This window comes from Rhinoderma darwinii, unplaced genomic scaffold, assembly GCF_050947455.1.
Source record: "Rhinoderma darwinii isolate aRhiDar2 unplaced genomic scaffold, aRhiDar2.hap1 Scaffold_965, whole genome shotgun sequence".
NCBI classification, from domain to species: domain Eukaryota; kingdom Metazoa; phylum Chordata; class Amphibia; order Anura; family Rhinodermatidae; genus Rhinoderma; species Rhinoderma darwinii.
In genome coordinates this window covers 12317-84243 of record NW_027464540.1, presented here as the reverse complement: position 1 = coordinate 84243, position 71927 = coordinate 12317, and the positions used below count along the sequence as shown (strand labels likewise).

General features: G+C 43.2%; 8 non-coding genes and 4 pseudogenes across 8 annotated transcripts; 8 read left to right on the top strand and 4 right to left on the bottom strand.

The window, feature by feature from the left end:
- Window positions 1-745: 745 nt before the first annotated feature.
- Window positions 746-935, bottom strand: LOC142733604 (U2 spliceosomal RNA). The gene has a single exon (XR_012880221.1). It is a non-coding gene; the product is annotated as a U2 spliceosomal RNA (small nuclear RNA).
- Window positions 936-7078: 6143 nt separating this feature from the next.
- LOC142733597 (U2 spliceosomal RNA) lies at window positions 7079-7283 on the bottom strand (annotated as a pseudogene).
- Window positions 7284-13428: 6145 nt separating this feature from the next.
- Window positions 13429-13625, bottom strand: LOC142733600 (U2 spliceosomal RNA). Its single transcript, XR_012880219.1, has one exon. It is a non-coding gene; the product is annotated as a U2 spliceosomal RNA (small nuclear RNA).
- Window positions 13626-19840: 6215 nt separating this feature from the next.
- LOC142733606 (U2 spliceosomal RNA) lies at window positions 19841-20045 on the bottom strand (annotated as a pseudogene).
- A 6193-nt stretch (window positions 20046-26238) lies between these two features.
- Window positions 26239-26429, top strand: LOC142733605 (U2 spliceosomal RNA). Its single transcript, XR_012880222.1, has one exon. It is a non-coding gene; the product is annotated as a U2 spliceosomal RNA (small nuclear RNA).
- Window positions 26430-33020: 6591 nt separating this feature from the next.
- On the top strand, window positions 33021-33215 carry LOC142733602 (U2 spliceosomal RNA). Its single transcript, XR_012880220.1, has one exon. It is a non-coding gene; the product is annotated as a U2 spliceosomal RNA (small nuclear RNA).
- A 6084-nt stretch (window positions 33216-39299) lies between these two features.
- Window positions 39300-39490, top strand: LOC142733596 (U2 spliceosomal RNA). Its single transcript, XR_012880217.1, has one exon. It is a non-coding gene; the product is annotated as a U2 spliceosomal RNA (small nuclear RNA).
- Window positions 39491-46294: 6804 nt separating this feature from the next.
- LOC142733608 (U2 spliceosomal RNA) lies at window positions 46295-46481 on the top strand. The gene has a single exon (XR_012880223.1). It is a non-coding gene; the product is annotated as a U2 spliceosomal RNA (small nuclear RNA).
- Window positions 46482-52736: 6255 nt separating this feature from the next.
- On the top strand, window positions 52737-52957 carry LOC142733603 (U2 spliceosomal RNA; annotated as a pseudogene).
- Window positions 52958-54187: 1230 nt separating this feature from the next.
- LOC142733593 (U2 spliceosomal RNA) lies at window positions 54188-54378 on the top strand. The gene has a single exon (XR_012880214.1). It is a non-coding gene; the product is annotated as a U2 spliceosomal RNA (small nuclear RNA).
- A 6533-nt stretch (window positions 54379-60911) lies between these two features.
- On the top strand, window positions 60912-61137 carry LOC142733598 (U2 spliceosomal RNA; annotated as a pseudogene).
- A 6578-nt stretch (window positions 61138-67715) lies between these two features.
- LOC142733599 (U2 spliceosomal RNA) lies at window positions 67716-67903 on the top strand. Its single transcript, XR_012880218.1, has one exon. It is a non-coding gene; the product is annotated as a U2 spliceosomal RNA (small nuclear RNA).
- Window positions 67904-71927: the final 4024 nt, after the last annotated feature.

The window sequence follows — 71927 nt, the reverse complement described above, 5'->3', positions numbered from 1 at the left end:
AAGACGGTGCGGCTCAGTCAGTCACTCAGTGTTGCCTGAGAGGGCAACACTGCAACAGCCGGCCACCAGGCTGTCTTTTTTTGCACAGCTAGTTGCCTCCAGGAGGCCACAAGAGGGAGACAAGGGACTGCAAAATGGAAAATAAGCATCCACCAACTTTACAGACAACTTCTCCTTGCTCCTACAACCTCCATCCTTGCACAGTTTGTTATTCTTCTAGGTAACATAGTAACAAATCCAAATTGCTGCTCTCTTTGTAGGCAAGCATGGCTTTGTTGCAACTGCAATTCTTACTCCTTCTTGAAATGTAGGGACGACAGTACATTCCATCACATCCATCTAGTGTACACAGGTAGGTCCATTGTGGCGGGCGGGCGGGCGGCTTTAATGGCTGTTTGCTGTTCCCCTACTCCACTCCACTATTTGACTGTGGTGCTGCATCAATCAGTGGCTGGCTCAGGTGCAGCTCTTTAACTTACCTAAAAGGGAGGGCGGAGAGAAGACAAGGAAGGTGAATGAGCTGTTCCAATGTGAAATGCCGGAAACACAGACACACAGACGACACAAAACAAGAGGTGGCAATGTATTCACTAATTGCATTTAATCAATTAGCTCATTATCACTCATGCATTGTCCAACAGGTGTTGAAATAATGGGATTAAAAGGGGAGATCCCTTCAGAAAGACAGAAACAATGGCAAACACAAAAAACACTTTTGGAATCTGATTTTAGTCAACACATAAGGAAAGGGTGCACCGGTCCTGGAAATACTGCAATACCAGGTCAATGCGTGGAGTGGACAGAGCAAGCTCTATTTCCATCTCCCTGTTCTAAAAATCCATTTAATATATGGTCCCCAGATAGGGGACGTATCAGATATTAAACTGATAAGAACAGATTTTTTTTTTTTTTTTTTTTTTTTTTTTTAAAACCTTCAGGTTTGGATTAATTTTGTTTAAAAGCACTCGTTCATATCCTGTCGATACTTACTATCAGTATCCTAGACATTCTGAACGGTTCCATCCAATCATCATCAGGCTTTTTCATTTAGATTTTTTAAATTTTCATATAACAAAAGGAAATACAGAAATCATATAAAAAAATTCCACCCCTCCACTACACTCTCACCATATACCTCCACTTCAAGACCTTCCAAATCCCTTCTGCATCCACCTCCCCCAACCTTTCCTTATCTACCAAATACACCGTATACATCCTGTCCAATACCATTCTCAAACATCCTTCCACAGTTACATCTTTCTTTCTAAACACATACAGGTTCTTAACATCCCACAAAACCTCTTTTATAATTGCTAGCATGACAAATAATACCCTTTGATATTTCTCACTTACACTCGCAAGCCCAAACAAAACTATTTCCATACATAACCTATTGATCCCAACCATCTCCTTAAGTAACGGACCCATACCCCTCCAAACTCCCTGTGCCACCCCACAATTCCAAAACAGATGCACTATACTTTCACTCCCACCACAATTCTCTCTTGGACACAAATCACTCCTCACAACTCCACGATTTTTCTGAAACTCTCTAACTGACAACCCACCATGCAAACTCTGCCATACAATCTCTCTCTGTCTATTTGTAATACCATCTGTCCTCAACCCCTTCCACACCTTACCAACACACTGACCTCTCACCATATTTATATTACATTGGACTTCCATATCTTTTATACACTTAAACACACTCTTCTTATCTTTCAAACATTCTTTCTTCACCGCGGTCAATCCAAACTTCCTCATAAAATTCTCAATAAACTCATACCATTTAGGACTCACAAACGCATACGGCTTCCTTAAATCTCTTTTCATCCATCCAATTTTTCCTAACACCTTCCCACCCAGAAATCTCACCATGCATGCAAATTTCCAATCACCTCCCAGCATCCTCTTCACTGCAAACATCACATTCACCCCTAAATACACTTCAATATTAGGAAAATTCATACCCCCCTTCACCCAGTCCTTCAGCACAGTCTCTCTTCTCACTCTCTCCATTGTCGTTCCCCAAAAAAACACAAAGACAATTCTATTCAATTTCCTTACAACCATATACCCCGGAGGAAACACCACAGCAAGATACAGAAAAATCGGCAAAATCACACTTTTTATCACCATTATCTTTCCTTCAAATGTCAACTCTCTCAAACTCCAAAATCTCAACTTCCTACTCACTCTTTTCTCCACATCTACCCAACTCTCACTTCCATCCAGTTTTTCATCCATTTTAACCCCCAAAATTTGAATCGCACCGTCCACTCTTTTCACACCCAAGTCCTCATTCATACCTGAACTTCCAAACCTCTTATACTCACTTTTCTTCCAATTTACCCTAAAAGCTGACGCACCACAAAACAAGGACACCAATAATTTTGCCCTCCTCAAAACTGCAAAAGAATCACACAGCACACACACATCGTCCATATACGCCAACACTTTCAGCTCTTTCCCACCACTCCCTGGAATCCGTACTCCTCTCATACACTTATCCTTCCTAATCATCTCTAATAATGGTTCTAAAGCACACACAAAGACTATAGGGGACAAAGGGCATCCCTGCCTAACACCCGAACACACCTTCACTTCTTCACTCACCCATCCGTTTATCAAAATCTTACTGCCAACACCCCTATACAACATCCTCACCATATTCACAAACTCTCCAGGAAACCCCATCCTCACCAACACTTTAAACAGAAAATCATGCGACAACCTATCAAACGCTTTTTCAAAATCAATAGACAACACACTAACCTCTTGCTTTCTCTCCCTTGCATCCCACAACACATCTCTCAAAAAACAAAGATTTTCCCCAATCCTTCTCCCAGGAATTCCACACACTTGATCCTCCCCAATCACCTGATTGATCACATCTCTCATTCTATTGGCAATCATTTTAGCAAAAATCTTATAATCCACATTCAACAAAGTTATAGGTCTCCAATTCCTTACATCCTTCTCATCCCCTTTCTTATAAATCAGCACAACCACTCCACTCTTCATACTCTCCGCCAATCTACACTTTTCCCGCATAAAAACATATATCTCAATCATATCTAGCTTAATCACATCCCACATTCTCTTATAAAACTCCACTGGCAACCCATCCTCTCCCGGTGTTCTATTCACTGACATGCTTTCAATAGCTGATTTAACCTCTTCTTCCCCAACTCCTCTCATCAGCCTATCATACTCCATTCTCTCCACCTGCTTCTCAATCACAGCCACCACCTCCGACTCCAAATCTCTATCACACTCCTTTACTGCATACAATTCTCTGTAAAACTCTTCAACCACTCCTAACACCACTTTCCCTTTTACCACATTCCCATCCTTATCATACACACATACCAAATCCTCTTTCTTCCCAATCACTTTTTTAAAAAAATATCTCGAACATTTCTCATTCTTTTCTACCTTATCCAATCTTGCTTGATACATAATTTCCTTACCCTTTTTCACCATCCATTCTTTCATATTCTTCTTAACTTCCTCAATCTTCTCATCCACCTCCCAACCATTCTTCTTCAAATTTCTCAAAAACCCCAATCTTTTATACAAGCACTCATACTTTCTCCTTCTACCAGCTGCTCTTCTATAACCAACTTTCTTAAAATATACTTTTGTCTTTTGCTTCACCCAATCCCACCACTCCAACACATCTACAAACTCATTCTTCCTTCTACACCAACTCCCATACAAATTAACATATTTCCCATACACCTCCTCATCTTCTAACAAATTAACATTTAATTTCCATAAACCCCTCCCACTTATACATTCCACATCCAAAACCAGTTCACACATCACACACTCATGATCTGAATATATTACCCTCATTTGCATATAATTTTTACCCATCACACCTTTCGACACAAAACACATATCTAGTCTTGAACTATAAATACCCCTATCTGAAAAATATGTATCTTGGGGGTCTACCCCACATAATTTTATCACATCCTTCAACTGAAAATCAAACAATATATTTTTAACCACATTACCAGACACATCCACATTTTTTCCATCAATCTCACAATTAAAGTCCCCTATCCACACAACCGGATCCTTCCCAGGCAAAAACATTTTAACTTTTTCCAACAATTCCACTCTTTCATTCTTATTAGCTGGAGCATATATATTAATTATACGAACATTCACTCTATTAAATCTCATCACCACCATCACACACCTTCCCTCCTCAATAACAGTATGACTGCAAATTTCTATTTTTTTGTTTTTGAATAGTATCCCTATACCATCATTTCTATTTTTGTTAGACATTGACCATATTGCAGGCCCGTGCACCCACTCCTCCTGCCCCACCACAAAATCTAATCCACACTCTTGTACACAGATTACATCTACATTTTGGTTTGCTAGAAAATCTAGTATGAGAGCCCTTCTGGCTCTACTTCTAAACATGCGGACATTAGAAGACAAAAATTTCAAAGACATAATAAAAAAACAACCCTAAGGAAGAAATTTAAGCAATGTCATTATTTAAGGTTTTTTCCCGAGCGTATTTTGGAAGTACCTTCTCCGCCAGCGCTTGTATCCATGTGGGCCTCAAATAGTGATTCGAACGGGTTCTCCAATGAAATCGCCGCTTCCTCCTCCTTTTCAAACCGTGGCTTTTTTGCCGTTTTCCTGGGGGGACGAAAACATTCTGCACCTGAGACAGACACTTCCCCCGCAGGAGGTTCATCTTCCTCGGAGAGAGACCAGTCAATTCTTAACGACTCCTCGATCACAGTGCTCATGGGAGATTCCACAGCTGGGCTCATCAGCAACTCCCCCATCTCCACCTGCTGCTGCTGCTGCACTTGAACACTTTCATTTCCCTGCCTTTTTTCCGCCTCCTCAGACATTCTCAAAAATCTTGCTCCTTCCTCCCTCTTCCTATCAAGATCCATTTGGTTTCTTTGCCTTCTAGCTTCCTCTTGCTTCTTCCTTTCTTCCCTCCTCTTTACAACCTCAGGACAGTCTCTATACATATGGCCAGTTTGTCCACACAGGTCACAGGCTCTAGGCTGTGGACACGCCCCAGCCTCATGTCCAGGATTTTTGCAATTCCTGCATAATTTAACCCCTGGGCAATCCTCCCTTAAATGGCCAAATTTGAAGCAGTTCCTACAGAAAGATGGCTGCCCTTGGTAGTAGAGGTAGCCTCTGTTCCCAGCCACAGAAAAGTTGGCAGGTGGGTGTCTCACTCCCCCAATGCAACTCTCGTCCGGTCTTAATTTTACCCAAAATTTATAGGTACCATTGAAAATATTGAGGATACTTCTTTGTTTTACCCCCCCTTTCACACTCAAACAGTACTGTCCAAGAAAATTCTTTAGGACATTGACATCAGTGAAAGGATTGAACACATGGATAAAAACAGTTTTTTCCTCTAACTCAAATAGTGGAACAAAAGTCACATTTTTCAGTACCTGGTTTGCAGCGTTGGTCTTCAGGCACTCGTAAAAAAGCAGGCAGGTCCCATCATTATAAAAGGAAACGTCATAAATACCTTGCTTTTTAGATTCCTGGATACAAAACACATCGTTTTCCAAGGTAATACCAGCCATTTTTTCCACGATTTCATGACCAATATACGAGATGCAGTTCTTCACACTGTCTGCGATATCCACCTTCAGCCGGACGGTCTTCTGTATACCTGTTGAAAATTCCATACTTGCCATTTTGCCTATCGGTCCAGGACCATAGGAGGATCACCACTCAAGAGGTCTCCTGCTACTGCAGGAACACTCGCACCCCCAACCCAGACCAGAGCAATAAACTCTGATCTGAGCCAAAAGGCCGAGAAGCGATAACCCGAACGGGCCGCGCGTTGCCCGAGCCTGCCCGATACTGCTGTTCAGCCCTTGCAGCGATTCAGCCTACTTCTAGGCAATTCCATGGGGCCCTGCAGGCTCACACACTCACAGCTACACGGGAGGTGAATAAAGGCCGGAGATGAAGCCAGACAGGATTTGCTTCTTTTGCTTGCACCACAATGCAGTGCTGAAATAGGAGGAATCTACATAAAAACGCCTTCCTGGCAATGCCCAAATGCCCTGCTGCCATGCAGATAAACACTGGCAGCGGCAGCAAGTGCATGCCCACAGCCACCCCTTGTTCCTTCACACCTTGTATCAGCTGTAATCCAGTCCAGTCCAGTGCTGCCTGCTGAGCAGCACTGACCAACACTGCCTGGGCCCAGGCTTTTATCTCTGAGGCCCCATTATGATGTCAGAAAGCTGGCTCTGGCTCCTCAGGGCTCCACTATGACATGTGCAAAGTTCCGTCTGAACTTTATATAAGACGGTGCGGCTCAGTCAGTCACTCAGTGTTGCCTGAGAGGGCAACACTGCAACAGCCGGCCGCCAGGCTGTCTTTTTTTGCACAGCTAGTTGCCTCCAGGAGGCCACAAGAGGGAGACAAGGGACTGCAAAATGGAAAATAAGCATCCACCAACTTTACAGACAACTTCTCCTTGCTCCTACAACCTCCATCCTTGCACAGTTTGTTATTCTTCTAGGTAACATAGTAACAAATCCAAATTGCTGCTCTCTTTGTAGGCAAGCAAGGCTTTGTTGCAACTGCAATTCTTACTCCTTGAAATGTAGGGACGACAGTACATTCCATCACATCCATCTAGTGTACACAGGTAGGTCCATTGTGGCGGGCGGGCGGGCGGGCGGGCGGCTTTAATGGCTGTTTGCTGTTCCCCTACTCCACTATTTGACTGTGGTGCTGCATCAATCAGTGGCTGGCTCAGGTGCAGCTCTTTAACTTACCTAAAAGGGAGGGCGGAGAGAAGACAAGGAAGGTGAATGAGCTGTTCCAATGTGAAATGCCGGAAACACAGACACACAGACGACACAAAACAAGAGGTGGCAATGTATTCATTAATTGCATTTAATCAATTAGCTCATTATCACTCATGCATTGTCCAACAGGTGTTGAAATAATGGGATTAAAAGGGGAGATCCCTTCAGAAAGACAGAAACAATGGCAAACACAAAAAACACTTTTGGAATCTGATTTTAGTCAACACATAAGGAAAGGGTGCACCGGTCCTGGAAATACTGCAATACCAGGTCAATGCGTGGAGTGGACAGAGCAAGCTCTATTTCCATCTCCCTGTTCTAAAAATCCATTTAATATATAGTCCCCAGATAGGGGACGTATCAGATATTAAACTGATAAGAACAGATTTTTTTTTTTTTTTTTTTTTTTTTTTTTTTAACCCTCAGAGGTAAAAATATAAATTCATTATATTTTTTGCACCTCAAACACTTTCACCAAACGTACACTCTGTATTTAGTGCGTTTCTTTAAGCTCATCATCGGGTCAATTATTTTCCTTTTTTAAACATATTTATTTACATTTACAATTAAACAAAAAGGCATACAATCCCATCACCTTAGTCTAAACCCTTCACTCCACCCACCATTTATACTTTAACTACATACCTCCACTTCAAAAATTTCCAAATACCCTCTGCATCTGCTTCCCCAAACCTTTTCTTGTCCGACAAATATACCACATACATTCTATCCAAAATCATCCTCAAACACCCTTCTACCGTCACTTCCTTTCTTCTAAAGACATACAAATTCCTTACATCCCACAAAACTTCTTTAATGATTGCTAACATAATACACCACACCCTCTGTTTTTTCCTATCTAACATTCCCAACCCAAACATTATTACCTCAAACGACAGTTTTTTAACCCCAACCACCTCTTTACACAAAGGACTCACACCCTTCCACACTTCCTGAGCCACATCACAATTCCAGAATAAATGTAAAATATTTTCACACCCTCCACACCCCACTCTAGGACATGCTTCACTCCTCCCAATCCCACGATTTCTTTGAAACTCTCTCACAGGCAACGCTCCATGCATACTTTGCCATACAATCTCTTTCTGTCTATTTGTTATCCCATCCGTTTCCAAACTCTTCCATACTCTCCCTACATTCGCCCTTCTCACCATATTTATAGGACACTGCACTTCTTTTCCTTCAATACATCTCAACATCTCTTTTTTATTTCTCAACACATCACCCTTCCCCAACAACTCATAGCTTTTCAAAAACTTTTCCACATACAGATACCACTTTGGACATATAAGTGCATACGGCACTCTTAAATCTCTGCCTATCCATCCTAATCTGCATAACACACTCCCACTCAGATATCTTACCATACATGCAAATTTCCAATCACCTCCCATCATCCTTCTTACTGCAAACACACTATTCACTCCCAAATATACCTCAATATTAGGAAACCCCATTCCCCCATTCTTTACACTTTTCCTCACAGTCTCTCTCTTCACTCTCTCCATCTTAGAACCCCAAAAAAATACCATCAGCACTCTATTCAATCTTCTCAGCATCATATACCCTGGCGGAAAGACAAAAGCAACATACAACAAAATTGGTAAAATCACACTTTTAATCACAAGAATCTTCCCAGCAAAAGACAATTCTCTCAAACGCCAGAAATTCATTTTCTTAATAATCTTTTTACCAACATCCTCCCAACTTTCATTCCCATCCAATTTTTCATCAAATTTCACCCCCAAAATCTGAATCGCTCCTTCCACACATTTTACACCTAAATCTTCTCTCCTCCCAATGTTCCCAAACCTCTTACATTCACTCTTATCCCAATTTACTCTAAATGCAGATGCCCCACAGAACAAAGCAACTAACAATTTAGCACGCCTTACCGCAGCATCGGATTCACAAATCACACACACATCATCCATGTATGCTAATACTTTTACTTCTTTCCCACCACAACCAGGAATCTTCACACCTCTCATACATTTATCCTTCCGAAACATCTGTAATAAAGGCTCAATCGCACAAATAAAGGCAATCGGAGACAGGGGACACCCCTGCCTCACACCGGAACCCACACTTATCTCACCACCAACCCATCCATTAATGAGAATCTTACTATACACATTCTTATACAACACTCTTACAACATTCACAAAGTCACTAGGAAAACCCATTCTTACCAAAACTCTAAATAAAAAATCATGCGCCAAACGATCAAAAGCCTTTTCAAAATCAATTGACAGAACATTCAATACTTGTTTCCTCTCCATGCTATCCCATATCACATCTCTCAGCAAACACAAATTCTCACTAATCCTCCTCCCCGGCACTCCACACACTTGCTCCTCCCCAACCACCTGACCAATCACATCTCTCATCCTATTTGCAATCAGCTTAGCAAACACCTTATAGTCCACATTCAACAAAGTAATCGGCCTCCAATTTTTAACATCATTCACATCCCCTTTCTTATAAATCAAAACCACCACCCCACTTTTCATACTTTCAACCATCCTACCATTCTCCCACATAAATTTATAAACTTGCACCACATCATCCTTAATCACGTCCCACATTTTTATGTAAAATTCCATCGGTAACCCATCATCCCCTGGAGTCTTATTCACAGCCATACTATCCAACACTCTCTTTACTTCATCCTCCTCAATGTTTCTCATCAAATTTGCATATTCAATTACTTCCACCCTATTTTCAATCATACTCACCACTTCAGCCTCCAAGTCCCTATCAATCTCTTTCACTGCATACAATTCTTTATAAAAACTTTCAACCACAGGAAACACTGCTTTTCCTTTCACCACCCTTCCATTTTTATCATACACTCTCACCAAATCCTCCTTTTTCCCCACTACTTTTTTGAAAAAATACCTAGAACATTTTTCCCCCTTTTCCAATTTATCTAATTTTGACTGATACATAATCTTTCTACCTTTTTCTAACAACCATTCCCTCATCTCATTTTTCACACAATCAATCTCCTCATCCACACTCCAACCTCTCTTTTTAACCTTCTGGAGAAAATTCAACCTTATATTATAACATTCATACCTCTTCCTTCTCTCCACAGCTTTCCTATAACCAACCTTTCTAAAAAACACACGTGTTCTTTCTTTAACCCAATCCCACCATGTTATTATATCCACAAAATCACCTTTTTTCTCACACCAAAACCTATATGTATCCACATATTTTCCACAAACACTCTCATCATCCAACAAACTCACATTCAATTTCCATAAACCCCTCCCACTCCCACAATCCTCATCCCAGACCAACTCACACTTAATGCACTCGTGATCAGAATATCCTACCTTCATTTGCATATATCCCTTACCCATCACCCCCTTAGAAACAAAAATCATATCAATTCTACTACTGTGTCTCCCACTATCCGCATAATAAGTATCTACTATAGGGTTAACACCACACAGGTGCACTACATCCCTCAATCCAAAATCAGTGAGTACAGACTTTAGCACATTCCCAGACACATCCAAATCCCCTCTAGTATCACAGTTAAAATCCCCCACCCACACAATATGTTCCCTACCTGGCAAAAACAGTTTAATTCTCTCAAACAACTCCACTCTCTCTTCCTTTTTTGCAGACGCATACACATTAATTACACGCACATTCACACCACATACTTTTATAACCACTAACAGGCACCGCCCCTCCTCAATCACTGTGTAGCTACAAACCTCCACCCTGCTACTCCTAACCAAAACCCCCACACCATCATTTCTATTGTGACTAGAACATGACCATATTGCTGCACCAAAACCCCACTCCTCCTGCTTAACTATATACTCTATCCCACACTCCTGCACACAAATTAAATCTGCTCCACTGAAAGACAATTCCTCCAAAATGGCTGCTCTCCTGGCCCGGTTTTTAAACACCCGGACATTGGAAGACAAAATTTTAAACGACATTTTATAACTGCCCTAGGCAGAAAAAGGTGAAAAAACACAAAGCAGAACCCTCAAACTTTCCGGGTTAAAGGCCCGGGAGAGTTTTCTTCACTAGTCTCATACTCCATGTTCGGCTCAAACAATGCCTGAAAGGCGTTCGCCGTCTCCACACTTTGCGTCTCCACCACTTCAATTCTCTGTTTTTTTGGAAAGTTCCCCACTCTCTGTGGGCGAAAAGACATCTCCACTTCTCTCACTGGACTCAACACTCCAGAGGAAGACCATTCTGATATCCTCTGAGATTCTTCTACCACAGGGCTTGGCATGTCCTCAATGAAAGTTTCCTCAATTGCCTGCACCTGCGTGCTATCTCGCTCAGCCTCAGCCAATATTGCATCAAGGATTTCTTTCTGCCTTTGCTCCTCCACCTCCCTTTCTATCCTTAACCTCTCATTGGCTTCCTCTTGCTTCTGGATATTCTTCTGTCTCTGTGCCTCTCTTTCCTTTTCCTCTTTCTCCTTTCTCTTCTTGCCCACTGGGCAATCTCTATACAGGTGCCCCACTTCACCACACAAATCACACGATCGGGGTTCCGTACATGCACCTGCCTCATGTCCAGCCATCTTACAATTCCTGCACACCTTCACCCCAGGGCAGCATTCCTTAGTGTGACCAAACTGGTGACAGAACCGGCAAAATTTTGGCATATTTTGATAATACAAATATCCTCTATAGCCAGCAATGGAAAAGGACAATGGAGGGCTCTTAACTCCACCAATACAATCCGGGTCCAGCTTAAACTGGACGAAAAATTTATAAGTTCCATTAAACACTTTCAATGAGCTGGTCATTTTGGTTCCCCCTTTCACACTGGTGCAATATAAACTCAAAAAGTTCTTGATTAAGTCCAGCTGGGTAAATGGGTTGAAGACATGTACAAATAGTACCCTCTCTCCCATAGCAAATAGAGGCACAAAAGAGACATTTTTCAAAACCTCACAGTTAGCATTCACTTTTAAGGCTTCATAGAAATTTAAACAGTCATTTTCTTCTTGAAAGGACACATCATACAATCCTTGCTTTCTGTTTTCTTGCACACAGAATAATTTATAAAGAGGGATACCTGCCATGTCGACCACCAGCTTCCTTCCAACAAATTCAATGGTGTTCTTACCAGAATCACTTGGGTCTACCTTAATTCGAATGGTTCTCTCCACTGGTGTTGTCCTTGCTGCATCCATGCTGACTATACCTGCCGATCCACGATCACAGAACGATCACCACTCTGGTTCCTCCCAAGGGAAAACCCGCACCCCCTGACCAAGACCAGAGCAATAAACTCTGATCTTAGCCAAAAGGCCGAGAAGCGATAACCCGAACGGGCCGCGCGTTGCCCGAGCCTGCCCGATACTGCTGTTCAGCCCTTGCAGCGATTCAGCCTACTTCTAGGCAATTCCATGGGGCCCAGCAGGCTCACACACTCACAGCTACACGGGAGGTGAATAAAGGCCGGAGAGGAAGCCAGACAGGATTTGCTTCTTTTGCTTGCACCACAATGCAGTGCTGAAAGAGGAGGAATCTACATAAAAACGCCTTCCTGGCAACGCCCAAATGCCCTGCTGCCATGCAGATAAACACTGGCAGCGGCAGCAAGTGCATGCCCACAGCCACCCCTTGTTCCTTCACACCTTGTATCAGCTGTAATCCAGTCCAGTCCAGTGCTGCCTGCTGAGCAGCACTGACCAACACTGCCTGGGCCCAGGCTTTTATCTCTGAGGCCCCATTATGATGTCAGAAAGCTGGCTCTGGCTCCTCAGGGCTCCACTATGACACGTGCAAAGTTCCGTCTGAACTTTATATGACGGTGCGGCTCAGTCAGTCACTCAGTGTTGCCTGAGAGGGCAACACTGCAACAGCCGGCCGCCAGGCTGTCTTTTTTTGCACAGCTAGTTGCCTCCAGGAGGCCACAAGAGGGAGACAAGGGACTGCAAAATGGAAAATAAGCATCCACCAACTTTACAGACAACTTCTCCTTGCTCCTACAACCTCCATCCTTGCACAGTTTGTTATTCTTCTAGGTAACATAGTAACAAATCCAAATTGCTGCTCTCTTTGTAGGCAAGCAAGGCTTTGTTGCAACTGCAATTCTTACTCCTTCTTGAAATGTAGGGACGACAGTACATTCCATCACATCCATCTAGTGTACACAGGTAGGTCCATTGTGGCGGGCGGGCGGGCGGGCGGGCGGGCGGCTTTAATGGCTGTTTGCTGTTCCCCTACTCCACTCCACTATTTGACTGTGGTGCTGCATCAATCAGTGGCTGGCTCAGGTGCAGCTCTTTAACTTACCTAAAAGGGAGGACGGAGAGAAGACAAGGAAGGTGAATGAGCTGTTCCAATGTGAAATGCCGGAAACACAGACACACAGACGACACAAAACAAGAGGTGGCAATGTATTCATTAATTGCATTTAATCAATTAGCTCATTATCACTCATGCATTGTCCAACAGGTGTTGAAATAATGGGATTAAAAGGGGAGATCCCTTCAGAAAGACAGAAACAATGGCAAACACAAAAAACACTTTTGGAATCTGATTTTAGTCAACACATAAGGAAAGGGTGCACCGGTCCTGGAAATACTGCAATACCAGGTCAATGCGTGGAGTGGACAGAGCAAGCTCTATTTCCATCTCCCTGTTCTAAAAATCCATTTAATATATGGTCCCCAGATAGGGGACGTATCAGATATTAAACTGATAAGAACAGATTTTTATTTTTTTTTTTTTTTTTTTTAAACCCTCAGATAGGGTTGAGAGTACATACATCTATACTCTCTGTGATACTGGTACTCGTATACCTCATCACCCTGTCATCACCAGGCTTTATTACATATTCATTAATTACATAACATTTATAACATACATAATACAGGCATGAAAAAATCAATACAGGTCAACAACATCTAGCCATTTTTTGACCTTCCAGATTCCCTCCGCATCCATCCCACCCTTTTTTTTATCCCACAAAAAACAAACATAAAGTTTACCTAACACCATCCTAACACTGTCATTCACACTCAATTCCTTTCTCCTATACACGTAGACATTCCTCACATCCCACAAAACTTCTTTAATACACGCCAAGAACAGCCACAGTACTCTCTCCTTCACACCACCACATACACTCAACCCAAACATCAAACACTCGAATGTCATGAAATTAACCCCCGTTAGTTCTTTACATAAAGGCCCCAACCTCTTAATAACATCTCTCGCAAACTTACAGTTCCAAAACAAATGGACAATATTTTCACACCCATTACAACTCTCTCTTGGACATCTTTCTTCTCTCACAAGACCCCTATTTCTCTGAAATTCACGCACAGGCAACACGCCATGCAAACTCTGCCATACTATTTCTCTCTGTTTGTTTGACATACCATCCATTCTAATTTTCTTCCACACCCTTTGCACATCACCACCTCTCACAGTATTTATCCCGCTCACTACTTCCTTACTCTCAATCATCCTCAAAACCACCCGTTTATTTTTCAACACATTCTTTTCAACTTCTCGCAACTCAAAATTCTCCAAGAACTTCACTACCCACTCATACCACTTGGGAATTTCACCCGACACAGGTTTATTCAAACCAGGCTGATACCATTTCAGCCTAACAAAAATTCTTCCGCCCAAATATTTAGACATACAAGACACCTTCCGATCCCTATCAATTATTACCAATAAAAATACCAACATATTAACTCCAAAATATACTTCTAAATTTGGAAAACTCATCCCACCATTTTTCCAACTTTTCACCACTACCTCTCTTCTCAACCGTTCCATTTTGGAACCCCAGAAAAAAATAAATAAAACCCTATTTACTCTCCTCAAGCACATATAATCTGGTGGAAAAATCATTGCAATGTACAAAAAAATAGGCAATACCACACTTTTGATCACCACAATTTTCCCTATGAAAGAAAGGCTTCTCAACTTCCAAAAATTTAGCCTGACCTCTACTTTCTTTTTAGCATCCTCCCAACTTTCCCTCCCATCTAATTTATCATCAAATTTAACCCCCAAGATCTTAATAGGACCAGTCACTTTATTTACTCCCACATCATCTGACATCTCCCTGCTACCAAAACATTTACATTCACTCTTCAACCAATTGACCTTAAAGGCAGATGCTCCACAAAAAATAGACACTAACAACTTAACTCTCTTCACCGAACATTCAGAATCACACACCACACACACATCATCCATATAACCACTCACCTTTACTTGTCTTCCATCACTACCGGGCACAAAAACTCCCCTTACTACTTTGTCACGCCTAATAAGACAAAGCAACGGCTCTATTGCGCAAATAAAGACAACAGGTGACAGTGGACATCCCTGTCTAACACCAGAACAAACATTCACTCTCCTTCCTAATCTTCCATTTACAAGCACACTACTATATATTCCCTGATACAAACTCTCACTCTTCCAACAAAATCACTCGGAAACCCCATACGTAACAATACTCTGAACAAAAAATTATGTGCCAACCTATCGTACGCCTTCTCAAAATCTAGAGACAGCACAAACACGTCCTTCTTTCTACTCTTACAATCCCACAGACAATCTCTCAACAAACACAGACACTCTTGGATACGACGCCCAGGCACAGCACAGAACTGATCATCCCCCACTACACTCTCAACAACACTCTTCATCCTATTTGCAATCATTTTTGCATATATTTTATAGTCACAATTAAGTAGACTTATTGGACGCCAATTTTTCAAGTTTCTTATATCCCCTTTCTTTGGGATCAAGACCACCACACCACTCTTCATACCCTTTGCAATTTCCATATGCTCCCACATATATTCACACACTCTCACAACATCCTTCCCTATGACCTTCCACATCACACGATAAAATTCTATTGGCAAACCATCCTCTCCAGGCGTCTTATTTGCTGCCATTCTCTCCACCACTTCCCATACTTCCTCACTAGACACCTTACGCATAATCATCTCTTTCTCACTCTCCCCAAGCTTATTTTCTAACACACTCAAAACTTCACTCTCCAAATTCTCATCCCTCCATTTCACCGCATACAAATCTTCATAAAACTTTGCAATCTCCTCACTCACCTCATCACCGCACACTTCACTTCCATCTTCTTTCAAAACAACCTCAATTGCTGGTTTCTTTGAAAAAACTTTCTTAAAGAAGAAACGCGAACACTTCTCATCCTGTTCCATTTTATCCAACTTTGCTCTGAAAATAATGTTCCTCCCCTTTTCAGACAAAAAATTTTTAATTTCCCTTCTCACACCCACAATTTCATCCTCAACATCCATTCCTTCCTCTCTCAATCTATACAAAAACCTCAATCTTGAATTCAGCCTGACATAATTTCTCCTTCTAATTGTACCTGCTTTATATCCAACAGTTTTGAAAAAGGACTTTGTTTTACATTTCACCCACTCCCACCACAAAAGTATATCTCTAAATTCACTTTGTTTTTCACACCACACTGCATACAACCGTTCATACTGCTCCCTCACATCCACACTATCTAGATGACTTATGTTGAGCTTCCACAATCCTCTCCCATACGTACCACTCATCCCTACATCAACCCCACAGAACAATGCATCATGGTCCGAATACATTACAGGCTTCTGTCTATAACTTACTGACTTCACATTTTCAGACAGTAAACAATAATCTAATTTGGAGTGGATACCCCCTCTATCAGAATGATATGTTTTTAATTCTGGGTCAATTTTACACAGATTCTGAATATCCCCCAACCTAAAATCACAAATTAAATCAGACAAAATTTTCCCAGACACATCAAAAGAACGTTTAGACAGATCACAATTCATATCCCCAATAATGATAACAGGCATTCTACCCTGAACATAAAATTTCATTTTTTCAAATAATGCTGCCCTTTCATTTTTATTTGCGGACGCGTAAACATTAATTAATTTAAATTTCACATTATTATATTTTAATATTGCGGATACACACCTCCCCTCCTCTACTACAATGTAACTATCTAGAGTAATTTCTTTAGATTTTATCAAAATTCCCACCCCATCATTTTTATTACTCACACTTCCAGACCACACCGCACTCCCACACTGCCATTCGTCAGGACTTATCGCACATTCAATGCCACACTCCTGCAAACAAAAAATAGACGCATTTTCCTGCCTAAGAAAACTTAAAATTGCAGTTCTCCTAGCCTTGTTCTTAAAGACCCTCACATTCTGTGAACAAATAATAAAACCCATTGCACCAAAAAGTCAGCAGTTCCCAGTTATTGCCTTACCATACCCAGGCTCTGACATTCCTCACTTCCTGCAAGACTCTGAGGAAAAATAAACTTTACAGGCATATTAAACACCAAAACTTAAACATAACAAAAAGCTTATACAGTTGCATAACTTTTAGCCACTTTAATCAGAATCTGGGTCCTGTGCCTGTAACGCATCAAACGGGTTTTTGTCAGTTTCAGAGACCGCCTCCGAACTCGTCTCACCACCATTTTTTTTGGCGGATCTTTTTCTTCTTTTGGTCTCCACTTGTACAAACTCATCACTGTCTTCGTTCTCATTTTTTTGTTTCCCACCACCCTCCCTGTGACACAAACTAGTCTCATTGCTTGATGAGAACATCTCAATGTTCGCCGGATCCGAGGTGTGAACTGGACTCACAACTCCATCAATTACCTCCTCCAGTTGGCGGATAACGTCCTCCATTTGTGTTTCCTCCACAATATTGGGCACTACAGGTTCTACTGCTGCTGCTGCAACATCCTGGGCTGCATTTTCCTCTCTGGACACTTCCCTCTGGACTCTCTCCATTTCCCTTTCCACTTCAGCCTCACTCTGTCTGGAGGCCGCCTCCCTTCCAATTTGCATACTTCTGCTCCACGCCTCCTCCCTCCTTTGTATGACAGCTGGGCAATCTCTGTACAGGTGGGTGTCGGCTCCACACAAATCACACACTCTGCCTTGGGTGCAACTTCCAGCATGGTGTCCAACTTTCTTGCAGTTTCTGCACACCTGGCCCTTCTCACAACTATCTTTTGTGTGGCCAAACTGAAAGCAATTGCGGCAAAAGGTTGGCTGTCCAGCATAGGTGATATAGCCCCTGAACCCTGCAACAGAGAAATTTGCAGGAGGGTGCTTGAAGCCTCCCACACAGGTAGAGTCCATTTTGAAGCGGACAAAAAATCTGAGCTTGCAATTATAAATGCCCAACACATTGGTGAGTTTGTCCCCACCACGCACATGTTCACAATACTGCTTTAGAAAGTTCTCTATCAGGTCCACACTTGTGTAGGGGTTGTACACATGGACAACAACCATTTTCTCTTGTAGCCCAAACAACGGTGTTACTTTGATTCCTTCCAGCAGTGAGTCATTTGCATATGTTCTCATCCACTCAAAGACATGCAGACACCTTCCCCCATTCTCAAAAGTAACTTCATAGATACCTCTGCGTGGGAACTCGTTCACACTAAAGATTTCCTCCTTCTGGACTCCGATTTTCCTCATCATAATGTCCCGAACCAGGTACACAACATTATTCTTTAGCATGTCTGTGGGACTCACCTCCAAACGAATGGTATTTTTTCCAGCCATGACGCACCTGTCAGTCCTTGGACCACAGAAATAGAGATTCCTCATGCTCCGGAAGTCGCCCAAGTACTCGCACCCTCAGCTACGTCAGGACGAACCTTGATCGTAGCCAAAAGGCCGAGAAGCGATAACCCGAACGGGCCGCGCGTTGCCCGAGCCTGCCCGATACTGCTGTTCAGCCCTTGCAGCGATTCAGCCTACTTCTAGGCAATTCCATGGGGCCCTGCAGGCTCACACACTCACAGCTACACGGGAGGTGAATAAAGGCCGGAGAGGAAGCCAGACAGGATTTGCTTCTTTTGCTTGCACCACAATGCAGTGCTGAAAGAGGAGGAATCTACATAAAAACGCCTTCCTGGCAACGCCCAAATGCCCTGCTGCCATGCAGATAAACACTGGCAGCGGCAGCAAGTGCATGCCCACAGCCACCCCTTGTTCCTTCACACCTTGTATCAGCTGTAATCCAGTCCAGTCCAGTGCTGCCTGCTGAGCAGCACTGACCAACACTGCCTGGGCCCAGGCTTTTATCTCTGAGGCCCCATTATGATGTCAGAAAGCTGGCTCTGGCTCCTCAGGGCTCCACTATGACACGTGCAAAGTTCCGTCTGAACTTTATATAAGACGGTGCGGCTCAGTCAGTCACTCAGTGTTGCCTGAGAGGGCAACACTGCAACAGCCGGCCGCCAGGCTGTCTTTTTTTGCACAGCTAGTTGCCTCCAGGAGGCCACAAGAGGGAGACAAGGGACTGCAAAATGGAAAATAAGCATCCACCAACTTTACAGACAACTTCTCCTTGCTCCTACAACCTCCATCCTTGCACAGTTTGTTATTCTTCTAGGTAACATAGTAACAAATCCAAATTGCTGCTCTCTTTGTAGGCAAGCAAGGCTTTGTTGCAACTGCAATTCTTACTCCTTCTTGAAATGTAGGGACGACAGTACATTCCATCACATCCATCTAGTGTACACAGGTAGGTCCATTGTGGCGGGCGGGCGGGCGGCTTTAATGGCTGTTTGCTGTTCCCCTACTCCACTCCACTATTTGACTGTGGTGCTGCATCAATCAGTGGCTGGCTCAGGTGCAGCTCTTTAACTTACCTAAAAGGGAGGGCGGAGAGAAGACAAGGAAGGTGAATGAGCTGTTCCAATGTGAAATGCCGGAAACACAGACACACAGACGACACAAAACAAGAGGTGGCAATGTATTCATTAATTGCATTTAATCAATTAGCTCATTATCACTCATGCATTGTCCAACAGGTGTTGAAATAATGGGATTAAAAGGGGAGATCCCTTCAGAAAGACAGAAACAATGGCAAACACAAAAAACACTTTTGGAATCTGATTTTAGTCAACACATAAGGAAAGGGTGCACCGGTCCTGGAAATACTGCAATACCAGGTCAATGCGTGGAGTGGACAGAGCAAGCTCTATTTCCATCTCCCTGTTCTAAAAATCCATTTAATATATGGTCCCCAGATAGGGGACGTATCAGATATTAAACTGATAAGAACAGATTTTTTTTTTTTTTTTCAGTTGGCTACCCCCTCGCGGGGGTGTCAATGATTTATTACTTAAAATTCAAAAAACATTTACAATAAATTACAGCTTTTTACAATGAATTACAGTAATAAAATCAATTTACATAAAAACACATAAAAGGGGACATGGTGGCAAATTCTTATATATTGGAGTTCCATTCTTTTACAAACCATTTATTTGAAAGGGTGGCATTTCTTTTTTTATCTAATAAATAATAAATGTACATCTCGCTAAAACAAAGACCTAAAACATCGTCAACAGATAAAACATCGTGCTTAAAAATCAGGATGTTCCTGGCCTTCCACAGAGCTTCTTTTACGCAGTTCATCGTCTTCCATGCAATAGTCTTTTGGTTCGCGGTTGGGCATCCAAAGAGTCCATATAAAATCATTTCGTAACTCAAGTCCTTTAGGTCTGCCATCTTCTTCATTAGAGGGAATATCTTTATCCAAATATGTTTTGTAAAATCACAAGTCCAAAAAATATGACGCACTGTCTCCTCAGCCTGGCAGCCTTCCCTCGGACAGATAGCAGACCTCGCGAATCCTCTCCTGAATTGGAATGCCCCGCATGGAAGACATTGATGAACGCAGCTCCAGGCCAGGTCCATCTGTGTATTAAAAAGATAAAACACATTAACCATTTTGAAGATAAAAGCACAGCGTTCATTGTTAAAATTTTCAATATTAGTGACGACTTCATTTCCTCTTATGTCTTTTATACGTTTCTTACTGTTTATCATGTCATTAAAATTTTTCCCTTTAAAATTAAACAAGGCCACTATTTTCTCTAAAATCCCGTAATTTGCTGGTAGATTAAAAGCATAAGGTGAGGTTAAAACAATTTCAAACCACCCCATCCTTCGCATAAAAAACCCAGTATTAAAACGTAGAAAATAAGACCAATGATGTTGTTTAAAAAGAGAATTAAGACAGAAACAAAAGTACTTGATTAAAAGAAACCTATTAAAATCTGGAAAGTCTTTGCCACCCTTTGGTTTGATTTTCATTACCGTCTCACGTTTAAGTTTCTCCATTCTGGAACTCCAAAAGAAGGTAAAACAAGCTTTAGTAATTTTTCTTAATAAAACCGTGGGAGGAGGGAAAACCATGCTTAAGTATAAAAGCAAAGGTAAAATTATCATTTTAATTATTAAAATTTTTCCCTCCATGGTAAGCTTCCTCATGTTCCACATGCATATTTTTTGATTTACCTTCTGCGCCACCATGTCCCAACTGATAAAAGCATTGTCGTACTCACTGAAGGAGACACCTAAAATTTTAATATTATCAGACACAGGAACCGGTATATCTCTAAGAGCCATGCTTCCTATGTTTAAAATATGACTCTTGCTGAAGTTTACTTTAAAACCGGAAGCACAGCAATAAAACTCGATTTGCCTAAGGGTTCTCTGAAGCGACAGGGCGTCCCTACATAAAACCGCCACATCATCCATGTACCCCACTGCTTTGGCCTCTACGCCGCCTCCCCCGGGCAGGGGGACTCCACGGATACACTTATCGCGGCGAATTGCGCATAACAGAGGCTCCAATGCACATATAAAAAGCAGTGGGGACAAGGGACACCCCTGCTTCACCCCAGAGTTTAAAAATACGTCCTGTGTCTTAAAACCATTCACTAAAATTTTGCTGGTGCATTCTCTGTAAAAGGCTTTAATAGATAATAAAAATCCTTCAGGTATACCCATACGTTCTAAAACCTTAAAAAGATAAAAATGAGAGACACGGTCGAACGCCTTCTCAAAGTCTATAGATAAAATGGCTAATTTACCTTTTCTAGACCTCGTGTCCTCAATCACGTCTTTTATTAGGTTTAAATTATCCCAGATGCTGCGGCCTGGCACCCCACACACCTGGTCAGAGTGTATAATGTGGGGTATTATGGCTTTTAATCTATTTGCACATATTTTAGCCATAATTTTATAGTCGCTATTTAGAAGGGTTATTGGTCTCCAATTCTTTAAAACTGCGATGTCACACTTATACAGCAGGGAGACCTCACCCTTCCGCCAGGACTTAGGCAGCACCTTGGAATTAAAAACATCAGAAAAAAGGTTAAAAAGATCCTCTTTTAAAATGTCATAAAATTTTACATAAAACTCACTGGGTATACCGTCCGGTCCGGGAACTTTCCCTGTTTTAAAACTCTTAACAGTTTCTAAAACCTCCTGCTCCGTCAGCTCCTGTAATAAAAAATTCTGGGAGACAGGGTCTAAAACAGTAGTAATCTCCTTCAGTGAGTCACGCATAAAATTATGATCCACAGGCTTAACATTAAAAAGGTCAGTGTAAAACTCATGAACTTTACTTAAAAGACCCTGTACATCTGACACACCTTCTATATTTTTGATAATTGCCTTTTTGTTATTTATTTTCTTAAAAAAGTACCTGGAGCAGGTCTCGTTCTCCTCCACATGTTGTATTTTTGAATGGAATATAATCTCTTTACCTTTCTGCTCCAGGCACTGGGCTATCTCCTTTTTCAAATTGGTGATGTCATCTTTAACGTCTATGTCATGATCTTGCATTTTGTACAGGGTCTGCAGACGGGTATTGAGAATTTTAAAAAAAGCGTATTTCTCTTTGGCTTTCGCCACGCTTTTCTTAATAAAAAAATCTTTAATTTTCTTTTTCATTTTCTCCCACCATGCACTGATGGGAGTACGTGTGTCTCTTACCCGCCTGCTTTCTTGGTAAAATTCAATAAAATCTGCTAAAACCTGTGGATCGTCTAAAAGGGAAACATTCATCTTCCAGGACTTTTTACATACAATATTATTAAGATCATGCTTTACTTTAAAAGATAAAAGCCTGTGATCTGAAAACACATTGGTTAAAACTTCACAATTAAAAGGCAGTAAATTTTCAGAACAAAAGATAAAATCAATCCTGGAGCTACAGGTGGCGTTGCTCCAGGTAACGCCGGCTTCCTCTGGACTGCTCCTGTTACATTCTTTGTATATGTCTTTTAATTTAAAATCAGTCACGATATCCTTGAGCAGTCCAGAGGTCTTGTCATAGTTCCTACTCGTACTGTTGGTAAGCCGGCGTTCTCCTCTCAGGATACAATTAAAATCACCTGCGAGGATAAAAGGCTCAGATGTGTTGATAAAAAGCGGTAAAATCTCCAGCATCCTCGCTCTTTCGTTCTTTTCTGGTGATCCGTAAAAATTTAAAAACTGCCACTTTACACCATCAATAAAAGCTTTAACCATTAAAATACGTCCTGGTAAGATTTCTTGAATAAAATCAATTAAAACGTTTCCCTTAAAAAGAATGGCGACCCCTGCTGATCTGGACTCGTTGGATCCAGACCAGACGGATGGACCATACTTCCAATCCTTTTTGTAATTTTCATATCTCATTGTATGGGGAATGCCGCACTCCTGCAGGAAAAATACAGAGGCTGCCAGGCAAGATAAAAAATTGAAGAGAGCAACCCTTCTCACTTTTGACTTGGCGCCCCTCACGTTGAGGGAGATTCCCATGAGCTCAGACATCGTGGAGAGTAAAAAGCAAAATTCTGATTTTAAAATAATAAATAATAGGCGTACTTAAAATCAGATTGCTCCTCCACCAGCAATACCCGAAACCTCACTTGAACTCATGGCCCCGCCCTCATCCGACTCAACTGAAAAGAGGGACGAGGCAGGAGAAGAACTACTGTCGCTGAGAGCTGAGCCAGCAACACTCACCTCGTACACGGGGAGCCCAGACTCGCACAGCCTCACCTGGGTCTCTCTCGGTTGACCGACTGGGTCCATGTCTGGTGGGTCCCCCAAGGGCCCCGCCTCTCCCCCCCTGGGCCCGTGAAGGCCGGTCTAGAGGGGGAGGTTGTGCGCATGGCGGGGTGTCCGATAATACGGAGGGAGCAGTGCCCGTCCTCCTCACCAGTCCAGGCGAGGAGGGGGTCCCAGGAGGAGCCACATCTTTCCGCACGGACGTATCCATCTGCTCCTCCCCTGTCTCCCTCCTACTGGCACGCTCTTGCTTCCCCTTTTTACGGGGACCCACCTGTACCCAGTTTTCTCCTTCCGAGTCGGTCTCCAGAGACCCAGGATTAGGAGCAGGCCCGGCACCGCCTGAGCAACCAGCCGTCTGGGATGCCACAGGTTCATCGATGGCCTGCTCCTTTTCTGCCTTCCTCTTGGCCTGCCGTTTTTCCTTGGCGCTGGGCTCATTTTTATCCCCTGAGGTCGCTGGCTGAGAGGCACCTGTTTTGGCTTCGGCTAGCCGTACTCTTGAAGCCCAGGTACCTCTCTGCTCTTTCGCCGCAACAGCTTGTTCTCCTCCTTGAGGACGGGACTGCTCTGCTGGTGGAGCACGTGGGGGCACCTCGGGTTGCTCATCTTCTTCGCCTCGGTACCTATGTGGACAAGCATAATAAAGATGACCAGTTTTTTGACAAAAATTGCATTTTTTCTCTTCTGTACATTCTCTCATTGTGTGTTGTTTACTTCCACAGTTCCTGCAGGTGACATCGCAGTTAAAACTGGTATGTCCATAGGTACCGCAGGCCCTGCAGAAGTTTGGCATTCCTGAGAAATAGAGGTCGCCATTCACATTCCCAAGTTTAAAACGAGCAGGTGGTAGCTTCGTTTCTTGGGTGGAGGGGTCCTTTATTAGCGTAACAATAAATTTCCATTTGACGGTCCACACACCGCACTCGTTCATAACTCTCCCCAGCAGCTTAACGTTCTTAAAGTATGCAGCAAGAAACGCCGCCACTTCCTGATCTTTCACGTATGGGGAATACATTTTAATCACTACGAGTTTGGTTACTTCAAAAGCGTGTTCAATTACCTGGACTCCCAAGGCCATGAGTTCACCTTGTTGCCTCTCAGCTTTTCCCATGGCATCACGGAGGATTCCTTCTCCCATAAAGGTCACATCGTACACTCCACGCCTTGGGTAGTCCTGGATCGCCAAAATCTCGTTCTTGTGGACCGCCAACCGCTTTTCCAAAATATCGTGGACAAGGAACTTGAGACCACGAGGACCGCCTCCACCCTCTGCCAAGATAAATCTTGCAGTATTCTTCAACCAGGCGTATACCGGCACCGCATCAGGTCCGCCTGCCATTTGCGTGGCCAGGTCGGTACCGCACAGCTTGCGCTGCGCCCTTTGGGTTCAAGGAGACACACCAAAGGGCTGGGGGGGGGGGGGATCACAACTCGTTGCTCAGGACTAAGCCTCTCTCCCAAATAGCAGCACGGGGGTGAAGTCCAGGCGAACCTGGACGATCCCCCGAGGCCGAGAGAGAGGGTACCTGAGCACCTTCTGACTAAAAACTTCCTGTATAAATACACTTGGTCTTAGCCAAAAGGCCGAGAAGCGATAACCCGAACGGGCCGCGCGTTGCCCGAGCCTGCAGGCTCACACACTCACAGCTACACGGGAGGTGAATAAAGGCCGGAGAGGAAGCCAGACAGGATTTGCTTCTTTTGCTTGCACCACAATGCAGTGCTGAAAGAGGAGGAATCTACATAAAAACACCTTCCTGGCAACGCCCAAATGCCCTGCTGCCATGCAGATAAACACTGGCAGCGGCAGCAAGTGCATGCCCACAGCCACCCCTTGTTCCTTCACACCTTGTATCAGCTGTAATCCAGTCCAGTCCAGTGCTGCCTGCTGAGCAGCACTGACCAACACTGCCTGGGCCCAGGCTTTTATCTCTGAGGCCCCATTATGATGTCAGAAAGCTGGCTCTGGCTCCTCAGGGCTCCACTATGACACGTGCAAAGTTCCGTCTGAACTTTATATAAGACGGTGCGGCTCAGTCAGTCACTCAGTGTTGCCTGAGAGGGCAACACTGCAACAGCCGGCCGCCAGGCTGTCTTTTTTTGCACAGCTAGTTGCCTCCAGGAGGCCACAAGAGGGAGACAAGGGACTGCAAAATGGAAAATAAGCATCCACCAACTTTACAGACAACTTCTCCTTGCTCCTACAACCTCCATCCTTGCACAGTTTGTTATTCTTCTAGGTAACATAGTAACAAATCCAAATTGCTGCTCTCTTTGTAGGCAAGCAAGGCTTTGTTGCAACTGCAATTCTTACTCCTTCTTGAAATGTAGGGACGACAGTACATTCCATCACATCCATCTAGGCCCCCATGGAATTGCCTAGAAGTAGGCTGAATCGCTGCAAGGGCTGAACAGCAGTATCGGGCAGGCTCGGGCAACGCGCGGCCCGTTCGGGTTATCGCTTCTCGGCCTTTTGGCTAAGATCAAGTGTAGTATCTGTTCTTATCAGTTTAATATCTGATACGTCCCCTATCTGGGGACCATATATTAAATGGATTTTTAGAACAGGGAGATGGAAATAGAGCTTGCTCTGTCCACTCCACGCATTGACCTGGTATTGCAGTATTTCCAGGACCGGTGCACCCTTTCCTTATGTGTTGACTAAAATCAGATTCCAAAAGTGTTTTTTGTGTTTGCCATTGTTTCTGTCTTTCTGAAGGGATCTCCCCTTTTAATCCCATTATTTCAACACCTGTTGGACAATGCATGAGTGATAATGAGCTAATTGATTAAATGCAATTAATGAATACATTGCCACCTCTTGTTTTGTGTCGTCTGTGTGTCTGTGTTTCCGGCATTTCACATTGGAACAGCTCACTCACCTTCCTTGTCTTCTCTCCGCCCTCCCTTTTAGGTAAGTTAAAGAGCTGCACCTGAGCCAGCCACTGATTGATGCAGCACCACAGTCAAATAGTGGAGTGGAGTAGGGGAACAGCAAACAGCCATTAAAGCCGCCCGCCCGCCCGCCCGCCCGCCCGCCACAATGGACCTACCTGTGTACACTAGATGGATGTGATGGAATGTACTGTCGTCCCTACATTTCAAGAAGGAGTAAGAATTGCAGTTGCAACAAAGCCTTGCTTGCCTACAAAGAGAGCAGCAATTTGGATTTGTTACTATGTTACCTAGAAGAATAACAAACTGTGCAAGGATGGAGGTTGTAGGAGCAAGGAGAAGTTGTCTGTAAAGTTGGTGGATGCTTATTTTCCATTTTGCAGTCCCTTGTCTCCCTCTTGTGGCCTCCTGGAGGCAACTAGCTGTGCAAAAAAAGACAGCCTGGCGGCCGGCTGTTGCAGTGTTGCCCTCTCAGGCAACACTGAGTGACTGACTGAGCCGCACCGTCTTATATAAAGTTCAGACGGAACTTTGCACTTGTCATAGTGGAGCCCTGAGGAGCCAGAGCCAGCTTTCTGACATCATAATGGGGCCTCAGAGATAAAAGCCTGGGCCCAGGCAGTGTTTGTCAGTGCTGCTCAGCAGGCAGCACTGGACTGGACTGGATTACAGCTGATACAAGGTGTGAAGGAACAAGGGGTGGCTGTGGGCATGCACTGGCTGCCGCTGCCAGTGTTTATCTGCATGGCAGCAGGGCATTTGGGCGTTGCCAGGAAGGCGTTTTTATGTAGATTCCTCCTCTTTCAGCACTGCATTGTGGTGCAAGCAAAAGAAGCAAATCCTGTCTGGCTTCCTCTCCGGCCTTTATTCACCTCCCGTGTAGCTGTGAGTGTGTGAGCCTGCAGGGCCCCATGGAATTGCCTAGAAGTAGGCTGAATCGCTGCAAGGGCTGAACAGCAGTATCGGGCAGGCTCGGGCAACGCGCGGCCCGTTCGGGTTATCGCTTCTCGGCCTTTTGGCTAAGACCAAGTGTACTTGTACAGGAGGTTTTTAGTCAGAAGGTGCTCAGGTACCCTCTCTCTCGGCCTCGGGGGATCGTCCAGGTTCGCCTGGACTTCACCCCCGTGCTGCTATTTGGGAGAGAGGCTTAGTCCTGAGCAACGAGTTGCGATCCCCCCCCAGCCCTTTGGTAAGTCTCAGGACCCCATAGGGCGCAGCTTTTTGCTGTGCGGTTCGGCCTGGCCACGGAAATGGCAGGCGAGCCTGATGCGGTGCCGGTGTATGCCCGGCTAAGGAACTCTGCCCGATTTATCGTGGCAGAGGGTGGAGGCGGTCCACGTGGCGTAAAGTTCTTGGTCCACAAGATCTTGGAAGAACTACTGGCGGTCCACAAGAATGAGATTTTGGCTATCCAGGACTACCCGAAACGAGGAATTTTCGACGTCACCTTTATGGGAGAAGGAATCCTCCGTGATGCCATGGACCGAGCTGAGAGGAGAAAAGGTGAACTCGTGGTAGCGGGAGTCCAGGTAGTAGAACATGCCTTCGAAATTACGAAACTCGTGGTGATTAAAATGTACTCCCCATATGTGAAGGATATGGAAGTGGCAGCATTCTTAGCTGCCTACTTCAAGAATGTCAAACTGTTGGGGAGAGTTATGAACGAGTGTGGAGTGTGGACCGTCAAGTGGAAGTTTTTAGTAACATTGATAAAGGACCCCTCCACCCAGGAAACGAGATTACCACCGGCTCGTTTTAAAATTGGAAATGTGAATGGCGACCTCTATTTTTCAGGGATGCCAAACTTCTGCAGGGCCTGCGGTACTTATGGACATACCAGTTTTAACTGCGATGTCACCTGTAGAAACTGTGGAAGCAAAGAGCACAATATGAGAGAGTGCTCACAAGAGAAAAAATGTAATTTTTGCCAAAAAACTGGTCATTTGTACTATTCTTGTCCCCATAGGTACCGAGGCGAAGAAAATGAGCAACCCGAGGCGCCCCCACGTGCTCCACCAGCAGACCAGTCCCACCCCCGGGGAGAGGAGCATGCCGGGGCCGCGAAGGAGCAGCGAGGCACCTGGGCTTCAGTGGTGCGGAGTAATGGAGCCAAAGCAGGTGCCTCGCAGCCAGCAACCTCTGAGGAAAGGAAGGAGCCCAGCGCCAATGACAAAAGGCAAGCTAAGCGAAAGGCGGAAAAGGAGCAGGCCACCAATGATACTGTGGCATCCCAGAGGGCTGGTTGTCCAGTGGGTGCCGGGCCTGCTCCTGTACCTGGGTCTCAGGAGTCTGACTCCGAGCAGGAGAACTGGGTAGCGGTGGGTCCCCGAAAAAAGGGAAAACAGGAGCGTGCTGGTAGGAGGGAATCAGGGGAGGAGCAGATGGACACATACGTGAAGAAAAGTGAGGCTCCTCCTAGGACCACCTCCTCGCCTGACCTGGTGAGGAGGGTGGGCACTGTTCCCTCCCAGATACCGGACACCCCGCCGTGTGCGCAACCTCCCCCTCTAAGACGGCGTCAACAGAGCCTGGGGGGAGAGGCGGGGCGCTTGGGGGACCCACCCGAAATGGACCTACGTGGTCACCCAGTGGAGACCCAGGTGACGCTAAGCGAGAGTGGGCTCCCCTTGTACGAGATAAGAGTTGCTGGCACGGCTCTCAGTGAAGGTAGTTCCTCTCCCTTTTCGTCCCTCTTTGCAGGCGATTCGGACGAGGGTGGGGATATGAGCGCAAACGAGAATTCTGGTAATGCTGGTGGAGGAAATGTCTGATTTTAAGTTCCACGAATATTTATTATTTTAAAATCAAGACGTTATTTTAATCTCCACAATGTCAGAAGTAAAGGGAATCTCCCTCAACGTGAGGGGCGCCAAGTCCAAAGTTAGAAGGGTTGCTCTCTTCAGCTTTTTAGCTGGCCTGGCAGCCTCTGTTTTTTTCCTGCAGGAGTGCGGCATTCCCCATACGATGAAGTACCATAAATACCAAGAGGATTGGAAGTATGGTCCATCAGTCTGGTCTGGATCTAACGAGTCCAGATCAGCAGGGGTTGCCATTCTTTTTAAGGGAAATGTTTTAATCGATTTTATCCAAGAGATTCTTCCAGGACGTATTTTATTGGTTAAGGCTTTTATTGACGGTGTGAAATGGCAGTTTTTAAATTTTTATGGCTCACCAGATAAAAATGAAAGAGCAGAAATGTTAGCGATTTTACCTCTTTTTATTAACACGACTGAGCCTTTTATCCTCGCAGGTGATTTTAATTGTATCCTGAGGGGGGAACGCCGGCTTACCAGCGCTACAAGCAGAAACTATGACAAGACCTCTGGACTGCTCAAAGATATGGTGGGTGATTTTAAATTAAAAGACGTTTATAAAGAGTGTAACAGGAGCAGTCCAGAGGAAGCCGGCGTTACCTGGAGCAACGCCACCTGTAGCTCCAGGATAGATTTTATATTTTGTAATGAGAATCTACTGCCTTTTAAATGTGAAGTTTTAACCAATGTTTTTTCTGATCACAAGCTTTTATCATTTTATGTAAAGCGTGATTTTAATAACATTATTAGTAAAAAGTCCTGGAAGTTAAATGTTTCCCTTTTAGATGATCCACAGGTTTTTACAGATTTTATTGAATTTTACAAAGAGAGTAGGCGGGTGAGAGACACACGGGCTCCCATCACCGCATGGTGGGAGAAAATGAAAAGAAAAATAAAATAATTTTTTATTAAAAAAAGTGTGGCAAAAGCCAGAGAGAAGCAAGCTTTTTTTAAAATCCTCAACACCCGCCTACAGACCCTGTACAAGATGAGAGAGCATGAGATAGATGTAAAAGACGACATCACCAACTTAAAAAAAGAGATAGCTCAGTGCCTGGAGCAGAAAGGCAAAGAAATTATTTTTCGTTCTAGGATACAACACGTGGAAGAGAACGAGACCTGCTCCAGGTACTTTTTTAAGAAAATGAACAATAAAAAAGCTATTCTTAAAAATATTGATGGGGTGTCGGATGTACAGGGTCTTTTAAGTAAAGTTCATGAGTTTTATACTGACCTTTTTAATGTGAAAACTGTGGATCGTGATTTTATGCGTGACTCGCTGAAGGAGATTACCACTGTTTTAGACCCTGTCTCCCAGAATTTTTTATTGCAGGAACTGTCGGAGCAGGAGATTTTAGAGACAGTGAAGAGTTTTAAAGCAGGTAAAGTTCCTGGCCCGGACGGTATACCCAGCGAGTTTTATGTCAAATTTTACGACATTTTAAAAGATGATCTCTTAAACCTTTTTACCGAAGTCTTTCATTCCAAGATGCTGCCTAAGTCCTGGCGGAAGGGTGAGGTCTCCTTGCTATACAAAAAAGGTGACATCGCAGTTTTAGAGAATTGGAGACCAATAACCCTTCTGAATAGTGACTACAAAATAATGGCAAAACTATGTGCAAACCGTTTAAAAGCCATAGTACCCCACATCATACACTCTAACCAGGTGTGTGGGGTGCCAGGCCGCAGCATCTGGGAAAATATTAATTTAATAAAAGATGCGATTGAAGACACAAAATCTAGAAACGGAAAATTAGCCATTTTATCCATAGATTTTCAAAAAGCTTTCGACCGAGTATCGCACTTTTATCTTTTTAAGGTTTTAGAGCGGATGGGTATACCTGAAGGTTTTTTACTATCTATTAAAGCCTTTTATAAAGATTGCACAAGCAAAATTTTAGTAAATGGTTTTAAGACACAGGACGTTCTTTTAAACTCTGGGGTGAAGCAGGGGTGTCCCTTGTCCCCACTGCTTTTCATATGTGCACTAGAGCCTCTGCTATGCGCAATACGCCGTGATAAACAAATACGTGGAGTCCCCCTGCCAGGGGGAGGCGGCATAGAGGCTAAAGCAGTGGGGTACATGGATGATGTGGCGATACTTTGTAGGGACACCCTGTCGCTTCAGAAAGCCCTAAAACAAATTGAGTTTTATTGCTGTGCTTCCGGTTTTAGAATAAATTTCAGCAAAAGTAATATTTTAAGAATAGGAAGCATGGTTTTTAGAGACGTACCCGTTCCTGTGTCAGATACTATTAAAGTTTTAGGTATCTCCTTCAGTGAGCACGACAATGGTTTTATAAGTTGGGACATGGTGGCGCAGAAGGTAAACAATAAAATTTGTATGTGGAATATGAGGAAACTCACCATGGAGGGAAAAATTTTAATCATAAAAATGGTCATTTTACCCCTTCTTTTATATACAAGCATGGTGTTCCCTCCCCCAACAGTTTTATTACGAAAAATAACAAAAGCATGTTTTACCTTCTTTTGGAGTTCCAGGATGGAGAAATTGAAACGAGAAACGGTAATAAAGTCCAAACCAAAGGGTGGCAAAGATTTTCCTGATTTTAATAGGTTTCTTTTAATTAAGTTCTTTAGTTTCTGTTTTAATTCCCTTTTTAAAGAGCACTATTGGTCTTACTTTTTACGTTTTAATACTGGGTTTTTTATGCGGAGGTTTGGTTGGTTTAACATAATTTTATCCTCACCATACGCTTTTAAATTACCAGCAAACTACGTAATTTTAGAAAAAATAGTGGCTCTCTTCAATTTAAAAGGGAAGACCGTGAATGAACTTAAGAATAGCAAAAAACTAATAAAAGACCTGAGAGAGAGCGAGACGGTCAGCAATGTAGAGAATTTTAATACGCAACGATGTGCTTTTATTTTCAAAATGATTAATGTGTTTTATCTTTTTAATGCACAGATGGACCTGGCCTGGAGCTGCGTTCATCAATGTCTTCCATGCCGGGCATTCCAGTACAGAAGAGGATTCGCGAGGTCTGCCGTCTGCCCGAGGGAAGGCTGCCAGGCCGAGGAAACTATAAGACATATTTTTTGGACATGTGACTTTGCAAAACAATTTTGGAAAAAAATATTCCCTCTTTTGGTGAAGATGGCAGACCTAAAGGACTTAAACTATGAAGATATTTTATACGGACTTTTTGGATGCCCAACCGCGAGTCAGAAGATAATTGCATGGAAGACGATGAACTGCGCCAAAGAAGCTCTATGGAAGGCCAGGAACATCCTCCATTTTAAGCACGACGTTTTATCGGTTGATGATGTTTTAGGTCTTTGTTTTAGTGAGATGTATATTTATTTTTTACTAGACAAAAAAAGGAATGCCACCCTTCTAAATAAATGGTTTGTGACTGACTGGAACTCCAAATAAAGATTTGCCCCATGTCCCTCTACATAAATTTTATGAAAATTTGATTTTACTATTGTTACAATGTAAAAAATTATTTGTATGTATCTGTGTAACTAAAATGTGTTTTATTGTAAAATTGAAATTTTTATAAATAAATCATTGACACCCCCGCGAGGGGGTAGCCAACTGAAAAAAAATCTGTTCTTATCAGTTTAATATCTGATATGTCCCCTATCTGGGGACCATATATTAAATGGATTTTTAGAACAGGGAGATGGAAATAGAGCTTGCTCTGTCCACTCCACGCATTGACCTGGTATTGCAGTATTTCCAGGACCGGTGCACCCTTTCCTTATGTGTTGACTAAAATCAGATTCCAAAAGTGTTTTTTGTGTGTGCCATTGTTTCTGTCTTTCTGAAGGGATCTCCCCTTTTAATCCCATTATTTCAACACCTGTTGGACAATGCATGAGTGATAATGAGCTAATTGATTAAATGCAATTAATGAATACATTGCCACCTCTTGTTTTGTGTCGTCTGTGTGTCTGTGTTTCCGGCATTTCACACTGGAACAGCTCATTCACCTTCCTTGTCTTCTCTCCGCCCTCCCTTTTAGGTAAGTTAAAGAGCTGCACCTGAGCCAGCCACTGATTGATGCAGCACCACAGTCAAATAGTGGAGTGGAGTAGGGGAACAGCAAACAGCCATTAAAGCCGCCCGCCCGCCCGCCCGCCACAATGGACCTACCTGTGTACACTAGATGGATGTGATGGAATGTACTGTCGTCCCTACATTTCAAGAAGGAGTAAGAATTGCAGTTGCAACAAAGCCTTGCTTGCCTACAAAGAGAGCAGCAATTTGGATTTGTTACTATGTTACCTAGAAGAATAACAAACTGTGCAAGGATGGAGGTTGTAGGAGCAAGGAGAAGTTGTCTGTAAAGTTGGTGGATGCTTATTTTCCATTTTGCAGTCCCTTGTCTCCCTCTTGTGGCCTCCTGGAGGCAACTAGCTGTGCAAAAAAAGACAGCCTGGCGGCCGGCTGTTGCAGTGTTGCCCTCTCAGGCAACACTGAGTGACTGACTGAGCCGCACCGTCTTATATAAAGTTCAGACGGAACTTTGCACGTGTCATAGTGGAGCCCTGAGGAGCCAGAGCCAGCTTTCTGACATCATAATGGGGCCTCAGAGATAAAAGCCTGGGCCCAGGCAGTGTTGGTCAGTGCTGCTCAGCAGGCAGCACTGGACTGGACTGGATTACAGCTGATACAAGGTGTGAAGGAACAAGGGGTGGCTGTGGGCATGCACTGGCTGCCGCTGCCAGTGTTTATCTGCATGGCAGCAGGGCATTTGGGCGTTGCCAGGAAGGCGTTTTTATGTAGATTCCTCCTCTTTCAGCACTGCATTGTGGTGCAAGCAAAAGAAGCAAATCCTGTCTGGCTTCCTCTCCGGCCTTTATTCACCTCCCGTGTAGCTGTGAGTGTGTGAGCCTGCAGGGCCCCATGGAATTGCCTAGAAGTAGGCTGAATCGCTGCAAGGGCTGAACAGCAGTATCGGGCAGGCTCGGGCAACGCGCGGCCCGTTCGGGTTATCGCTTCTCGGCCTTCTGGCTAAGCTCAAGTGGTTTAGCTAGGGGGACCTTGGGAGTACGCTCTTCCTTCGGCCTTGTGGCATCGGCAGCTTGCTGTCTTAAGCCACCTGCTGCTATAGGGGGAAGACTACGAACAAGACCGAAAAGGCGATCGATCATCATGGGTGTGATCATCCGTTATATTTCAGCCGGCGAAGCGCGGATTCGTTTTTCCTTTCGATTTGAAGTGGAGGAGAGCAAGGTGGATCGGTTCCAGTTACCTTACTTCGTGAGAGAAATCCTTTACAAGATCTTGTTGGTGAAGAAGGAGACCATCGTTTGCCTGAGGGATTCCAGGAAAGGAGCCTACATTTTGACCTTGGATTCTATTTCTGCCTGCCAAAATTTATTTGAGGTACTCAAGACCTGCAAAGAGAACCCGGAGCTCGATGGACTGACCGTAACCATTCTTTATTCTGGTGGGGATGTACCTTTGGTGGTATGTATGTATAACCCTTTTGTGCCTGTGGAGGACATTGCTTTGTTTCTGAGAAAATACTGCATTAGCATAAAATATTCGCATAAGGTCATGAACTCGGAAGATTTGTGGACTGGCAAACACAAGTTTTTTGTTAAATTGGCTGGAGATCCAGGTGGTGTTGGGGGACTGTGTCATCCACCATCAAACTTTTCCATTGGGCGTGACAAGGGATATCTCTTTTACCCAGAGATGCCTCTGTTTTGCAGGAAGTGTAAGAAATTTGGCCACACTGCAGATGGTTGTGAAAGTCCGGCTGTCTTTTGTGGTCGCTGTAATAAAGAAGGTCATCTGTCTAAGGACTGCAGCACAATGGTCTGCAATGTTTGTGGAGAAGAAGGTCATGCCTTTAAGGACTGCAGTATGCGTATGGCCAGATCTTGGGCTGATCGAGTGGCTGGAAGGAGTGGCGCTGTCCAGGTTGGGCTCCCTGCTGCGGACCCAGGGGGGAGTAATCAACCTGAGCAGCCAAAACTACTTGCAGAGAAGCCAACAGTGAAAATCAAGACCGGGGTGGAGCTTGTGGGGCACTCTGCTGCTGCAGCTGAGGTGGGGAGGGCACTCCCTGCTGAGGCTGTAGCTGATGGAAAGCCCAGATCAAGTGAGGAAGCCATGGAAGTCGCCTCAAGGGAAACAAAACGCAAGAAAGGCAAAAAAGACGGGGAGGAGCAACCCCTGGGAGTTAAAAGACCCTCAAAGATGAGTGCAGAAGAAATTGATACATGTCAGTTAATGTCAAGGCCTCTAATACCACTAATGTCAGCGTCTGATCCTTTCAATATTGAGGAGTTTGTAAGTCCAGAGTCACTATTGGGCTTTATATCCGAAAGTTCGAGCTCCAGCTGATAAAATCATCTATTAGATGGCATCTTTAAAATATGCCTCACTTAATGTGAGAAGTTTGAAGAGCCCCACTCGGAGGGCTGCTTTATTTAAGTATTTGGAGTCTGTGGACTGTTCTATTTATTTTTTACAGGAATGTGCAATTGATCATAGCCCAAATTACAGTGATATCCGGAAGGACTGGACTATTGGGCCATCAGTCTGGTCTGGAGATAACATAAATAAAAATTCGGGTGTTGGGGTTTTATTTAGAGGTTCAGATATACAAATATTGTCATATTTTGAGATTGTTCCTGGGAGAGCTCTACAGGTGAATGTCAAGTATAATGGGTTAGAGATCAAGTTGATAAATGTATATGCTTCACCTGAGAAACAAGAAAGGGCTGATTTGCTTAATGATATGCAAGTTTTTATCCCAGGCCCAACACCGATTCTAATGGCTGGTGATTTTAATTGTAATATGAGTGGTGAACAGCGTGAGAGTAGAAGTGTACATGTGAGAACGGATAAAACAGAGAAACAACTTAAAAATTTTACAATAGATTTTAATCTCTCTGATATGTGGAAGAGTTTACATCCCAATGACCCTGGATATACTTGGGAGAATAATGTCTGTAAATCTAGAATAGATTTTGTTTTAATATCAGATAGTGTTAAATTGAATAATATTTCTCTTTTATCCAACATATTCTCAGATCATAAATTGTTGTATGCACATGTCACTTTACCTGGCCTGGAGAAAGGAAGAGGAGTCTGGAAACTCAATACTACATTGCTGGAAGATATGCAAATTAAAAATGAGTTTTTTCTTGTATATAAAAAATGGAGGTTGGGTCAGTCTAGATACGAGAGTATTCTGGCATGGTGGGAGGAGGTAAAGAAATGGATAAAACAGTTTTTTATTAGGAAAGGGATGCAAAAGGCCAGGGAAAAAAAACAGTGGTTTAAAGTATTGAACACAAAAATGCAGACGTATTACAGGTTAAAACAAGAGGGTCTAGAAATGGATGATGTTATTGCAATGACAAAAAGTGATATCAAGAATGCGATAAGTGCAAAAGGTAAGGAGGTGATTTTTAATGCAAAAGTGCAATGTTTAGAAAATGATGAGAAATGTTCAAGGTTTTTCTTTAAAAAAGTGGTGGAAAATAAAGGAATGATTGTCGAGATGGAAGGTAAGAAGACAAATGACGAGATTTTAGTAGAAGCGCAGAAGTTTTATCAGGATCTTTTTAATAAAAAAACAATTGACCATTCTTTTACGGAAGACCTTTTAAATGTTATGGATTTAAAACTCGAGAATTCTGATCAGGAAAGTCTATGTGAGAGTGTGAGTTTACCAGAACTGTTGAGTGTGTTTAAAAGTTTCTCTAAGGGGAAAACACCAGGCTCTGACGGATTACCCGTGGAGTTTTACTTATGCTTCTGGTCTATTTTAAAAGATGATCTTATAAGTGTTTTTAAAAACGCTTTTTTATGTAAAATTTTGCCGGCCTCCTGGCGTGATGGAGTAGTTACTCTGATTTTTAAGAAAGGTGATAGGACAAAATTGGAGAACTGGAGACCTATAACCTTATTAAATGTGGATTATAAAGTGTTAGCAAAGGTCTTAGTAAATAGGATGAAAAAAGTGATCTCCAAAGTAATTCACAGTGACCAAGTATGTGGAGTGCCAGGGAGGAAAGTAAGTGATCATCTTAATCTTATCAGAGACGTTTTATGGTATCAGAAACAATGCAAACAGAGAATGGCGATTTTATCTTTAGATTTTCAAAAAGCCTATGATAGGGTCTCGCATGAATTTTTATTGATGGTCTTAAAAAGAATGTGCTTTCCTGATTTTATTATTGAAAGAATTGCGCTTTTATATAAAAATTGTGTTAGTCGTATTTTAGTAAATGGTTTTCTGTCTCAGGAAGTGTTTTTGCAATCGGGAGTTAAACAAGGATGCCCGCTTTCCCCGATACTTTTTATATGTACAATAGAGCCACTTTTAACCCTTTTAAGGAAAGATAAGATTATTAAAGGTGTGCCAATTCCTGGGAGTGGAGGACAAAGTGTCAAGACTATAGCCTATATGGACGATGTTAACATTTTTTGCACAAATGAATCATCCTTGAAACGTGCAATAAGGCAAACTGAATACTTTTGTGAGGGTTCTGCCTTTAGATTAAACAAAGAGAAATGTGATTGCTTTGCAATAGGGGAATGGTGCAATACGGAAGTACAAGTGCAATATAATAAGATCAAGATTTTAGGGATTATCTTTGATAGTGGAAATAATGGAGAAGAAAGTTGGTCTATAGTGAAAGAGAAAGTACAAAAGAAGATTAGTTTTTGGAAAATGAGAAAATTAACTATTGAGGGGAAGATACTTATTATGAAATCTCTGCTTTTACCTATAATGTTATATCTAAGCATGGTTTTCCCACCAAAAGAATGCACTTTAAAGTTTTTAAATAAGATTTGTTTTAATTTTATATGGAGTTCAAAAATGGATAAAATTAAAAGAGAGGTTATGTTTACAGCAAAGAAATTGGGAGGTAAAGATGTACCAAACATTAAGAGGTTTTTATATGTGAAATTCTTTTCTATGTGTTTTAATGGCCTACACGGCCATAGTTATTGGTCGTATTTTCTAAGATATGCTGCTGGTCATATTTTTAGGAAAAGAAAATGGATAACCTTGTCTTTAACATCGCCTGTTCTATATGTTCCCCCAATTCATTATGCTATTTTAGAAAGAATTATTCGTATGTATGATATTAGTGGTTTTGATGCAAATGTTTTAAGTAATACAAGAAAATTAAATTTGGAAGTTAGGAAGAATGAACAACTATCAATGGTTTTAAATTATTCTGTTGAAAGGACTCAAAAAATATGGAGAATGACCAATATGGCTTTCCTGTCAAATGAACTCAAGGACTTAGCATGGCAAATTGTACACCAATGTTTACCTACCAGAGATTTTCAACATAAGAGAAGGCTAGTTAGAACTGCAAAATGTACGAGAGCAGGATGTTTTAATGATGAGACAGTTCTACATTTATTTTGGAATTGTTTTTATGCTCAAAATGTTTGGCGTTATATTGGTTCTCTGTTGAAATTTGTATCCGATCTTAATGTTTTGAATCATGAAGTAATACTATATGGTGTTTTTAATGTCCCGACAAATGAAAAGAGTCGAGTTCTATGGATTACTGTAAATTGTATAAAGATGGCATTGTGGAAAGTTAGAAACATCTTGCTTTTTAAACATGATTCCATTACAGAGAAGGACTGTATTAAGTTGGCTCTTAGCGAGATGTATGTTTTTTATCTCCTGGACAAAAAAAGGTTGGGACTGAGGAAAGCAAAAAACCTTTGGAATATTCATCTATGGAATATGCTTCTGCAAGATTAAGTTGCTCTTCTGATGTCAGGACTTTGATGTTCTTTGTTCTTATCTGTTGTTCATGTTTTGGAAAATTCTTCTGATATAATGTATTGTATTTTCTGAATAATTCAATAAAAAAGTAAAAAATCTGTTCTTATCAGTTTAATATCTGATACGTCCCCTATCTGGGGACCATATATTAAATGGATTTTTAGAACAGCGAGATGGAAATAGAGCTTGCTCTGTCCACTCCACGCATTGACCTGGTATTGCAGTATTTCCAGGACCGGTGCACCCTTTCCTTATGTGTTGACTAAAATCAGATTCCAAAAGTGTTTTTTGTGTTTGCCATTGTTTCTGTCTTTCTGAAGGGATCTCCCCTTTTAATCCCATTATTTCAACACCTGTTGGACAATGCATGAGTGATAATGAGCTAATTGATTAAATGCAATTAATGAATACATTGCCACCTCTTGTTTTGTGTCGTCTGTGTGTCTGTGTTTCCGGCATTTCACATTGGAACAGCTCATTCACCTTCCTTGTCTTCTCTCCGCCCTCCCTTTTAGGTAAGTTAAAGAGCTGCACCTGAGCCAGCCACTGATTGATGCAGCACCACAGTCAAATAGTGGAGTGGAGTAGGGGAACAGCAAACAGCCATTAAAGCCGCCCGCCAGCCCGCCCGCCCGCCCGCCCGCCACAATGGACCTACCTGTGTACACTAGATGGATGTGATGGAATGTACTGTCGTCCCTAAATTTCAAGAAGGAGTAAGAATTGCAGTTGCAACAAAGCCTTGCTTGCCTACAAAGAGAGCAGCAATTTGGATTTGTTACTATGTTACCTAGAAGAATAACAAACTGTGCAAGGATGGAGGTTGTAGGAGCAAGGAGAAGTTGTCTGTAAAGTTGGTGGATGCTTATTTTCCATTTTGCAGTCCCTTGTCTCCCTCTTGTGGCCTCCTGGAGGCAACTAGCTGTGCAAAAAAAGACAGCCTGGCGGCCGGCTGTTGCAGTGTTGCCCTCTCAGGCAACACTGAGTGACTGACTGAGCCGCACCGTCTTATATAAAGTTCAGACGGAACTTTGCACGTGTCATAGTGGAGCCCTGAGGAGCCAGAGCCAGCTTTCTGACATCATAATGGGGCCTCAGAGATAAAAGCCTGGGCCCAGGCAGTGTTGGTCAGTGCTGCTCAGCAGGCAGCACTGGACTGGACTGGATTACAGCTGATACAAGGTGTGAAGGAACAAGGGGTGGCTGTGGGCATGCACTTGCTGCCACTGCCAGTGTTTATCTGCATGGCAGCAGGGCATTTGGGCGTTGCCAGGAAGGCGTTTTTATGTAGATTCTTCCTCTTTCAGCACTGCATTGTGGTGCAAGCAAAAGAAGCAAATCCTGTCTGGCTTCCTCTCCGGCCTTTATTCACCTCCCGTGTAGCTGTGAGTGTGTGAGCCTGCAGGGCCCCATGGAATTGCCTAGAAGTAGGCTGAATCGCTGCAAGGGCTGAACAGCAGTATCGGGCAGGCTCGGGCAACGCGCGGTCCGTTCGGGTTATCGCTTCTCGGCCTTTTGGCAAGATCAGGTGTAGTATTTCTGCATCTGGTTTTGTTGGGAGGTGTCCGGGGTACCCTGCTCCTTGGCCTTGGGGGATCGTCTCTTTTCACAGAGAGACTTCACCCCCTTGCTGCTATTTGGGAAGTGGGCTTAGCCCCCGGACAACGAGTTGCGATCGCGCCTTACCCAAGAGGTCAACCGGCCTTGAGGCGTTTTTCTAAGAGCGTTCCGAGGGCGTTTATCGGGCTTCGTAGGTGTCTGGGGTACCCTAATCCTTGGCTTTGGGGGAGGGTTCCACTTAATTGTGGAATCTGAGCCCTTGCTGCTATAAGGGACAGGCTTAGCCCCCAGGCACTGAAAATGCCATTTACATTTGGATTTGCATCCGGGGACACCCGGTTGCGCCAGTCCGTCCGCATCGAGGTGGAAGAAGGCCATCGCCAGCGGAAGAACCTTCGCTTCATTGTGGAGGTGATTCTGCTGGACTTCCTGGGGCTCAAGCGGGCGGACATCCTGTGTCTCAACGACCAGGAAAGCCGCGGTCGGTACACCGTATCCTTTACGGCCGCGGCATGTTGCGACAACATGCACAAAAGATTGTCTGATGCGGACCAGAGTGAGGAGCGGCTAAATGGACTGAACTTTTTATTCCTCTACGGGGAGGAAGAAGTCCCGCTCGTGATGTGCATGTTCAGTCCATTTGTCTCAGAGCGTGACATTGAAACCTTCCTCAGTCGTTACTGCAGGGAGGTCCGCTTCTCACATAAAATCTTGAACACCCAGAGCTTCTGGAATGGCAAAAGAAAATATTGGGTGAAGTTCCGCCAGGATCCCAATGGCATTGGAGGCTTACATCACCCACCCCAGAACTTTGCCATTGGGAAGAATCGAGGATTCCTATTTTACCCCCAGATGCCAATAGCCTGCCGGAACTGCTTGAGATATGGCCACACCAGAGAACATTGTGACCGGCCCCATGTGGTGCAGTGTAACAGGTGTGGCCAGGTTGGACACGTAGCGGCAAAATGCAGTTCCGAGGTGTTGTGCAATCTGTGCGGCATGACTGGGCATGCTTTTAAAGATTGCCCCCGCAGAGCGAAATCTGGGCCACCCAGACCAAGGCCAGAGCGGCAGTTTGCAACATGTGCAGACGCCGCTGGTAATGCCCCAAAACGAGCATTGACGACTGAGGGGTCCAGGCCAAAGTCCTTCACAGCTCCATCGGGGGGCCCACCGATGTCAGCCTCGAGGGACGGCCATAGGGATTCCACCGGGTCCAGGCAGAGCAGGAGGAATTCTGACTCTGCTGGACATAAGTTGACCGGCACCTCTGCAAACAGGTCCTCTGCTCCGCCTGCAGTGGACCCTGTTGAGGCAGTGGTTAGCGACAGGCGTCGTGGCTCCGTAGGTTCTGCAGTAGGACCTGACGCCTGTCCCAAGAGTGTGGGCATGGAGCGGAGACACTCTGTGTCAGACGAGGGCTCCATTAAGAAAACCCTAAAATATGCTGGATTGGAGCCTCGTTTTGACCATTACCGGTCAACGGGGGGGTCGGAGCAAAGTTCCTCCACTGCGGTTGTGGAGGGGCTTGCGATGAAGGCTCCCCGTAAGCAGGCAAAGGTTGCCAAGAGTGATGGGACCTCACTGGCCCCTGTGCAGCTGCCCAGTAAGGACATCAGCGATATCTTCAGCCAGGGGCCAGAGATGGGTGAGAGCGACTTCGAGGAGATGGATAGGAGCCATTCTGCAAAGAGACAGCGAGAGGAAGAGGAGTCCGGAGTTCGGAGGAAAGCTGCCTATCGGAGTTCGGATGAGAGCAGTGTGGGGGTTGGAGCCGCCCACGTATCTGGCTCTGACCCTACCAACATCCAAGATTTATTGACCCCTCAAAAAGGGGGTCCAGACTCGCAGCTGATCTCCGAGTACGACTCTTCTGGTTCGGACTCTGACCTCAACTAAGACTATGTTGGTTCCTATCAAAGTCGCCTCACTAAATGTGAGGCCCCTAAAGAGCCCTGTCCGCAGGACTGCTTTATTTTCATTTTTAGAGACTGTGGACTTTGACCTTTGCCTGCTTCAAGAATGTGGAATCCCTAATGACTTGGAATATCAAGATTTAAAGATGGACTGGAAACTAGGCCCCTCAGTCTGGTCTGGTGGAAATGACTGTCGCTCTGCGGGGGTTGGATTGCTCTGCCGAGGTCGTTTTATCTCCATCCAAACAGTGACTGAAATCATGCCCGGCAGAGCTATTTTAATACATTTGCTTTTTAATGGAATTTTAATTCGTGTTTTAAACGTTTATGCCCCTCCTACCAAACAGGAGAGGGCAGAACTATTAGAGATTTTACCATTGTTTGTGTTGGGTCTACCCCCCTGCTGGTGGGTGGTGATTTTAACTGTGTACGAGATGGAGAACACCGGCAGGGTGGGGATTTTAATCGAAAAATTGACCGTACTTCTTACCTGCTCAAGAATTTTATTGGTGATTTTAAATTGAAAGATTGCTGGAGGGAACTCTTGCCTGCGGACCCAGGCCCCACCTGGTCCAATGGAAGAGTGAGCTCCAGAATTGATTTTATTTTCACTTCTAATAGTTTTATTCCCAAAAAATGTTTGCTTTTAACAAATATTTTATCTGATCACAAGCTCCTTTCGGTGCACCTGGAGCTAGAGGGAGAGCAAAAAGCTTGTAGGGGTCCCTGGAGACTAAACACCACACTCCTGGAGGACCCCATCATTAAAGAGGAGTTTGTGCGGACCTACCAGTGTTGGCAGTCCCATAGAGCGCCCAGTCAGCCTATGCTACACTGGTGGGAGGGCATTAAACCCAAAATCAGAGCTTTTTTTATTCGAGCAGGTAAGAAGAAAGCCAAAGAGAAAAAACAATGGTTTTATGTTCTTAATAAACGTTTACATGTACTTTTTAAATTGAAGGAGATTGGTATGGATGTTGATGATGATATCTTAAATCTTAAAGCTGAAATAAAACATGCCATAGAAGAGAAAGGGAAACAAATAATTTTTAATTCACATGTAAAGCACCTCGAGGATGGCGAGAAGTGTTCCCGGTTCTTCTTCAAAAAGGTAATGGATAAACGAGATGTCATTTTAAACCTTGAAGGAGAAACCACTATGGTCGGCATTTTAAATTCTGCTTTTAATTTCTACCAATCTCTTTTTAACAAGAAAAATATTGATCCTTCCTTTTTAGAACATGTTCTTAATTCCCTTGATGCCAAGCTAGATATTTTAGACCAGGAAGTTTTATCCCGTAATATTACCTTGGAGGAACTTTTATTTGCTTTTAAAAGTTTTTCTAATGGGAAAGCTCCTGGGGAAGATGGTCTGCCCATCGAATTTTATCATGCTTTTTGGGAAATTTTAAAGAATGACATGTTTTTATTGTATAAGGAAGTTTTTATTACTGAAGAGCTGCCCCCTTCCTGGAGGAGGGGGATTGTGTCCTTAATTTTTAAAAAAGGTGAGAAGGACCAGTTAAAAAACTGGCGCCCTATTACTCTTTTAAACGTTGATTGTAAAATTTTAGCTAAACTAATAACAATCCGTTTTAAACCTTTTATTCATAAATTAATCCATCCAAACCAGGTATGTGGGGTACCTGGGAGGTCAATTACTGAGTCCCTGAATATTTTACGTGACATCATTTGGTATTTTAAAGAAAGGGGTCAAAGCCTTGCTATTTTATCCTTAGATTTCGAGAAGGCTTTTGACCGGGTCTCCCATGAATATCTTTTTATGGTTCTTAAAAAGATGGCTGTTCCTGAAATTATTTTAACACGTATTAAGCTTTTATATCGATCCTGTTTTAGCCAAATTTCTATCAACGGATTTTTAACTAAAGGTGTTCCTCTTTTATCAGGGGTGAAACAGGGGTGCCCGTTGTCTCCGCTCCTTTTTATTTGTGCCATAGAACCTCTGTTCACCCTAATAAGAGATGATAAAGTCATCAGAGGCGTGCCCATACCTGGAGGAAGGGGGAACCAGGTAAAAATCCTAGGCTATATGGATGACGCCACCATCCTATGCCCAGACGCCGCTTCTATGAGAAGGGCATTGAGGAACACCGGCTTTTTTTGTGAAGCCTCTGGTTTTAAATTAAACGTTGATAAATGTGACTGTTTTTATACTGGTGTATGGGATTCCTCTGTGACACCAGGAGTTAACATGCAGCAGGATCAGATAAAAATTTTAGGAATTGTTTTTAATCAAGAAAACGATGGGAGACCCAATTGGGATTCAGTAATTGCCAAAATGGAAAAAAAGGTTTTAATGTGGAATTTGAGAAATCTCACCATGGAGGGAAAAGTTTTAATAATTAAATCTGTTTTATTACCCATAATGCTTTATGTAGCTATGGTTTTCCCTCCAACAATTTTATATATTAAAAAAGTGACCAGGATCTGTTTTATGTTTTTATGGGGTTCCAAAATGGAAAAACTAAAACGTGATTTTATGTACAGATGTAAGGACAATGGCGGGAGAGATGTTCCTAACCTTTTTAACTTCTTTTACATTAAATACTTTTGCTTCTGTTTTAAAATGTATAATTCTGATGGTATTTTTAGCTACTTTTTAAAGTACGCTACGGGCATGATTTTTAAACGATGGTTTCGTGTCCCTTTGAATTCTCCTGTGCTTCTGTGTCCCCCAAAACAATATGCGGTGCTCGAAAAAACTGTCAGGCTCCTAGGTCTCCAAGAATTGGAGCCTGACATATTGGGGGACCAGAAAAAAGTGTCACTCTCCTGTAGGCGGCAGGAGGATACACTGGCAGTTTCAAATTTCTCACAGGCAAGGTCCAAGGTGGTGTGGCGGAACGTTTTCGGGAAATTTATGGCAAATGTGCACAAGGACCTTGCCTGGGCAATCGTTCACCAGTGCCTCCCTACTCGTGAATTCCAGCATAGGCGAGGACTGGTGGCGAGAGCCAAGTGCCCGAGAGACAGGTGTGGTGACGACGAGACGGTAATGCACCTGTTTTGGAACTGCCCATATGCACAGGAGGTTTGGAGGAAGGCAGGCCCATTGCTGAAATGGGCCTGCGGTCTTAAAGATCTTAAATTTGAATACGTGTTTTATGGTCTTTTTAACTGCCCAAGTTTTAAACAGCAAATGGTCTGTTGGATCATTTTAAACTGTTTTAAGAATGCCATCTGGAAGGTTAGGAACATTCTGCTTTTTAAACATGATTTTATTGACGTTAAAAATTGTGTGAAATATGCCCTAAGTGAAATGTATATTTATTATCTTAGGGACAAAAAACAGCTAGGGGTAAAAGAAGCAACATCCATGTGGTGTTTGCAAATGTGGAATACTATAACATTGTAAATAAAAATGGTTTTATTCTTTTATGTCTTTTATGCCCTGTATAAATTTTATCCTGCTATTGTTCTGTACTTTTATTATAACATCTGTATTACTGGTCTTATTATTATTACTTTTGTATTCATTTAAATGTATGAATATTCATGTATTATGCCATTGATTTTATCTTGTGGTTTCAATTTTAAAAAAAAAAGTCTGTAAAATATATTATTTTTGCCAATAAAAAACTTTGTTGAAACCTTATCTGTTCTTATCAGTTTAATATCTGATACGTCCCCTATCTGGGGACCATATATTAAATGGATTTTTAGAACAGGGAGATGGAAATAGAGCTTGCTCTGTCCACGCATTGACCTGGTATTGCAGTATTTCCAGGACCGGTGCACCCTTTCCTTATGTGTTGACTAAAATCAGATTCCAAAAGTGTTTTTTGTGTTTGCCATTGTTTCTGTCTTTCTGAAGGGATCTCCCCTTTTAATCCCATTATTTCAACACCTGTTGGACAATGCATGAGTGATAATGAGCTAATTGATTAAATGCAATTAATGAATACATTGCCACCTCTTGTTTTGTGTCGTCTGTGTGTCTGTGTTTCCGGCATTTCACATTGGAACAGCTCATTCACCTTCCTTGTCTTCTCTCCGCCCTCCCTTTTAGGTAAGTTAAAGAGCTGCACCTGAGCCAGCCACTGATTGATGCAGCACCACAGTCAAATAGTGGAGTGGAGTAGGGGAACAGCAAACAGCCATTAAAGCCGCCCGCCCGCCCGCCACAATGGACCTACCTGTGTACACTAGATGGATGTGATGGAATGTACTGTCGTCCCTACATTTCAAGAAGGAGTAAGAATTGCAGTTGCAACAAAGCCTTGCTTGCCTACAAAGAGAGCAGCAATTTGGATTTGTTACTATGTTACCTAGAAGAATAACAAACTGTGCAAGGATGGAGGTTGTAGGAGCAAGGAGAAGTTGTCTGTAAAGTTGGTGGATGCTTATTTTCCATTTTGCAGTCCCTTGTCTCCCTCTTGTGGCCTCCTGGAGGCAACTAGCTGTGCAAAAAAAGACAGCCTGGCGGCCGGCTGTTGCAGTGTTGCCCTCTCAGGCAACACTGAGTGACTGACTGAGCCGCACTGTCTTATATAAAGTTCAGACGGAACTTTGCACGTATTCATAGTGGAGCCCTGAGGAGCCAGAGCCAGCTTTCTGACATCATAATGGGGCCTCAGAGATAAAAGCCTGGGCCCAGGCAGTGTTGGTCAGTGCTGCTCAGCAGGCAGCACTGGACTGGACTGGATTACAGCTGATACAAGGTGTGAAGGAACAAGGGGTGGCTGTGGGCATGCACTTGCTGCCGCTGCCAGTGTTTATCTGCATGGCAGCAGGGCATTTGGGCGTTGCCAGGAAGGCGTTTTTATGTAGATTCTTCCTCTTTCAGCACTGCATTGTGGTGCAAGCAAAAGAAGCAAATCCTGTCTGGCTTCCCCTCCGGCCTTTATTCACCTCCCGTGTAGCTGTGAGTGTGTGAGCCTGCAGGGCCCCATGGAATTGCCTAGAAGTAGGCTGAATCGCTGCAAGGGCTGAACAGCAGTATTGGGCAGGCTCGGGCAACGCGCGGTCCGTTCGGGTTATCGCTTCTCGGCCTTTTGGCTCAGATCTGTAGTGGGTTTGAAACCATTAGGCAAGGTTCCTACAGTGGAAACCTACCTGCTTGGCCTTTTCGGTTTTCGGACCGAACTGCTGCTATTGAGGGGTGGCTGAAAGCTGTAGTGCCTTTTCCTTAGGAGGATCCGGATTCTTTTCGTGGAGGGAGAAATTCTTTGGACGTGGGATTCTGGATTATCGATTTGGATCAGGAGGCGATCGAGCTTGGATTTCTGGGCTGTGAGTATATTTTTCATTTGGAACGATGGAAGGAAGATCGGATAATTTCCAGGACTTCTTTGCGGATGATACTCCTTTGAAGGACACGATTCGTTTTGTCATCTCGCCGCAATACCGCCAGGTAAAAGAACTGGGGTTTCTTTATTCCAATGTGTTTGGTCCTATCCTGAAGATCAAGGATGGGGATTATTTTTGTGTTCAATCGTTTAACTCCCGTGGAATTCACGATGTTACTTTGAACTCTTGTGGGATTTGTAAAGCAGCGTATGCTCTCTATGAGCGAAATAGAGGACATGCTATGTTGGAGGGAGTAAAGGTCCTTCCTTTGTTTCAATATCAATATAAACTGCTGACAGTGCAAATGTACAACCCATTTATTTCTGATATGGAAGTCACATCTTTTTTGTACAACTTTTGTGAGAAGGTGACCCTTAAGAAACATGGGATTACTAATTTCGGTGCATGGAATGGGAAAAGGATCTACAGTGTGGTCTTTAAAAAAGATCCGACTGCTGAGGGGGGTGTTCTGAGACCACCCCCTATTATTTTCATCAACAGGAGTAGGGGTTATCTTTTTTTTACGGGGATGCCCCAATACTGTCGTAGATGTCGCAAATATGGACATGCTGACATGGCCTGTAAGCGTTGCATGAAATGCCATGATTCCGTTCATCAGGAAACAGATTGTCCTAAAAAAAGAGTGGAGGAAATTTTGTCAGATGAGGACTTCGTGCCTCCAGAAGAGGCGCAGGCTCCTATAGGTTCTGTGGTACAGAATAAGGGCAAGGAAAAAAAAGAGGAAAAAAAGAAGGATAAAAAGAGCTCCCAGGGGAAAACAAAATCCTCAGGTGTGGAGGCTTTAGTGGTAGAAAAAGAGAAAAAAATATCAAAAGAGAAAAAGGAGAAGAAAAAAGAGGAATTAACTGTGGTGTTGGAGACTCCCCTTTCACCCCCTGGGCAAGCAGGTTCGTCTGGTGCTCAGGAGGAGATGGAGGTGGCAACAAAAAGTTTAAAAAGATATACTAGAGAAGAAGAGAAAGTGAGTGATGAAGAGACTGACCAAAGTGGGAAGAAAAGCAAGGTTTATGATCTTCTTGGAGATATTTCTCCCTCTGACTCATCTGGAGCTGAAGATCTGAAGATTGATGCTTCTCCACCATTTATCGATGAGGGTGGGGGAGAAAGCCCTGGCATCTTGGTTAAAAGATGATCAGGGCTGCCTCCCTGAATGTTCAGGGGTTTAATAACCAATATAAACGTACAGCCATTTATGATTTTTTTAATAATGAAAATTATGACTTTGTTTTCTTACAGGAATGTAATTTAGAAAAGAGATTATGTTATAAGTATCTACAAGGTATATGGAAAGGTAAATCTTGTTTTTCAGGTGGAAACGAATTCAAAAGTGACGTGATAGGTTTTTTTATGTTCTAAAGATTGGGAAATTGTTAGGCATGAAGAAATATACCCAGGGCGCATACTTATGGTGGAGGTTTTAAAAGATAGCAAAAAAATCAAGTGTTTTTGCATATATGCAAATACAGAAAAAAAATTGAGAATTCACCTTTTTGAGTTACTACAGTTGTTTATTGTTGGTTCAGATCCCATCATCATTGGTGGTGATTTTAACTGCCAAATCTGTAAAAAAAAAGAAGGATCAGTATCTGTTTTGAAAAATATTCTTTCTGCCTGTAACCTTAAAGATACCTGGGAACTAGGTGGAAAAAGGAAAGAGTATGAGCTTACTTGGAGTAATCGTGGATGCTCATCTAGACTAGATTATATTTTTGTATCTAGTGATTTGATGTGTTCTTCTTTTAAATCCTTTGACAGTTGTTTTTCAGATCACAAGTTAATTGAATGTACACTAAATTATGAGGTTTCAGAAGGTAAGGTGCCATCACACTGGAAACTTAATGTGTCCCTCTTGGAAGGAAGTAAGGTTAAAGAAGAATTTTGTAAGTTTTATGATAAACTAAAACAAAAAGAGGGCGAGTTTAATAATGTATTGGAGTGGTGGGATTTCCTGAAGAGGGGTTTTAAAACCTTCTTTGTTAAATATGGGAAGAAGATAGCCTATGCAAAAAAGAAACTATACATTGATCTTAGTTCTAGGCTCCAGTGTTTTTACCTATTTAGAAACAATGGTATAGAAATGGATGATCAAATTGAGGATGTAAAAAGTCAGATAAAAAATTTATTAAAAGAAAAAGGGAAAGAGATTATTTTCAACTCTCGTGTAAGAATCCTTGAAAAGGATGAGAAATGCTCTCATTTCTTTTTTAAAAAAATTAACGGGAAAAAAGATTTTATTGAGTGTCTAGAAGGGGAAACAAACCGTGAAGAAAAATTATTAAAAGCAAAAAATTTTTATGAGGAATTATTTTCCGAAAAGGTGCTTGATGCCTCTTTAAAGGAACATTTTATGGGGTTGTTAGATAAAAAGCTTAGCACTGATGAGATGATGTTTTTAGAGGAGGAATTTACTAAAAATGAAATAGTAGATACGATTAATAGTTTTCAGAATTTAAAAACCCCTGGTATGGATGGTCTACCAATAGAATTCTATTAAAAATTTTGGGATGTAATAGGTGAGGATGTGTTCAAAGTTTTTTCTCAAATTGAATCTTCATTAATAATCCCGGAGTCCTGGTTGGAGGGTCTTATTGTTTTAATTTTTAAAAAAGGTGATAAAAAATTAATCAAGAATTGGAGGCCAATTACGCTACTGAACACCGATTATAAAATTTATGCAAAATTGTTAGGTAATCGTTTAAAAAAAGTGATAGCATCAATAATTGGGGTTGACCAGACATGCGCTGTGCCAAAAAGAAAAATTGTCGATTCTTTGGTTTTGCTACGGGATATTATTTGGGACAGCAAGGACCGCAATCAGGATTTAGCTTTGATCTCCTTTGATTTTGAAAAAGCTTATGATCGAGTTTCACACGATTTCTTATTCACAGTTTTAAGCAAATTAGGATGTTCAGAGGGTTTTATTAATCGTATTAAAATCTTATACAATGGAGGTTTTAGTAAAATTTCAGTTAATGGTTCCTTATCTGATAAAGTTCATATTCGATGTGGGGTGAAACAGGGCTGCCCTCTGTCACCTATCTTATTTATATGTGCAATTGAACCCCTCTTAGAGGCTTTTAGGAAAGATAAAGTAATTAACGGTTTTTTCATCCCGGGCTGTAAAAATGAACAAGTTAAAGTTATTGCATATATGGATGACGTGACAGTTTTGGTGCGTGATCTTAGAAGTTTTAATAGGGTTTTAAGAACAGTGGATTGGTTCTGTGGAGCATCAGGTTTCAAAGTGAATTTAGATAAAACCGGTGTTTTAACAATTGGGAAATTTACCCTTGAACCTGATTGTAAGTTGCTTAAAATGCATGACATGAAGACTTTAGGTATTTATTTTTCAGAATCTTGTGGGAATATAAAAAATTGGGAATCCTTGCTGGAAAGGGTAAGGAAAAAGATTTCCTTTTGGAATTTGCGAACTTTGACTCTTGAAGGTAAAATTTTGATCATAAAACAGGTTTTACTCCCCATGATTTTGTACATATCTGCTGTTTTTATCCCCCCAAATAATATCATGAAAAAACTTATTAAAATCTGTTTTTATTTCCTATGGAAATCAAATATGGAAAGAGTCAAAAGGGAGGAGTTGTATAAACCTAAGAATAAAGGAGGGAAAGGCTTCCCCGATATTAGGTCTTTTTTGTATATTAAATATTTGGCCTATTGTACAAGCACTTTATTGGGGCCCAGTTCAAAGATAAAAACTTTTCTTATTTATAATCTTGGGTTTTATATAAGGAAATACAAGTGGTTAGAAATTGACTTAAACAGACCATATAAGTTTTTACCACCAGAACATTATATTATTTTAGAGAAAATTTTAAGGGAGTTTGAGTTGTTAAAATCTGACTTAAGTATTATTACTAATCATAGAAAAGTGTTAAAGATCTTAGATGAGAGGAAAATTATGAGTTCTGTAACAGGTTTCTCTGTAAGAATTGTACAAGGTATTTGGATCAATGTTAACCTGTTTTACTTGTCTAACGAACATAAGGACCTGTTGTGGTGTATGTTGAAGGATTGCTTACCTACAAGAGAATTTCAGCATAGAAGAGGTTTGGTAAGACATGAAAGATGCCCAAGAGTAAGATGTAGCGGAAGTGAAACGCCAACGCATATTTTTTGGAATTGCTCATTTGCACAAAAGATTTGGAGGAAAGTTAGCATCTTAGTTAAATATTTGAGCAAAATTGATCATTTTGATTTTAATATGATCTTTTATGGATTGGGCATTGGTAAAGAGGATTTTAAAGTCGTATGGTTAATATTTACATGTGTTAAGATGGCTTTATGGAAAGCAAGAAATATTGTATTATTTAAAAGAGATCAGCTATCTGTTGAAAACTGTCTTAAACTACGTTTAAGCTATCTGTATGTATATTTTTGGAGAGATAAATTATTACTAGGTACTGTGAGAGCAAATGAGATTTGGAAACCAGAAATGTGGAATGTACTTACCTTGTGATGTGTAATCTTGTATTGTTTTCTTCTTTGTTATACCTGTAAAAAAAAAAAAAAAAAGTTAAAATATAATTTAAAAAAAAACAGAAAACAAAACATTTTAAAAAAAGAGAAAAAAAGTAATAATAACAATTAAAAAATGGATAAGATCATGAAAATTATATATTCATACTACAATGATGGTTTTGATGAAATCTAAGACTTTCAACCTATGTTTTGCGTTTTAAGATTTCAAATCTGAGTAGTTTGTTAAAAAAAAAAAGAAAAAAAAAAAAAAAAAAAATCTGTTCTTATCAGTTTAATATCTGATACGTCCCCTATCTGGGGACCATATATTAAATGGATTTTTAGAACAGGGAGATGGAAATAGAGCTTGCTCTGTCCACTCCACGCATTGACCTGGTATTGCAGTATTTCCAGGACCGGTGCACCCTTTCCTTATGTGTTGACTAAAATCAGATTCCAAAAGTGTTTTTTGTGTTTGCCATTGTTTCTGTCTTTCTGAAGGGATCTCCCCTTTTAATCCCATTATTTCAACACCTGTTGGACAATGCATGAGTGATAATGAGCTAATTGATTAAATGCAATTAATGAATACATTGCCACCTCTTGTTTTGTGTCGTCTGTGTGTCTGTGTTTCCGGCATTTCACATTGGAACAGCTCATTCACCTTCCTTGTCTTCTCTCCGCCCTCCCTTTTAGGTAAGTTAAAGAGCTGCACCTGAGCCAGCCACTGATTGATGCAGCACCACAGTCAAATAGTGGAGTGGAGTAGGGGAACAGCAAACAGCCATTAAAGCCGCCCGCCCGCCACAATGGACCTACCTGTGTACACTAGATGGATGTGATGGAATGTACTGTCGTCCCTACATTTCAAGAAGGAGTAAGAATTGCAGTTGCAACAAAGCCTTGCTTGCCTACAAAGAGAGCAGCAATTTGGATTTGTTACTATGTTACCTAGAAGAATAACAAACTGTGCAAGGATGGAGGTTGTAGGAGCAAGGAGAAGTTGTCTGTAAAGTTGGTGGATGCTTATTTTCCATTTTGCAGTCCCTTGTCTCCCTCTTGTGGCCTCCTGGAGGCAACTAGCTGTGCAAAAAAAGACAGCCAGGCGGCCGGCTGTTGCAGTGTTGCCCTCTCAGGCAACACTGAGTGACTGACTGAGCCGCACCGTCTTATATAAAGTTCAGACGGAACTTTGCACGTGTCATAGTGGAGCCCTGAGGAGCCAGAGCCAGCTTTCTGACATCATAATGGGGCCTCAGAGATAAAAGCCTGGGCCCAGGCAGTGTTGGTCAGTGCTGCTCAGCAGGCAGCACTGGACTGGACTGGATTACAGCTGATACAAGGTGTGAAGGAACAAGGGGTGGCTGTGGGCATGCACTTGCTGCCGCTGCCAGTGTTTATCTGCATGGCAGCAGGGCATTTGGGCGTTGCCAGGAAGGCGTTTTTATGTAGATTCCTCCTCTTTCAGCACTGCATTGTGGTGCAAGCAAAAGAAGCAAATCCTGTCTGGCTTCCTCTCCGGCCTTTATTCACCTCCCGTGTAGCTGTGAGTGTGTGAGCCTGCAGGGCCCCATGGAATTGCCTAGAAGTAGGCTGAATCGCTGCAAGGGCTGAACAGCAGTATCGGGCAGGCTCGGGCAACGCGCGGCCCGTTCGGGTTATCGCTTCTCGGCCTTTTGGCTAAGATCAAGTGTAGTATCTGTTCTTATCAGTTTAATATCTGATACGTCCCCTATCTGGGGACCATATATTAAATGGATTTTTAGAACAGGGAGATGGAAATAGAGCTTGCTCTGTCCACTCCACGCATTGACCTGGTATTGCAGTATTTCCAGGACCGGTGCACCCTTTCCTTATGTGTTGACTAAAATCAGATTCCAAAAGTGTTTTTTGTGTTTGCCATTGTTTCTGTCTTTCTGAAGGGATCTCCCCTTTTAATCCCATTATTTCAACACCTGTTGGACAATGCATGAGTGATAATGAGCTAATTGATTAAATGCAATTAATGAATACATTGCCACCTCTTGTTTTGTGTCGTCTGTGTGTCTGTGTTTCCGGCATTTCACATTGGAACAGCTCATTCACCTTCCTTGTCTTCTCTCCGCCCTCCCTTTTAGGTAAGTTAAAGAGCTGCACCTGAGCCAGCCACTGATTGATGCAGCACCACAGTCAAATAGTGGGGTGGAGTAGGGGAACAGCAAACAGCCATTAAAGCCGCCCGCCCGCCCGCCACAATGGACCTACCTGTGTACACTAGATGGATGTGATGGAATGTACTGTCGTCCCTACATTTCAAGAAGGAGTAAGAATTGCAGTTGCAACAAAGCCTTGCTTGCCTACAAAGAGAGCAGCAATTTGGATTTGTTACTATGTTACCTAGAAGAATAACAAACTGTGCAAGGATGGAGGTTGTAGGAGCAAGGAGAAGTTGTCTGTAAAGTTGGTGGATGCTTATTTTCCATTTTGCAGTCCCTTGTCTCCCTCTTGTGGCCTCCTGGAGGCAACTAGCTGTGCAAAAAAAGACAGCCTGGCGGCCGGCTGTTGCAGTGTTGCCCTCTCAGGCAACACTGAGTGACTGACTGAGCCGCACCGTCTTATATAAAGTTCAGACGGAACTTTGCACGTGTCATAGTGGAGCCTTGAGGAGCCAGAGCCAGCTTTCTGACATCATAATGGGGCCTCAGAGATAAAAGCCTGGGCCCAGGCAGTGTTGGTCAGTGCTGCTCAGCAGGCAGCACTGGACTGGACTGGATTACAGCTGATACAAGGTGTGAAGGAACAAGGGGTGGCTGTGGGCATGCACTTGCTGCCGCTGCCAGTGTTTATCTGCATGGCAGCAGGGCATTTGGGCGTTGCCAGGAAGGCGTTTTTATGTAGATTCCTCCTCTTTCAGCACTGCATTGTGGTGCAAGCAAAAGAAGCAAATCCTGTCTGGCTTCCTCTCCGGCCTTTATTCACCTCCCGTGTAGCTGTGAGTGTGTGAGCCTGCAGGGCCCCATGGAATTGCCTAGAAGTAGGCTGAATCGCTGCAAGGGCTGAACAGCAGTATCGGGCATGCTCGGGCAACGCGCGGCCCGTTCGGGTTATCGCTTCTCGGCCTTTTGGCTAAGACCAAGTGTATTTATACAGGAGGTTTTTAGTCAGAAGGTGCTCAGGTACCCTCTCTCTCGGCCTCGGGGGATCGTCCAGGTTCGCCTGGACTTAACCCCCGTGCTGCTATTTGGGAGAGAGGCTTAGTCCTGAGCAACGAGTTGCGATCCCCCCCCAGCCCTTTGGTGTGTCTCCTTGAACCCAAAGGGCGCAGCGCAAGCTGTGCGGTACCGACCTGGCCACGCAAATGGCAGGCGGACCTGATGCGGTGCCGGTATACGCCCGGTTGCGGAATACTGCAAGATTTATCTTGGCAGAGGGTGGAGGCGGTACTCGTGGTCTCAAGTTCCTTGTCCACGATATTTTGGAAAAGCGGTTGGCGGTCCACAAGAACGAGATTTTGGCGATCCAGGACTACCCAAGGCGTGGAGTGTACGATGTCACCTTTATGGGAGAAGGAATCCTCCGTGATGCCATGGGAAAAGCTGAGAGGCAACAAGGTGAACTCATGGCCTTGGGAGTCCAGGTAATTGAACACGCTTTTGAAATAACCAAACTCGTAGTGATTAAAATGTATTCCCCATACGTGAAAGATCAGGAAGTGGCGGCGTTTCTTGCTGCATAGTTCAAGAACGTTAAGCTGCTGGGGAGAGTTATGAACGAGTGCGGTGTGTGGACCGTCAAATGGAAATTTATTGTTACGCTAATAAAGGACCCCTCCACCCAAGAAACGAAGCTACCACCTGCTCGTTTTAAACTTGGGAATGTGAATGGCGACCTCTATTTCTCAGGAATGCCAAACTTCTGCAGGGCCTGCGGTACCTATGGACATACCAGTTTTAACTGCGATGTCACCTGCAGGAACTGTGGAAGTAAACAACACACAATGAGAGAATGTACAGAAGAGAAAAAATGTAATTTTTGTCAAAAAACTGGTCATCTTTATTATGCTTGTCCACATAGGTACCGAGGCGAAGAAGATGAGCAACCCGAGGTGCCCCCACGTGCTCCACCAGCAGAGCAGTCCCGTCCTCAAGGAGGAGAGCAAGCTGTTGCGGCGAAAGAGCAGAGAGGTACCTGGGCTTCAAGAGTACGGCCAGCCGAAGCCAAAACAGGTGCCTCTCAGCCAGCGACCTCAGGGGATAATAAGGAGCCCAGCGCCAAGGAAAAACGGCAGTCCAAGAGGAAGGCAGAAAAGGAGCAGGCCATCGATGAATCTGTGGCATCCCAGACGGCTGGTTGCTCAGGCGGTGCCGGGCCTGCTCCTAATCCTGGGTCTCTAGAGACCGACTCGGAAGGAGAAAACTGGGTACAGGTTGGTCCCCGAAAAAAGGGGAAGCAAGAGCGTGCCAGTAGGAGGGAGACAGGGGAGGAGCAGATGGATACGTCCGTGCGGAAAGATGTGGCTCCTCCTGGGACCCCCTCCTCGCCTGGACTGGTGAGGAGGACGGGCACTGCTCCCTCCGTATTATCGGACACCCCGCCATGCGCACAACCTCCCCCTCTAGACCGGCCTTCACGGGGCCAGGGGGGAGAGGCGGGGCCCTTGGGGGACCCACCAGACATGGACCCAGTCGGTCAACCGAGAGAGACCCAGGTGAGGCTGTGCGAGTCTGGGCTCCCCGTGTATGAGGTGAGTGTTGCTGGCTCAGCTCTCAGCGACAGTAGTTCTTCTCCTGCCTCGTCCCTCTTTTCAGTTGAGTCGGATGAGGGCGGGGCCATGAGTTCAAGTGAGGTTTCGGGTATTGCTGGTGGAGGAGCAATCTGATTTTAAGTACGCCTATTATTTATTATTTTAAAATCAGAATTTTTGCTTTTTCCTCTCCACGATGTCTGAGCTCATGGGAATCTCCCTCAACGTGAGGGGCGCCAAGTCAAAAGTGAGAAGGGTTGCTCTCTTCAATTTTTTATCTTGCCTGGCAGCCTCTGTATTTTTCCTGCAGGAGTGCGGCATTCCCCATACAATGAGATATGAAAATTACAAAAAGGATTGGAAGTATGGTCCATCCGTCTGGTCTGGATCCAACGAGTCCAGATCAGCAGGGGTCGCCATTCTTTTTAAGGGAAACGTTTTAATTGATTTTATTCAAGAAGTCTTACCAGGACGTATTTTAATGGTTAAAGCTTTTATTGATGGTGTAAAGTGGCAGTTTTTAAATTTTTACGGATCACCAGAAAAGAACGAAAGAGCGAGGATGCTGGAGATTTTACCGCTTTTTATCAACACATCTGAGCCTTTTATCCTCGCAGGTGATTTTAATTGTATCCTGAGAGGAGAACGCCGGCTTACCAACAGTACGAGTAGGAACTATGACAAAACCTCTGGACTGCTCAAGGATATCGTGACTGATTTTAAATTAAAAGACATATACAAAGAATGTAACAGGAGCAGTCCAGAGGAAGCCGGCGTTACCTGGAGCAACGCCACCTGTAGCTCCAGGATTGATTTTATCTTTTGTTCTGAAAATTTACTGCCTTTTAATTGTGAAGTTTTAACCAATGTGTTTTCAGATCACAGGCTTTTATCTTTTAAAGTAAAGCATGATCTTAATAATATTGTATGTAAAAAGTCCTGGAAGATGAATGTTTCCCTTTTAGACGATCCACAGGTTTTAGCAGATTTTATTGAATTTTACCAAGAAAGCAGGCGGGTAAGAGACACACGTACTCCCATCAGTGCATGGTGGGAGAAAATGAAAAAGAAAATTAAAATTTTTTTAATTAAGAAAAGCGTGGCGAAAGCCAAAGAGAAATACGCTTTTTTTTAAATTCTCAATACCCGTCTGCAGACCCTGTACAAAATGCAAGATCATGACATAGACGTTAAAGATGACATCACCAATTTGAAAAAGGAGATAGCCCAGTGCCTGGAGCAGAAAGGTAAAGAGATTATATTCCGTTCAAAAATACAACATGTGGAGGAGAACGAGACCTGCTCCAGGTACTTTTTTAAGAAAATAAATAACAAAAAGGGAATTATCAAAAATATAGAAGGTGTGTCAGATGTACAGGGTCTTTTAAGTAAAGTTCATGAGTTTTACACTGACCTTTTTAATGTTAAGACTGTGGATCATAATTTTATGCGTGACTCACTGAAGGAGATTACTACTGTTTTAGACCCTGTCTCCCAGAATTTTTTATTAAAGGAGCTGACGGAGCAGGAGGTTTTAGAAACTGTTAAGAGTTTTAAAACAGGGAAGGTTCCCGGACCGGATGGTATACCCAGTGAGTTTTATGTAAAATTTTATGACATTTTAAAAGAGGATCTTTTTAACCTTTTTTCTGATGTTTTTAATTCCAAGAAGCTGCCTAAGTCCTGGCGGAAGGGTGAGGTCTCCCTGCTGTATAAGACGGGTGACATCGCAGTTTTAAAGAATTGGAGACCAATAACCCTTCTAAATAACGACTACAAAATTATGGCTAAAATATGTGCAAATAGATTAAAAGCCATAATACCCCACATTATACACTCTGACCAGGTGTGTGGGGTGCCAGGCCGCAGCATCTGGGATAATTTAAACCTAATAAAAGACGTGATTGAGGACACGAGGTCTAGAAAAGGTAAACTAGCCATTTTATCTATAGACTTTGAGAAGGCGTTCGACCGTGTCTCTCATTTTTATCTTTTTAAGGTTTTAGAACGTATGGGTATACCTGAAGGATTTTTATTATCTATTAAAGCCTTTTACAGAGAATGCACCAGCAAAATTTTAGTGAATGGTTTTAAGACACAGGACCTATTTTTAAACTCTGGGGTGAAGCAGGGGTGTCCCTTGTCCCCACTTTATATGTGCACTGGAGCCTCTTTTATGCGCAATTCGCCGCGATAAGTGTATCCGTGGAGTCCCCCTGCCCGGGGGAGGCGGCGTAGAGGCCAAAGCAGTGGGGTACATGGATGATGTGGCGGTTTTATGTAGGGACGCCCTGTCGCTTCAGAGAACCCTTAGGCAAATCGAGTTTTATTGCTGTGCTTCCGGTTTTAAAGTAAACTTCAGCAAGAGTCATATTTTAAACATAGGAAGCATGGCTCTTAGAGATATACCGGTTCCTGTGTCTGACAATATTAAAATTTTAGGTGTCTCCTTCAGTGAGTACGACAATGGTTTTATCAGTTGGGACATGGTGGCGCAGAAGGTAAATCAAAAAATATGCATGTGGAACATGAGGAAGCTTACCATGGAGGGAAAAATTTTAATAATTAAAATGATAATTTTACCTTTGCTTTTATACTTAAGCATGGTTTTCCCTCCTCCCACGGTTTTATTAAGAAAAATTACTAAAGCTTGTTTTACCTTCTTTTGGAGTTCCAGAATGGAGAAACTTAAACGTGAGACGGTAATGAAAATCAAACCAAAGGGTGGCAAAGACTTTCCAGATTTTAATAGGTTTCTTTTAATCAAGTACTTTTGTTTCTGTCTTAATTCTCTTTTTAAACAACATCATTGGTCTTATTTTCTACGTTTTAATACTGGGTTTTTTATGCGAAGGATGGGGTGGTTTGAAATTGTTTTAACCTCACCTTATGCTTTTAATCTACCAGCAAATTACGTGATTTTAGAGAAAATAGTGGCCTTGTTTAATTTTAAAGGGAAAAATTTTAATGACATGATAAACAGTAAGAAACTTATAAAAGACATAAGAGGAAATGAAGTCGTCACTAATATTGAAAATTTTAATAATGAACGCTGTGCTTTTATCTTCAAAATGGTTAATGTGTTTTATCTTTTTAATACACAGATGGACCTGGCCTGGAGCTGCGTTCATCAATGTCTTCCATGCCGGGCATTGCAATTCAGGAGAGGATTCGCGAGGTCTGCCGTCTGCCCGAGGGAAGGCTGCCAGGCTGAGGAGACCGTGCGTCATATTTTTTGGACTTGCGATTTTACGAAACATATTTGGATAAAGATATTCCCTCTAATGAAGAAGATGGCAGACCTAAAGGACTTGAGTTACTAAATGATTTTATATGGACTCTTTGGATGCCCAACCGCGAACCAAAAGACTATTGCATGGAAGACGATGAACTGCGTAAAAGAAGCTCTGTGGAAGGCCAGGAACATCCTGATTTTTAAGCACGATGTTTTATCTGTTGACGATGTTTTAGGTCTTTGTTTTAGCGAGATGTACATTTATTATTTATAAGATAAAAAAAGAAATGCCACCCTTTCAAATAAATGGTTTGTAAAAGAATGGAACTCCAATATATAAGAATTTGCCACCATGTCCCCTTTTATGTGTTTTTATGTAAATTGATTTTATTACTGTAATTCATTGTAAAAAGCTGTAATTTATTGTTAATTTTTTTGAATTTTAAGTAATAAATCATTGACACCCCCGCGAGGGGGTAGCCAACTGAAAAAAGAAAAATCTGTTCTTATCAGTTTAATATCTGATACGTCCCCTATCTGGGGACCATATATTAAATGGATTTTTAGAACAGGGAGATGGAAATAGAGCTTGCTCTGTCCACTCCACGCATTGACCTGGTATTGCAGTATTTCCAGGACCGGTGCACCCTTTCCTTATGTGTTGACTAAAATCAGATTCCAAAAGTGTTTTTTGTGTTTGCCATTGTTTCTGTCTTTCTGAAGGGATCTCCCCTTTTAATCCCATTATTTCAACACCTGTTGGACAATGCATGAGTGATAATGAGCTAATTGATTAAATGCAATTAATGAATACATTGCCACCTCTTGTTTTGTGTCGTCTGTGTGTCTGTGTTTCCGGCATTTCACATTGGAACAGCTCATTCACCTTCCTTGTCTTCTCTCCGCCCTCCCTTTTAGGTAAGTTAAAGAGCTGCACCTGAGCCAGCCACTGATTGATGCAGCACCACAGTCAAATAGTGATGTGGAGTAGGGGAACAGCAAACAGCCATTAAAGCCGCCCGCCCGCCCGCCACAATGGACCTACCTGTGTACACTAGATGGATGTGATGGAATGTACTGTCGTCCCTACATTTCAAGAAGGAGTAAGAATTGCAGTTGCAACAAAGCCTTGCTTGCCTACAAAGAGAGCAGCAATTTGGATTTGTTACTATGTTACCTAGAAGAATAACAAACTGTGCAAGGATGGAGGTTGTAGGAGCAAGGAGAAGTTGTCTGTAAAGTTGGTGGATGCTTATATTCCATTTTGCAGTCCCTTGTCTCCCTCTTGTGGCCTCCTGGAGGCAACTAGCTGTGCAAAAAAAGACAGCCTGGCGGCCGGCTGTTGCAGTGTTGCCCTCTCAGGCAACACTGAGTGACTGACTGAGCCGCACCGTCTTATATAAAGTTCAGACGGAACTTTGCACGTGTCATAGTGGAGCCCTGAGGAGCCAGAGCCAGCTTTCTGACATCATAATGGGGCCTCAGAGATAAAAGCCTGGGCCCAGGCAGTGTTGGTCAGTGCTGCTCAGCAGGCAGCACTGGACTGGACTGGATTACAGCTGATACAAGGTGTGAAGGAACAAGGGGTGGCTGTGGGCATGCACTTGCTGCCGCTGCCAGTGTTTATCTGCATGGCAGCAGGGCATTTGGGCGTTGCCAGGAAGGCGTTTTTATGTAGATTCCTCCTCTTTCAGCACTGCATTGTGGTGCAAGCAAAAGAAGCAAATCCTGTCTGGCTTCCTCTCCGGCCTTTATTCACCTCCCATGTAGCTGTGAGTGTGTGAGCCTGCAGGGCCCCATGGAGTTGCCTAGAAGTAGGCTGAATCGCTGCAAGGGCTGAACAGCAGTATCGGGCAGGCTCGGGCAACGCGCGGCCCGTTCGGGTTATCGCTTCTCGGCCTTTTGGCTAAGACCAAGTGTATTTATACAGGAGGTTTTTGGTCAGAAGGTGCTCAGGTACCCTCTCTCTCGGCCTCGGGGGATCGTCCAGGTTCGCCTGGACTTCACCCCCGTGCTGCTATTTGGGAGAGAGGCTTAGTCCTGAGCAACGAGTTGCGATCCCCCCCAGCCCCTTGGTCTCCGTAAGACAAGGGGCGCAGCGAAAGCTGTGCGGTTCGACCTGGCCACGCTAATGGCAGGCGAACCCGATGCGGTGCCGGTGTACGCCCGGCTTAAGAATTCTGCACGATTTATCGTGGCAGAGGGTGGAGGCGGTCCCCGTGGTATTAAATTTTTAGTCCACGCCATTTTGGAAGATCTGCTGGCGGTCCACAAGAACGAGCTCTTGGCTATCCAGGACTACCCGAAGCGAGGAATCTACGATGTCACCTTCATGGGAGAAGGAATACTCCGTGATGCTATGGACCGAGCTGAGAGGAAACAAGGTGAACTCGTAGCAGCGGGAGTCAAGGTAGTAGAGCATGAATTTGAAATAACCAAACTCGTGGTGATTAAAATGTATTCCCCATATGTGAGAGATATGGAAGTGGCAGCATTTCTAGCTGCCTACTTCAAAAATGTCAAACTCCTGGGGAAAGTGATGAACGAGTGTGGAGTGTGGACCGCCAAATGGAAGTTTTTAGTTACGCTGATTAAGGACCCCTCCACCCAAGAAACGAGATTACCACCGGCTCGTTTTAAAATTGGAAATGTGAATGGCGACCTCTACTTCTCAGGGATGCCAAACTTCTGCAGGGCTTGTGGTACCTATGGACATACCAGTTTTAACTGCGATGTCACCTGCAGAAACTGTGGAAGCAAAGAGCACAATATAAGGGAGTGCTCAGAAGAAAAAAAATGCAACTTTTGTCAAAAAACTGGTCACTTGTATTTTTCTTGTCCTCATAGGTACCGAAGCGGAGAAGAAGAGCAACCCGGGGCGCCCCCACGTGCTCCACCAGCGGACCAGCCCCGCCCTCAGGGAGAGGAACAAGCCAGTGCTGCAAAGGAGCAGCGGGGTACCTGGGCTTCAAGGGTACGGTCTGTTGGAGCCAAAGCAGGTACCTCACAGCCAACAGCCTCAGAGGAGAGAAGGGAGTCCAGTGCGAAGGAAAAACGCCAAGCCAAACGTAAGGCTGAGAAGGGGCAGGCCAGTGAGATAACTGAGGCATCCCAGAGTGCTGGTTGCTCAGTGGATGCCGGGCCTGCTCCCAATCCTGGGTCTCTAGATACGGAGTCTGAAGAGGAAGGTTGGCTGAAAGTGGGTCCCCGTAAAAAGGGTAAACAGGAGCGTGCCGGTAGGGGGGTGACAGGGGAGGAGCAAATGGATACGTCCGTAAAGCAAAGTGAGGCTCCTCCTAGGACCGCCCCCTCGTCGTTACTGGTGAGGAGGGTGGGCACTGTTCCCCCCGAGCCAACCGACACCCCGCCATGTGCGCAACCTCCCCCTCTAGAACGGCCTGCACGGCCTGCACGGCCTCAGGGGGGAGCGGCGGGGCCCTTGGGGGACCCACCCGATACAGACCTATATGGTCAGCCGTTAGAGACCCAGGTAAGGCTGTGTGAATCTGGACTCCCTGTATACGAGATGAGGGCTGTTGGCTCGACGCTCACGGAAGGTAGTTCCTCTCCTGAATCATCCCCTTTCTCGCTAGAGTCAGACGAGGGCGGGGAGATGAGTTCAAGCGAGATTTCTGGTATTGCTGGTGGAGGCCAAGTCTGATTTTAAGTAACACGATTATTTATTTTTTAAAATCAAGACTAACACAATTAAAACTCCACGATGTCTGAAATAAAGGGGATCTCCCTCAACGTGAGGGGCGCCAAGTCCAAAGTCAGAAGGGTTGCTCTCTTCAGTTTTTTATCTGGCCTGGCAGCCTCTGTTTTTTTCCTGCAGGAGTGCGGCATTCCCCATGCAATGAAGTACCATAAATACAAAGAGGATTGGAAGTATGGTCCATCAGTCTGGTCTGGATCTAACGAGTCCAGATCAGCAGGGGTCGCCATTCTTTTTAAGGGAAACGTTTTTATTGATTTTATTCAAGAGATTCTTCCAGGACGTATTTTATTGGTTAAAGCTTTTATTGACGGCGTAAAATGGCAGTTTTTAAATTTTTACGGCTCACCTGACAAAAAGGAGAGAGCAGAGATGCTAGAAATGTTACCTCTTTTTATTAATACAACTGAGCCTTTTATCCTCGCAGGTGATTTTAACTGTATCCTGAGGGGGGAACGCCGGCTTACCAGTACTACAAGTAGGAATTACGATAAGACCTCTGGACTGCTCAAAGATATTGTAAATGATTTTAAATTAACAGATTTGTACAAAGAATGTAATAGGAGCAGCCCAGAGGAAGCCGGCGTTACCTGGAGCAACGCCACCTGTAGCTCCAGGATAGATTTTATTTTTTGTAATGAGAATGTACTGCCTTTTAATTGTGAAGTTTTAACTAATGTTTTCTCAGATCACAAGCTTTTATCATTTTATGTAAAGCGTGATTTTAATAAACCAGTGTGTAAGAAGTCCTGGAAGTTAAATGTTTCCCTTTTAGATGATCCACAGGTTTTTACTGATTTTATTGAATTTTACCAAAAATGCAGGCGGGGGAGAGACATGCGTACTCCCATCAGTGCATGGTGGGAGAAAATGAAAAAAAGAATAAAGGAATTTTTTATTAAAAAGAGCGTGGCGAAAGCCAGAGAAAAACATGCTTTTTTTAAAATTCTCAGCACCCGTCTGCAGACCCTGTACAAGATGAGAGATAATGAAATTGACGTTAAAACTGACATCACTAATTTAAAAAAAGAAATAGCCCAGTGCCTGGAGCAGAAAGGCAAAGAGATCATTTTCCGTTCCAAAATTCAGCATGTGGAGGAGAATGAGACCTGCTCCAGGTACTTTTTTAAAAAAATTAACAATAAAAAGGCTATTATTAAAAATATTGAAGGTGTGTCAGATGTACAGGGTATTTTAAGTAAAGTTCATGAGTTTTATGCTGACCTTTTTAGTGTTAAAACTGTGGATCATAATTTTATGCGTGACTCACTGAAGGAGATTACTACTGTTTTAGACCCTGTCTCCCAGAATTTTTTATTACAGGAGCTGACGGAGCAGGAGGTTTTAGAAACGGTAAAGAGTTTTAAAGCCGGAAAAGTTCCCGGACCGGACGGTATACCCAGTGAGTTTTATGTCAAATTTTATGACATTTTAAAAGAGGATCTTTTTAGCCTTTTTTATGAAGTTTTTAATTCCAAGATGCTGCCTAAGTCCTGGCGGAAGGGTGAGGTCTCCCTGCTACATAAGAAAGGTGACATCGCAGTTTTGAAGAACTGGAGACCAATAACCCTTCTGAATAGCGACTATAAAATAATGGCAAAAGTGTGCGCAAATAGATTAAAAGCCATAATACCCCACATTGTACACTCTAACCAGGTGTGTGGGGTGCCAGGCCGCAGCATCTGGGATAATCTTAACCTGGTAAAAGATGTGATTGAGGACACGAGGTCTAGAAGAGGTAAATTAGCCATTTTATCTATAGACTTCGAGAAGGCGTTCGACCGTGTCTCTCATTTTTATCTTTTTAAGGTTTTAGAGCGTATGGGTATACCTGAAGGATTTTTATTATCACTTAAAGCCTTTTATAAAGATTGCACAAGCAAAATTTTAGTGAATGGTTTTAAGACACAGGACGTGATTTTAGACTCAGGGGTGAAGCAGGGGTGTCCCTTGTCCCCACTGCTTTTTATTTGCGCATTAGAGCCTCTACTGTGTACAATTCGCCGCGATAAGTTAATACGTGGAGTCCCCCTGCCCGGGGGTGGCGGCGTAGAGGCTAAAGCAGTGGGGTACATGGACGATGTAGCGGTTTTTTGCAGGGACACCCTGTCGCTTCAGAGAACCCTCAGACAAATTGAGTTTTATTGCTGTGCTTCCGGTTTTAAGGTGAACTTCGACAAAAGTAATATTTTAAATATAGGAAGCATGGCTTTTAGAGACATACCCGTCCCTGTGTCAGATAATATTACGATTTTAGGTGTCTCCTTCAGTGAGTGCGATAATGGTTTTATCAGTTGGGACATGGTGGCGCAGAAGGTAAATCAAAAAATATGTATGTGGAACATGAGAAAACTTACCATGGAGGGAAAAGTTTTAATTATTAAAATGGTCATTTTACCCCTGCTTTTATATCTCAGTATGGTTTTCCCTCCCCCCACGGTTTTATTGCAAAAAATTACTAAAGCATGTTTTACCTTCTTTTGGAGTTCCAGAATGGAGAAACTTAAAAGAGAGATTGTGATGAAATCCAAACCGAAGGGTGGCAAAGATTTTCCGAATTTTAACAGGTTTCTTTTAATCAAGTTCTTCAGTTTCTGTTTTAATTCCCTTTTTAAAGAACATTATTGGTCCTACTTTTTACGTTTTAATACAGGGTTTTTAATGCGAAGGTTTGGGTGGTTCAACATTGTTTTATCCTCACCTTACGCTTTTAAACTCTCAATAAACTATGTGATTTTAGAAAAGATAGTGACCTTATTCAACCTGAAGGGAAAAAATGTAAATGAGCTGAAAAATAGTAAAAAATTAATTAAAGACCTAAGAGAAAGTGAGACGGTCAGCAGGATTGAGAATTTTAATGAGGAACGAAGTGCTTTTATCTTCAAAATTATTAATGTGTTTTATCTTTTTAATACACAGATGGACCTGGCCTGGAGCTGCATTCATCAATGTCTTCCATGCCGGGCATTCCAATACAGAAGGAGGCTCGCGAGGTCTGCCGTCTGCCCGAGGGAAGGCTGCCAGGCCGAGGAAACGATTCGACACATTTTTTGGACGTGTGATTTTGCGAAGGAATTTTGGAAAAAAATATTCCCTCTTTTGGTAAAGATGGCAGACCTGAAAGACTTGAATTATGAAGATATTTTATATGGACTATTTGGATGCCCAACCGCGAGCCAAAAGATAATAGCGTGGAAGACGATGAATTGCGCCAAAGAAGCTCTATGGAAGGCCAGGAACATCCTGATTTTTAAGCACGATGTTTTATCTACTGATGATGTTTTAGGTCTTTGTTTTAGCGAAATGTACATTTATTATTTATTAGACAAAAAAAGAAATGCCACCCTTCTTAATAAATGGTTTGTGAAAGAATGGAACTCCAACATATAAAGATTTGCCACCATGTCCCTTTTATGTAATGTAATGCAATGAAATATTGATTTTATTGTTATTCATTTGTACAAAAGTTGGTTTTATTGTAAACTGTATTTTTTATCATGAAATAAATCATTGACACCCCTGAAAAGGGGTAGCCAACTTAAAAAAAAAATCTGTTCTTATCAGTTTAATATCTGATACGTCCCCTATCTGGGGACCATATATTAAATGGATTTTTAGAACAGGGAGATGGAAATAGAGCTTGCTCTGTCCACTCCATGCATTGACCTGGTATTGCAGTATTTCCAGGACCGGTGCACCCTTTCCTTATGTGTTGACTAAAATCAGATTCCAAAAGTGTTTTTTGTGTTTGCCATTGTTTCTGTCTTTCTGAAGGGATCTCCCCTTTTAATCCCATTATTTCAACACCTGTTGGACAATGCATGAGTGATAATGAGCTAATTGATTAAATGCAATTAATGAATACATTGCCACCTCTTGTTTTGTGTCGTCTGTGTGTCTGTGTTTCCGGCATTTCACATTGGAACAGCTCATTCACCTTCCTTGTCTTCTCTCCGCCCTCCCTTTTAGGTAAGTTAAAGAGCTGCACCTGAGCCAGCCACTGATTGATGCAGCACCACAGTCAAATAGTGATGTGGAGTAGGGGAACAGCAAACAGCCATTAAAGCCGCCCGCCCGCCCGCCACAATGGACCTACCTGTGTACACTAGATGGATGTGATGGAATGTACTGTCGTCCCTACATTTCAAGAAGGAGTAAGAATTGCAGTTGCAACAAAGCCTTGCTTGCCTACAAAGAGAGCAGCAATTTGGATTTGTTACTATGTTACCTAGAAGAATAACAAACTGTGCAAGGATGGAGGTTGTAGGAGCAAGGAGAAGTTGTCTGTAAAGTTGGTGGATGCTTATTTTCCATTTTGCAGTCCCTTGTCTCCCTCTTGTGGCCTCCTGGAGGCAACTAGCTGTGCAAAAAAAGACAGCCTGGCGGCCTTCTGTTGCAGTGTTGCCCTCTCAGGCAACACTGAGTGACTGACTGAGCCGCACCGTCTTATATAAAGTTCAGACGGAACTTTGCACATGTCATAGTGGAGCCCTGAGGAGCCAGAGCCAGCTTTCTGACATCATAATGGGGCCTCAGAGATAAAAGCCTGGGCCCAGGCAGTGTTGGTCAGTGCTGCTCAGCAGGCAGCACTGGACTGGACTGGATTACAGCTGATACAAGGTGTGAAGGAACAAGGGGTGGCTGTGGGCATGCACTTGCTGCCGCTGCCAGTGTTTATCTGCATGGCAGCAGGGCATTTGGGCATTGCCAGGAAGGCGTTTTTATGTAGATTCCTCCTATTTCAGCACTGCATTGTGGTGCAAGCAAAAGAAGCAAATCCTGTCTGGCTTCATCTCCGGCCTTTATTCACCTCCCGTGTAGCTGTGAGTGTGTGAGCCTGCAGGGCCCCATGGAATTGCCTAGAAGTAGGCTGAATCGCTGCAAGGGCTGAACAGCAGTATCGGGCAGGCTCGGGCAACGCGCGGCCCGTTCGGGTTATCGCTTCTCGGCCTTCTGGCTAAGCTCAAGTGGTTTAGCTAGGGGGACCTTGGGAGTACGCTCTTCCTTCGGCCTTGTGGCATCGGCAGCTTGCTGTCTTAAGCCACCTGCTGCTATAGGGGGAAGACTACGAACAAGACCGAAAAGGCGATCGATCATCATGGGTGTGATCATCCGTTATATTTCAGCCGGCGAAGCGCGGATTCGTTTTTCCTTTCGATTTGAAGTGGAGGAGAGCAAGGTGGATCGGTTCCAGTTACCTTACTTCGTGAGAGAAATCCTTTACAAGATCTTGTTGGTGAAGAAGGAGACCATCGTTTGCCTGAGGGATTCCAGGAAAGGAGCCTACATTTTGACCTTGGATTCTATTTCTGCCTGCCAAAATTTATTTGAGGTACTCAAGACCTGCAAAGAGAACCCGGAGCTCGATGGACTGATCGTAACCATTCTTTATTCTGGTGGGGATGTGCCTTTGGTGGTATGTATGTATAACCCTTTTGTGCCTGTGGAGGACATTGCTTTGTTTCTGAGAAAATACTGCATTAGCATAAAATATTCGCATAAGGTCATGAACTCGGAAGATTTGTGGACTGGCAAACACAAGTTTTTTGTTAAATTGGCTGGAGATCCAGGTGGTGTTGGGGGACTGTGTCATCCACCATCAAACTTTTCCATTGGGCGTGACAAGGGATATCTCTTTTACCCAGAGATGCCTCTGTTTTGCAGGAAGTGTAAGAAATTTGGCCACACTGCAGATGGTTGTGAAAGTCCGGCTGTCTTTTGTGGTCGCTGTAATAAAGAAGGTCATCTGTCTAAGGACTGCAGCACAATGGTCTGCAATGTTTGTGGAGAAGAAGGTCATGCCTTTAAAGGCATGGTGTCGCCCCAAAAACATGTTTTTTTTTTTAAATTTAAACATTTAGTGTGTGGGTGATTAAACATTGTTCAAATTTTTTTTATTTTTTTCGCGAGTCAAGAAATATTATAAATTTTTTCAAATTTTTCAAAATTTATAATACTACCCATTTTTGGTCACTAGATGGAGCTGTTTGGAGCTAGTTCCCAAAATTGCAGCATTGCAACATTGGGTTAAAAGCTATCGCTCTAGTGAGCGCTCAGCATCCCCCCCTCCTTTATCCTGGCTAGTGCCGGGATAAACGAGGGGTTTGAAAGGTTTAACCTGCTACACTGTGTGTCGCCATTTTTTGAGGTAACTCACAGTGTAGTAGGTTTACATGCAGTAGTAAACACACACAAACACTAACATACATTGAAATCTCTTACCTGCTCCTGCCGCCGCGGCCCGTCCGCTCCCTTTGCTGCCGCTGTCCCATGTGCACTTGTCCGGAAGCCGCGACCGGAAGTAGTAATATCACTGTCCGGCCGCGACTTCCGGTCCACAGGAAAATGGCGCCGGACGGCGCCAATTTCGAATAGGACTGTGTGGGAGCGGCGCATGCGCAGTTCCCACACAGACGCCGTACACGGCAGTCAATGGGACGGGAGCCGTTCGCAGTCCCTATGGGACTGTGGCTGCCGTGTTCCATGTCTGTGTGTGTCGTTAATCGACACACACAGAAATGGAACAAAAAATGGCAGCCCCCATAGGGAAAAAAAAGTGTGAAAAAAAGAAACAGTAAAACACAAACACACAAATGAAAATAAACGTTTATATTAAGGCACTAACATCTTTAACATATAAATAAAATATTTGTGATGACACTGTTCCTTTAAGGACTGCAGTATGCGTACGTCCAGATCTTGGGCTGATCGAGTGGCTGGAAGGGGTGGCGCTGTCCAGGTTGGGCTCCCTGCTGCGGACCCAGGGGGGAGTAATCAACCTGAGCAGCCAAAACTACTTGCAGAGAAGCCAACAGTGAAAATCAAGACCGGGGTGGAGCTTGTGGGGCACTCTGCTGCTGCAGCTGAGGTGGGGAGGGCACTCCCTGCTGAGGCTGTAGCTGATGGAAAGCCCAGATCAAGTGAGGAAGCCATGGAAGTCGCCTCAAGGGAAACAAAACGCAAGAAAGGCAAAAAAGACGGGGAGGAGCAACCCCTGGGAGTTAAAAGACCCTCAAAGATGAGTGCAGAAGAAATTGATACATGTCAGTTAATGTCAAGGCCTCTAATACCACTAATGTCAGCGTCTGATCCTTTCAATATTGAGGATTTTGTAAGTCCAGAGTCAATATTGGGCTTTATATCCGAAAGTTCGAGCTCCAGCTGATAAAATCATCTATTAGATGGCATCTTTAAAATATGCCTCACTTAATGTGAGAAGTTTGAAGAGCCCCACTCGGAGGGCTGCTTTATTTAAGTATTTGGAGTCTGTGGACTGTTCTATTTATTTTTTACAGGAATGTGCAATTGATCACAGCCCAAATTACAGTGATATCCGGAAGGACTGGACTATTGGGCCATCAGTCTGGTCTGGAGATAACATAAATAAAAATTCGGGTGTTGGGGTTTTATTTAGAGGTTCAGATATACAAATATTGTCATATTTTGAGATTGTTCCTGGGAGAGCTCTACAGGTGAATGTCAAGTATAATGGGTTAGAGATCAAGTTGATAAATGTATATGCTTCACCTGAGAAACAAGAAAGGGCTGATTTGCTTAATGATATGCAAGTTTTTATCCCAGGCCCAACACCGATTCTAATGGCTGGTGATTTTAATTGTAATATGAGTGGTGAACAGCGTGAGAGTAGAAGTGTACATGTGAGAACGGATAAAACAGAGAAACAACTTAAAAATTTTACAATAGATTTTAATCTCTCTGATATGTGG